The sequence below is a fragment of the Protopterus annectens genome, chromosome 7.part0 (genome assembly GCF_019279795.1).
Source record: "Protopterus annectens isolate FY-2018-M chromosome 7.part0, PAN1.0, whole genome shotgun sequence".
Taxonomy (NCBI): Eukaryota; Metazoa; Chordata; order Ceratodontiformes; family Protopteridae; genus Protopterus; species Protopterus annectens.
Window position 1 is genome coordinate 616,840,512 of NC_056739.1, and position 72,089 is coordinate 616,912,600.

Consider the following 72,089-nt stretch of genomic DNA (forward strand, 5'->3'; position numbering starts at 1 on the left):
GTTTCCATGAGCTACTGAGGGCGCCCAATCACTCACAGCTTTCTGGGCACATAAAAGGGAATTAACTCCATGTATGTATGTATGGATCAGTCTTAAAATTGGCTGCTAATATATGCTTCTCTCTAGAAAGCATCTCTACAACTGAGTAAAAAAAAAGGAATGCAAAATGTATTATGAAGGACAGTGTTTACTAGTGCACATATTTAAATCCTTGACACAGCTTTCTGTGCTAAATCAGACACATCTGTTGCTTGCTTCAAGAAATACAGCATAGTAGTAGGGCAGTTCGAGACATTGTTTTGCATCACAGACGCTGTGACAGGTCTTACACAGTTTGTACCATGTCAGACAGCTAGACAGGCAAAAAGATTAGCAGTTGTAGCTTTCCCAATTGGGGATCATCACAGTGGAGTTTTGGTTAGCTGGTGATTGGTAGCAGCTCTTTATGGTGCCGAGGAATTAAATTTCAACACCAGAAAGATAGATTTTCACATAGCCACTTTTGATTGTTATTTCCTAACAACTGACTGATAGAACTGAACTGATATATACATCACCATGAGTTCCTTATTGCTAATCTATAATAGTAAATGTTCATAGGTTCATAGGTTCATAGGTTCATACTAGGCTATCTGCCCTAGGGCATTTATAAGCCTAGCCAGAATGTGTTTGGCTTTCGCCACCCATTTTAAATTTAATTTGCTATGCCCTTTTTCGAGGTTAGTATACTGTGCCTCTGTCTAACAGTGACACAGAAGTGATACCCGGGGCAAACCTACGATCTCCCATCCACTCATCAAGATTCCTCTTGAAGAGAGTCAATGAGGGACTCTGCCTAACCTGGACTGGGATTTTATTCCAGATAAGGGGTGGCGTAAGCCACAAAAATTTGGGCTAGGCTTATAAATGCCTTAGGGCAGATAGCCTAGTATAAACCTATGAACCTATGAGTGAAGGGAGCCTCTGGGTTATGAATCTGTCCCTCCAGCATGTCCTATTTATTTCAGTGCTGAGGTTCAAGTCTCCCGATCTTGTAGCTCGATGGGATTTAGATTTTCTGAGGTGCAGCATGTCCATTAATTCCGGGTTGGACATGGCTTTATACGTCAGGCACAGATCGCCTCTGAACAGGTGGTATGCCACTGAGTAGAGCTGGAGTTTCTTTAACCGGGCAGCATATGGCATCTGCCCTTTGATCCTCTTGGTGAGGTACTTTTGGGGTCTTTCCAGTTGCTGCAGGTGTCTGATAAGGTACATCCCAAAAGGGGCATTGTACTCAATTATGGGCCTGATGAGGGATGAGTAAAGAGGCATGATGACCTCCCCTGATCTAGATGTGAATCCCTTCATGATTAGGTGGGCTACATAAAATGTTTTTCTAACCACTTTGGCCACGTGGTTGTCAAATGAGAGATTTCTATCAACTTGGGTCCCCAGGTCCCTAATTACTTCTTCTGTACTTAATGGATTACCACCTATGTGGTAATTTGTGGGCACTTTGTTTTTGCCAAAGGGGATGACTATACACTTTTTGGCATTTAGCTTGAGGCCATGGCTCTGGCACCAGTTGTCTGTTTCTGTGAGGCCCTTTTGGAGGATGCTTGTGTCGGTTGGAGAGTCGATTATGGCGCCCAGTTTGCAGTCATCTGCCACAGTCCTTCTGTGTTGGCCTGTACCTCTGAGAAATATATACCAAACAAGAGAGGTCCCAGGACTGAGCCTTGAGGGACACCACTTGTAACTGGTTTGGAGTCTGACATGGCTCCAGCAATTCTAACCATGTGGGTTCTGTCCTTGAGCCAGTTTGCAATCCATCTAGTGACATAGGGGTTTATATTTAAGCTGGTGAGCTTATCTATAATGCCCGAGTGGGGTATTGTATCGAAAGCTTTTGCGAGGTCCAGGTAGGCTGTGTGGACCACCTTCCCCACGTCAATGGCCTTGGTGACTGTTTCAAAGAAATCAACCAGGTTTAAGAGGCAGGATCTGCCCTTAACAAAGCCAAACTGGGTAGGATCCAGTGTCTGTAGGTCCCCAATATCTTTATTTATGAGGTCCATGATGATCCTTTCCATAGCTTTGCAGTCCAAGCTAGTCAGGCTTATGGGGCGATAGTTTCCAGGATCCGTTGAGGCATCACCTTTATGGAGAGGGACCACTGTTGCTGTACGCCACTCTTTGGGCACATATCCTGTAGTAAGGCTGAGATTGAACAGTAGTTTTATGTTTGGGTTTAGCTCTTCTTGGAGTTCATGTAGGACACAGCCCGGGACACCGTCTGGTCCCATTGATGCTGTTTTTTGCTTTGGAGAGGGTGGCTCTTACCTGAGCATCTGAGATGTCAGGGGAGCAGCACTCTGCTGGGATAGATATTTGCCCTTTTGGTGGGGGGGGGGGGTTGCGCTGAACCTGTCAGCTAGGATGTTGGCAATGTCTGTGGGTTCAGTGTATTTTTTTGTCATTTTGGACTAATTCTGAGCATATCTGGGAATTCCCACCCATGTTTCTAACATAACTAACATAACTAAAGAAAGCCTTGTGATTATCCTTAGTGTCCTGTGCAATTTTTCTCTCAAAGCTGGCCTTAGACAATTTTATGAGTGCCCGTAGTTTTTTGCTAATACTGATCAGTGATGCCTTCCCTTTTTGGGATTTTGCTCTATCATTTAGTAGCTTCCTCCTTCTGTTGTATAGTTTGTTTATGGCTGGGGTCCACCAGACAGGACATCTGCCTTTGGAGGATTGGGTCTTGGTTTTATTTGGGATCGCATGATCCATGCATTCCTGAAGGTATTCATAGAATGCGTTTATAAAGGATTCTGCAGTCTGGGCCATATTTTCCACAGGCCCGGGGGCTTTGAAGATTCCACCTCGGTTTTGAGGAATGTGAAATTTGCTTTAGAGAAGTTTTTCACTGTGGTTTTCTGGGCAGGGGTTGGGGTTGGGATGTGAATATCCAGTGAGATTAGTTTATGGTCTGATCTTACCAGTGAGGGATACACTTCTGGTCTGGAGCATAGAGTCCCCATGTTGGTGATGATCAGGTCCAGTATGTTTTCCCCTCTTGTGGGAGAGGTAACAAGTTGTTCCATAGCATTTGAGTTTATAAATTCTAGGAACCTTTGGGCTAGGGTGTTGGAGCTAGAGTAATGCTCCCAGTCTATGTTTGGGTAGTTGAAGTCGCCCAATATAATGGTGTTTGGAGAGACCTTCATATTTTCCAGTGTTCTCAGAAAGGCCGAGTGGGGTTCCTGGGTTTGGGAGGGTGGTCTGTAGCAGGCTATAAACTGGAAGGCAGTTTTACCCACTGTTAGTTGCACATGGATAGTCTCTGATGCTTCGTGCTTTGCCGCCAACCTGGAGGTGTGAGTATCTTTGATGAATATCGATACTCCCCCTCCTTTTTTGGTTCGGTCCAAGTTTTGGGGCCTAAAAACATGGTATGAGGTATAACCTGGTAGTGCTGGGGTGCTCTCGGGATCCCTGAACCAGGTTTCTGTTACTGCACAGATATCGATGTTCTCCATGCTAAGGAGAGGTTCGAGTGCGTGCATCTTGAGGTTTAGACTTCTGGCATTGAGTAGCATTACTCTTAGTTTCTTATCCCTTGTGATACCTATGGAGGTAGGTTTGTCTTTTGAGCCTTGCCTAAAAAAGGCACTATGGGGGTAGCAAGAGCCTTTGCCAATATCCAAAAGCCCAGGGGTGACAAGTGCAAGCTGTCCCTAGCGAAGCATTGTGGCTTGTCGAGCATATCATCCCAAGCTGTCAGGCATTGGATCCCCTTTGAATGACACCAGTACTTAAGCCAATTGTTGAAATTGATCATCTTGTCTTCATATTGTGGCATCATTCTTGGTGAGGGTAAGATGCTACTCAAGGTCAGGGTCATACCGGCCTGGGCTACATGCTCAGAGAGCTCCTTTATGTCTCTTTTCATGTAGTCCAGGGAGGTATGTCTCAGGTCATTCACACCAGCATGGACAATGACTGAGTCATATTTGTACTTGCCTTGGAATGACCTGAGTGCTTGTGTTATGTGGCGGATCCTAGCGCCCGACAGGCTGCTCACCGTGACCTCCTTGTTCAGCCTGGTGAGCGAGACGTCAGTGTGCCTGATGATAGAGTCACCTATTACAAGTATATCAGGTGTGTTGTTTAGTCTTAAGGGCTGTGACTGTTCGGCACACTGGCTTTGTGAGATATGTGTTGCACGTGTTTTGTTTTGGTGTAGCGGTTGCTTGGGTGTCTGCTTTGGAGGTCTCTGCTGCTTAGGCAGATCTTTATTTAGAGCCTTCGAGTATGTTTTTGTGTGATTATGTGTTTGGTTTGCTGTTGTGGTAGGTCTATGTGAGACTGGAATTGTAGTGAGTGTGGTTTCCTTCTCCTCCTGACTGGTTATGCCAGTACTGAGTTGAGAGAGCTTAGCCTCCAGTTTGGCTATATGGTTGCATCTCTCACATGTGTTGGAATTTGTTGGGAGGAGGAGAGGGTTGTCTGTGTACATGAGGCAGTTGTAACATTGCCTCAAGATTCCCAGATTCACCAGCTGGACTGGAGAGGAGATTGACAACTGACCTTTGGACATGCTAGAATAATATTGGGAATTCCTTAATAATTGAAAACAAGGGCCAGTGGGGAGTGAGGGTGTAGTGCTTTTAATTTTTAGTGCTGACTTATATAATTGCTTTAGCGAGCAAGTGCCAGGTAACTTAAGTGCAATGTGTTACGGGTAACTTAAATGCAAAAATGACAAACAGTAACTTTCTTTCAAGTGAAACAAGGAAATAAGTACCATAAGCAATGCAGATATCACTAGTGATCCACAGAAGCGCTGAGAAGCCGCGTATTAGGTGGAATTAGCGTTCCAGGGAAATAACAAGCAAACAAACAACAAGCATATAAACAAAGCTAGATTCAGCAGGCCTGGGTCTAGTCTATGCTACAGCAAACAAGGTGTACCAATTTCAGTAAGATACAGTTCAAATATTCAGGCACTATAAACCTTTAACCAGAAATTCCCAAAATGTGATGGGATTAAAATTCCCAAAATGTGATGGGATTATATTTGTAAGATTCTATCTATGCTTTGCATAGAGGCACTACTACAATGTTTATGCTTGCAAATCTAAACAGGTACTTTATAATAGAATTTCTTGCAGATACAACTTGAACAAATTTAATCTCACAACATATTCCAAATATAAATTATTCGATTTCCCATCAGAGTCTTTACTGAATTTAGTCTTTATTTGTTCTCTGTTTGTCTTAAGCCTTTGTAGTGTATATACATTCCGAATTGCTAGGTCACATAACTACACTGAAGAAAACATTATGCCGTATTTCTTTCCACATTACCTGTCTTTTGTTTTCTTTCAGTTTATTCTTATTTTATCATAAGCAATGTATATCACATATTCGTTTGTCAAAAAATATTCAGTCCATTTTACATATGTTATCTGAGTCAGTGCCATGTTTTGTAGATTGCCGCTTGCAATCCGTTTATTTGTAGCAACTAACCCAATTTAAAATAATGTGAGCAGACTAATATGTTTTTTTAAGGGGAGAGAGGTAAGGATTCTTATTAAGATAGAAGATGAGACACATAGAACAGATGGTGCATAGATGTATCTATACCTGCTGAAATCGCAAGACTCTGGGCATGTTGTAAATTCAGATTTCTTTTTTAATTTGCAAATAGCATCTGCACATTAATGGCACACAGACATAGTGTCAATTATTTCTTAATCATATGTAGCTGCCAATTTGTTTATGACAAAACTTGTAAAATCTTTAACATTTAGCAGAAAATGCAACTAAACCGACAATAACTTTTCTCTTATTAGGTTATTTACTTATTCACAGATAATTGCATTGCTGTTATTAACGTTTATTGGGGAATTCAATGTGATAGATATCTTGTATATACCTTTGAAATAAAGTTTATAGCAAAAAGAATATTTTAGTAAAACACAAATATCTGATAATATTTGAAACAACCAGCATAAGCACTATAGCTGACTGTCTTTATTAGTTATGTATTAGTACAAGCCAACTTCAAGATATTGAAAGACTATAGACATGCCATACTATGGTCAATATTTCATGTGTTTACTCTATACAAGAAGGTTAAAATAGAATATGATTCATAGTTCTGAACATAGTAATGTAATTTCTTATTATAAATTTCAAATCCAGCATCTTTAGTTTGCACATGGAATCATTCACTGGTTGCCCATGTTAACATTGTCTTATGTGCAAATATAACACAGTATAACACATATTCAAGGTTATTAAGCATGCTGTAATAATTTCTGATTTGTGCACAAGTTGTTATGATCTTGATAATAACATTGGAATGCATTTTCAGTTTTAATAGGAATATGTATGTGTAGAGATACATATGGTATAATATAATGTTGCATTTCACACAATTTCTAAGGTGATGACCTCACAGAACATATTGTATATATTTGAGTATTGGGTCCAATGAAAAACTTGTAAAGATTTCTACTAAGTTACTTCTCAAACATATAAATTGACATGGGAAATGCACTATAGAGCATAACAAATGTATTAATGTATGTATGAATATCAGTGTAATACTTAATATGGCATGACTTATGAATCAGTTCAAAGGTGCACAAAACTTGTTTAACCCATAGAAAAGACAGACATAATGATTTCTGATGGGAAATTAAAGTTATTGGCATTCTATTGTTGCTCTCATAATAAAACCACTAAGATTAGTAAATCATTATAGAGCTTACAGAAAATTATTTGCTGTTAAGGTATGAGGGACAATCTGTTGGATTTTTTTTTCATCTAACAGATTGGGAATGTATATCATTCCATGTCTAGTAGGAGTATTTTGGTATTACTATTTTTTATTACTAGATGTAGTTGATTTTGTTTTTAAACTTGTTCATTCTTATGGGCCTGAGTTGGACTACAACATATATCTAACAACAGAAAAAGATAGGAATGAAGAGTCACATGAGCAATCTATATATCAAAATAGAGTACTGGGTTGGGTTTGAACCATAAATCTTACTGAACTAAATAACTTGCATGGACTTGACATTGCTTTCTATAAATGTTAATGGCTTGAATAACCCTAAGAAAAGATCTAATTTATTAAGATATCTAAAAATTAATAAAGCACAAGTAATATGTCTTCAAGATTCTCATTTTAATACAATTGATAAACATATCTGGAATCCAAATGAATACTTAATATTAGCCCATTCCTCACATAAAAAACAAGAGGAGTAATAACTTTGTGGAAAAAAAGTATTATTAATCCTCAAATTATTTGCAGTTATAAAGATAAAGAAGGTCTCTTAACAATAGTCATAATAAAATATAATAATAGAATTTGGACATTAGTAAACTTATACTGGATTCCTGGTATGGGTATCGGAACTGCAAAAAAAATTTAGACTTTATAAGTAACACGTATAAAGGCAATTTGATATCGGCTGGAGATTTTAATTGTATTTTAGATAATTCGGAAACTACAAATATTAGAAACCTACATCTCAAGCCAATAGCTAAATTACTCATTAAATGGATTGAGATTCATAATTTAATTGACACATACAAATTTAAAGAAAATAACTCTTTACTATTTTCTCATCAAGACTATAGATTTAGCACTCATACTAGAATAGATAAAATTTATGTTTCACATGATTTAAACACAAAAATAGTAAATTTTAAAATAATTCATTGTCCTATTTCAGATCATAATGCTCTTCTTCTCAAAATTCAAACGGAATTTAAAAAACTAAATTTTTTAACAAGAATACCAGCCTATATTACAAAATTAAAATAATTTAAACCCTGGCTAAATCTAGAATTACAATTTTTTTAGACACTAATTATACTGAAGATTTAAATATAATAATGATTTGGGATACTTTAAAAGTGTATGTATATATATATATATATATAGATATATATATATATATATATATAGATATAGATATAGATATAGATATAGCAAAATTCTTGCATGGTATAGAAATAAAGGGAATCAGAGTTAGACAATATACAAAAGAAGATCATAAGACTTATAAATAAGGACCTAATAAACAACACTGATAACAAAAAAACTGAGGATTTAAATAAAAAATATAATGAAAGTCTTACTCATAAAACAAATCTAGCATTACTCCACATCATCAGGATACATTCATGAAGGGAAAAATAACAAAAAGGTTTCTGATATAAGTGAGATTATTGATGCATTCAAATTTCATTATATGAAGCATTATGATTCGGACAAAAACATTAATAATCACCTAAATCTAGATTTGAAATTTACCAAAGTAAAGAAATTACCTGAAAAAAATCAAATTACATACAAAGAAGTTACAAATAATATTAAAGAAAGCACAAGTAATAAAGCCCCTGGAATGGATGGTATTATAATAGAACTATATAAAATGTTCCATCATCCATAACCTCACTATTCCACAAAACCTTGTTAGAAGTTCAAAATAATAATATAATTCCACCTTCTTGGAGGTATTCACTAATAACACCAATAATATAATAAAATAAGGATTCTACACAATGTAATTCTTATAGACCGATTTCATTACTCAATAATGATTATAAAATCTTTATGTCTATTTTAGTGAACAGAATTAAAAAATCTTCAATACACTTAATAAATGAAGATCAAATGGGCTTTATTTATAATGGACATACCTATGATAATATTCAAAGAGTATTGACACTTATAGAGTATCTAAATAGACAAGATTAGGAAGCCCTGTTAATAACTCTAGACGTAGAAAAAGCCTTTGATTCATTAAATTGGGAATATTTATTCAGGATTTTAACTCTATATGACTTTCCCCCTACATTTGTCTCATTAATAGACAATATAGATAAAAATAATCTAGCATATGTAAAATTATGACCTTTTACTTCTGAAGCTATAGCTATAACAAAAGGAACAAAACAAGGTTGTCCTATGTCCCCTATATTATTCGCTCTCGCCATTGAACTAGTTGCTTCTTCAATTCGGTCTAATACAAAAATAACAGGCATTGATGTATATGGGAAATATAACTCTAAGATTATGTTATTTGCAGATGACATATTGCTTACACTATCTACTTTGAAATAATCTCTAAAAGAATTAGAGAAGGAAGTAGAAAATTTTTATTTGATTTCAGGTCTCCATTTTAATAAGTCAAAGTCTAACTTCATGTTATTAAACAAAACAAGGACTTAATAATAGAAGCGAATCATATAATGGGCAAACACGTCTCTACAATAGCTTACTTGGGGATTACTTTATGTAATAATATAAAAGAAACTCTATAAATTTCAAAAATATCTTAGATAATTTAAAAAACTATATATTAAAATGGAATAAAATTTATCTGACCTTTGAAGATTCTCTTACCAAAAATGTTATATATAGCACAAGCCATTCCTGTGATACCAGATAAACATATTTTAAAAGAAATAAACACAATTTTATTAAAATGTTTATGGTATCCAAGTAAAATAGAATAGCTCTTACACATCATATCAGATCATGGGAAAAATGAGGAATACAGTTTCCAGACATTGACACATATATAAAAGATGAGGAATACATTTTCCAGACATTGAGACATATATAAAAGCCTCTATAATTAGAATAATTTTAAATTGGATTGATCCAAATTATTTTTCAAATTGGAAAACCTTACACACCATCATCTACTCCAGAAAAAACTCTTTAATAAATAATCTTATGCCAGACAATCAAATTAATAAACCCTGGCATATTTTATCTATAGGAATCCAATATAATATTACAAGACCAACCAATTTAGACTTTATAGTTTGTTATAAATAATTCAGACATAAAAAATTGGATAGAGTTAATAACTCCTTTTAGCTCTACTAAGAATTTTTCTAATAAATTTCATAGGAATATATTTTCCTTATGGGAAGCAAGAAAGTTTTCTTGTTGGGAACAAGGAGTAATGGATGGTCAACAAATAATAAATACATATGATCTTTCACCTTCAGACTGGCTTGTCTTACAAGATATTTTACTTCACTCACAAGATCTATATAGGTTATTTATATGACGTTATCTATGATAATATAAATAAGAAGAATATAATTTAAAACATTTATAAATTATTAATGAAATATAAGACTACTATTAACCAAAACTTTTGGGATTTCATTATCAAAGGACATTCATTAAACTTATCTCTGGAGAGTAAAATGGATCTACTCTATTCTATAAAACTAACATCAAACATTCAATACTGGATAATTTTCACATGGAAATTTCTACACAGATCTTTTCTTACACCCAATGGAATAGCTAAAATAAATCCCTCACAAAATGTTACTTGTTGGAGATGTCTGCAAAATTGTAAAGCAGATTGGATACATATTTTTTATGAGTGTAGTAAACTTAATATTGGGAAGATATTGGTATTTTTCTCCATGCCATATTTACTGATTCTTTTGTTTTATCTAAATCGCTAATTTTGTTGAATGTTAATAAAGAATCTACAATGAATAAATAAAATTTATATCTTTTATGGATTATTCTAGCAGTTGCTAGAAAATGCATAACCAGGAAATGGAAATCCACTTCAGAACCATCATTTGAAGAATTATTGGGATTACTAAAATAAACTTCTACAATGGAAGTCAAGGTAAAGGAACTAAGAATTTTGCCTAAGCCATGGACTAACAGTCTTTGGGGAAAGATCTTTACTCTTTTTAAGACACTAGAAACAAACCTGGACTCTATTTAAGAGAAGAAAATTGAAGAAAACATCTCAACTCATAACATATATAATATCTGACTCAAATGGTTATATCTAATATTTCTAACTCAGGCCTTGTGTATATAATGCATATAGTTTATTTATTTGTTTAAAATAACACAAATGTTTACAATTAAATTCTAATACTTTTGAAATAATTCAATAAAAAAAATTTTGAGTAAAAAAAAATCCAGTATGCAGTTGACTCAACCTTAATCTGTACTTCTTGAACCCTCCATGAACTACTAATCACAACACTCATTTTTAGCAATTGAATCATGGCTGACAGAGCCTCAACTCTTCCTAACTACAACAAAAACAACTTAGTCTTTCAGCCTAAAAATACCACATTCAGCCCAGACCAATTTTATATTCTCGCAGCTGACAAAACCACCATAGAGATAGTTCAAGAGAGTAAACTGCTAGGTGTTATTATCAACTGCAAACTCAACTTTGACCTCCATATCATAGGATCATAGGAGGTTACTAGGCTAATGGCCCTGAGGCTCTTACAAGCCTAGCCAAGAGTTTATCTCCAAAAAGAAACCTCAGTCAGCACCTGTCACCTATCAATGAGGGACACAGGTGGAATCCCTGGGACAAATTTGTGGTTTCCCATCTACTCATCAAGGTTCTTTGTTTGACGTGTATAGTAAGTCTATTTGAGAGACAGGGCAGCCTCTGAGAGACAAACCTGTCTCTCCAGCAGGTTTTGTTGATGTTGCATATTAGATTCAGGCCTTTTGAGTGGGTAATGCACAAGGAGTTCAACTTATGGATATGGAGCATCTCTAGTAGGGCAGAGTCCAAAACTGCCTTGTAGGTCAGACACAGATCACCTCTGAGCAATCTGTACTATACCGAGCATAGTGATAGTGATTTGAGCCTGTTCACATAGGACAGGTGTTGTAGGCCATGGATTCTCTTTGTGGTGTATTTGTATGACCTTTCCAGATGGTGCAGATGTTTGGAGAGGTACATACCAAACAGGGAGTTATACTCAATTACTCATCTAATGAAGAAAGAGTATAGAGAGGTAATACCTCCTTCTTTTGGATGTAATCCCTTTACTTATGAAATGAACCAGGTAAAAGGCTTTGCTGACCACTACATGATGGTCGAATGTGAGCTTGTTGTCAACCTGATTACCCAGGTCTCTCACCACAGGCTGTGTGCTTAGGGGGTTGCTTTTGATGTGGTATCAGTAGAGGCCATGACTCTGGCACCATTATTAGTTGCTCTGAGACCCTCTTGCAGTATGTTAACATCTTCTGGGGAGTCGATGACAGAACCTGACTTACAGTCATTCACAAACATGGTCAGCCACAGGTCTTTTTTCTTTGCCTGGATCTATGAAAAGTAGATTCCAAACAGTAGGGGTCCCAGGACAGATTCCTGGGGAACTCCACTAGTGACAGGTCTACTATAAGAGGTGAAGGCACCTATTCTGACCTTGAGGATCCTGTTGGTGAACCAGTTAGCCACCCACCAGATGAGATAAGGATTTATGCCAAGTTATGTTAGCTTTCCAATGAGACCTGAAGGGGGGGTTGTGTCAAAGGCCTTGGTAAAGTCAGAATAAGCTTATGTACTGACTTTCCCTCATCCAGGGCCTTAGTGACAATCTCAAAGAAGTCAACTAGGTTGAACAGGCAAGATCTGCCCTTGATTAATCCAAACTGGGTGGAGTCAAGTACTTGGAGATTGCCTGTGTCCTTGTTTATGAGACCCATAATAATACACTCCATGGCTTTACAGATCAGACTTGTCAAGCTAATAGGGCAATAGTTTTCAGGGACAGTAGTAGCACCACCTTTTTGCAAGGGGATGACAATGGCAGTTCTCCACTCTGCTGGAATGAAGCCTGTACTTAAGCTGTGGCTAAATAGGGTGCTCAATGGCAAAGCTAGTTCTTGCTGGAGATGGTACAGAATACAGCCTTAGATACTATCCGGTCCCATGGAAGCTGTGTTTTTTTGCCATGGATAGGGTCTTTCACACTTGATCTATGGAGATGTGTGGTGCTGGACAAGTATCAGGGATGTCAAAAGGGCCTTTGGGGGGGACCAGGGGGTGAAGTTTGTGCTGAACTTATATGCTAGAAGGTTGGTTAAGTCAACAGGATCAGTGTAAGTGATACCGTTAAGTACTAATTTGGGACAAACCTGGGCTTTGTCATGGAGTTCTTGATGTAACTAAAGGCTTCACTAAAGGATGTACTATTGTAACATAGTATCACAGGCCCACAAACCACCTACTTACTGACCCCTATGAGTAGAACTGACCTTCCTCACATGATGATCCCTCTCACTAAAAATACAGTCATGCTCATCCTGCTAATCCTAATGTAGACAACTTAAAAACAGAAATTGTGAAGCCTCCTGTAAAAGCTTCCCAATAACCAACATAACTTAGATCTATTCCCCTCACTACAGGTCCTTGATTCTTCATACAAAACTCTGTTATTCTATCCATGGAGTCTCCCTGCTATCCCCTCTCTTATCTTTCTCACCTTGCTTTCATTTTACCTTAAAATTTCCTTCCCTTCTATCTTCCCTCCCTTTACACCTAACTGTATATGCCATATATATTCAATATTTATTGTAAAAGTTACATTTTGAGATAGTTTTTTTCCTTACAATTTAAATACTGGCCTTTATTTGGTTACAGGCCTGACAGCTGCTTGTAAAACATTCTTAACTATTCATCACTGTGTATGCTGGAATTGTCAGCTTTGTTATCATCTGGCTATTGTACTCCCCTAGGGTAAACCTGAAAATGGTTTATTGGGAACAGTGCTGTATGTCAGTTAACAAGTGAAAATAAAGAGTTAAGTAAATAAATAGAAGACCCTCAGGACGATGACTTGGTTTGGAGGCCTCAACTCTTTGATTTTCTGCACATATGCTATTCAGCAATTTGACTGACTAAGCAGTGAAGTTCAAAATGGAACTGTGAATTAGTAGACATTGTTTTTTTTCTGCTTCTGAAAACCTTTTGATCAACTGCTGATCCACTAATAAAGTAAAAACTGCTGATACCCATCAGCTTGCCTTGAATTTTACAGAACCTGTGAAAAAATGGGCTACAGATAATCAACTTACTGGAACGATTTGCAAAAGATTTTGGCCAGGCTAACTACCAGTTTGTGTTTTATAAATATAGTTGTCTTTGATTTTGTGTGTTACTTTTAGATCATGAGATGGACACTTTGAATATCTTACTAAACTGACACCTCAGTGTGCCCAATAGCAGCTTATGGCAAGATGATATTTACAGGCAATGGGCTTGTCACAACGCTATTCTTAGTAACTGTTAGTGGAACACATTCATTTTACATCTGATTCTAAAAGGCCTAGTAAAGAGTAATTTCCTAAATGCAAGGAGGAAACATTGGCTCTGCAGTGCATCAGCTCTTAATTACTCCTAAAATATTGACCTTCTACATCACTCTGTCCTTATTGTACTCAGGAACCTTTTTTCTTGCTGGGCCACATACAACTGTCATAAAGGGTCTACTTCTATTTACCAAAAGGCCAAAATACCAATGACCACAACGCTGAGATGAAAATCACGAAACACAGAATCACGAATCAGGTAAGTATGCAAAGGGCAAGTGAATACTTGTCCAATGGGGGGATTATGCCGTTTCTTCACTGTAGTGCAATCCTGGAGTTGGTATATATAGTTGGGGAGGTGTGGGGCATAGCCCCCTACTTAAGTGGGTTTTAGGTGGTGCATTATTAATTACTGTTGTTTTGGGCATACTTACCTGATGTGTGGTTCCGCGTTTCATGATTTTTGTCTCTGCATTGTGGTCATCAGTATTTTGGCCTTTTAGTAAATAAAAGTAGTCCCATCATAAGATATATATTTCACTTTAATTGTGCCTCCCTATCTAGTATTTAGTTGCCTCAGAAACTGAGCCAGTACTGCAAACTATTAGTTACTAATAGTTACCAGTAGTTACTGGTATCCGTTACTAGTACTTATTAGTTATAAAACACAAAAATAGAAAATGAATTGCACAGGAACTTATTATGTATGATCCGTGTCACAGATCACTTTGCATTCTTATTAAGAAAATGAGATTCAAACTGGTACTACTAGTTTAAATAACAGTTTATTAAGGTTAAACAAGAGATGAGGGCTTTCTCCCTTTTCAGAGATTCATCAGATCTTTTCTATTAGTAATTGAAGTGTTTGGTCATTTTTTTTATTTACTACAACCTATACATTCCAGAAAAATTCCATAACCCTGAACCATTTGTAAAATCACACATTTATGGTAGACGCATTTTGTTGCCTCTCAAGAAAATGTTCATCTCTGTGAATAAGTCTGTTTAATTTTCATCTCCTTTTGCATTTTACATTTTTTACCTCTAGGAGTTCTGCTGAAAGGATTGTCGAAATTTACAGGCTGAAGTATAAAAATCAATGTTTATCAAGAAAACAAGATATGCATAATTTAGATTGATTATGTATTTATTTATGCCATAAATTACATAAAATGTATTCATTAATTAATAAATAACTATTTATTTGTTTGTCCAGACATATGCAATAACTGGAATGCCCACAGAGATACCTTACTAAAAGGATACAAGGTCTAAACAGCATGACCTACATCAACCGGCTCAGAGTCCTATCACTACTCGCTATTTTACAGACTGCTAAGAGATGACTTATGTCTAGCATCCAAGGCATCATCTGACCTATTGCTGGTGGATTTATTGCACATCAGTGAGTCAAATGGAATCAGAAATACTTGGTCTAGGGATCTAAATCATTTCTGCAATATAGACAGAATGGCTTGGAGGCACAGATATATTTTACAGGGGATACCACTGTTATTGAACAGACACTCCTTCCAAATAAAACAATGTCCTTCCCTGCCCATTTTCAAGCACAACTTAGATGTATGGATGGGAGATAGATAATTTACCCCAGCACATCCACTGTACGACTAATAGACAGATGCAGCTCAAAATAGCTTTATCCCATGCATGCGCCTCCTTAGATTATCTATGGCATGACCCACGTTATTCTCATTAGGAGTAATATATAAATATATAATAATCAACCATGGGATGAGTAAGGCCAATCTATTTCCAAATAGGATATGTTATTTTGAGTGCAAAAAGTAAAATTGGTTAAGCTTAAAATGGCTCACAAAGGTAGCTAGCCTAGTACTTACTTATGAGACTATGCTTTGATTCCTGGGTTTTCCATCTGCATTGTAGCACATTTTCAGCACAGACTTAAGAAGTGAAACTCTTTCTAATCACTTATCGTGGTAAACGCATTAAGAAATGAAACTAAGAACTAAGTTAAAAAAACAGTTTTAGGTGAGCCTGTAGCTACCACACTCTCAAACGTATACTAACAATACTTGACTTACATCATGTGCTAATAGTCATATAATGACATGCAAATAAGTGTTATCATCCTTATGAGAGCCATGCTAAGTATAAAATCAAACAGATGTGCAATTCAGAAAAATGTATACATTTTGCAAGATGATCCCTGGCAATCAACTCTTCTGTACAGCATTTTCAATATACAGGAGTATCACTCATGCATCTGCAGTTGCTGGACATGGCATGTGGTAATGACTGTCTTGCATCCCAGTGTCTACAATGTTGCACATTGTTGGCCTTTGTGTCACAGAGTGGTCAGCCAGCAACTGATCATACCATTCCTTCCATAGCCAGGATATTATCGAGCACTACAGTATGCGTAGAGACATCATATGGGAGGTAGTAAACATGTGCCTATCCCATTAGAACTTTGCTATGAACACTTGTCTGTTTCCAACAGGAGACACATTAGGAGTTTCAAAGATGGCAGCCTTGCAAATCTAACACCAGTTTTGATGAACTATTGCAGCATGTGGAGGAGCATGTTGGTTTCCATAGACAGCAAAGGAGAGAACCTCCACTATGTAAGAACCTAAGAGAGGAAATTGTTCTAATGCGCACTGACCTTTGCACAGCTGCCATATGGTGCAGAGGGGAGTGTAAGATCCTTCTTCACCAACTGCACATGGACCATAGTGAGCACCTGCCAGGGCAGTATGAGGATGCCATTTACAAACTTGATGCTTGCCACCAGCTTGTCAGAGTGTTGTCTGCTGGGCTGTGCAGGTGCATGTACAGTAACCTGTAGAAAAAACACCAAGACCTTTTCTGCCAGAGGTAGGAAGAGACTAGAATGAAAGGCAACAACTTCTTATTCTGAGCAGTCCATTCTTAACAAGATACAACAGTCAGACTGTGGGGGGGAAGATGATGACAGCTTTTTTATTCTGAGCACTCCATTCTTACCAAGACACAACAGTCAGACTGGGAGGGGGAGATGACAGCTTCTTATTGTGAGCACTCTATTCTTGACAAGGCACAACAGTCAGAGTTGCGGGGAAGGCAAAAGCATCTTATTGTGAACACTCTGTTCTCGACAAGACACAACAGTCAGTGTAAGGGGAAGGCTACAGCTTCTTAGTGTGATCACTCTGTTCTTAACAAAAAAAGAGTCAGACTAAGGGGAAGGCAACAGCTTCTTATTGTGATACTGTTCTTAATAAGACACAACAGTCAGAATAAGGGGAGGTAACAGTTTCTTATTGTGAGCACTCCATTATCAACAAGACACAACAGTCAGACTAAGGGGGAGTCAATAGCTTCTTATTGTGAGCACTCTGTTCTTAATAAGACACAACAGTCAGACTAAGGGGAAGGTGACAGCATCTTATTGTGAGCATGCTGTTCTTGACAAGACACAACTGTCAGACTGGTGGAAGGCTACAGCTTCTTATGGTGAGCACTCTGTTCTTGACAAGGCACAATAGTCAGACTAGGAAAAGGTGACAGCTACTTATTGTGACATTCTGTTTTTGACAAGAAACAACAGTCTACTAGATCATCAGCACTGCATTCGACCACATACCAACTTTTGTGATCCCCAATGTACTTATCTAGTCTATGCTTAAATGTGCCTACTATTTTTGAATCTTTCACAGAGATGGGAAACTGCATCATAAAGCTGTCTCCTTTAACTGTTCTATTATTCCGTATAACATAGCCCTCCATTTCTTAGCTAGTGGCGTGGTTCAGTTATATTCAACTCAGGGAGAAGTCCAGATTGGCCTCTCCTTCTTTATTCCTGTAGCCCCACCGATGTGGACCAGGCAGTTATTATATATGATTCTGTCTATTCCCATATGTACATTCACATCCTTCATTATCAATAGTAACTCATGTTGTCCTGCATTTTCTAGTAGGTCCTGCAACTGCTGCCTGAATGCAGCCACATGTGCAAGAATCAAACCCATGCCAACAATGTTGTCAATGATCTCTAGATTTGCTGGGTGAAACATGGGCATACATAACACACATGCCTCTTGTACAACACCTTTAAGGGAAGTCTGCACCTTGGGCGGATCATGCTACTGAACTGCAGGACTACAGCCCTCCAGCTGTAAAAAAGAAAGAAAAAATAAATAAAAATAGCTGAACCAGTCTGGAGCATTCACACAGGAATCCAGACTGCTGGTGAGACAGTCCAGATTAGGAATACAGCATTCAACAGCAGAGATCCCAGAAGTTTATGCAGTTACAACAGGGGATCGGACTGCAACATCTGTAGGCTGGATAGCAGCTTGCTCTCACAGGCTTCTAGTGCTGATGGATGGAATTTGAAGGAGGAATGTATACTGTGGACAGACTTTGCAGCTTTAATAAAGCAGGAATGCATACCGTGAACAGACTTTACAGCTTGAATGAAGCAGGAATGTAACTGGGCTTGCATTTATTTTGCAACAAAGGGACTCCTACTCACGGTGTGTGTGTGTGTGTGTGTGTGTGTGTGTGTGTGTGTGTGTGTGTGTGTGTGTGTGTGTGTGTGTGTGTGTGTGTGTGTGTGTGTGTGTGATGCCCCAGTTAAATATACCTGGTGGCTAGACTCAAACTCTGTACCTTGGGAGCAGGTAGCAAGAGCTTGAATTCCCTACCCACCACCAGTTATGAAATTTTTGCCTCCAATTTTTGTTTTGTTCTGTTCCTCATAAAATCTGTGGTTTTCTGGATTTTGAATTCACTAAATAATGACAGGCATTTGAATTTCAGACTTCATATTCTTCAGAAAGTACATGGTAACACAAAACCTTTTATTTTAGCAATGTTCAGTTTATAAGGTCAGTATTTGAAATGTGTCCCTATTTTGGAGGCTGTATTCCCCCATTATTGGCTTTGTCCAGGTTTTTTGTGCTAAGAGATTGAGAGCTATGGTAAGAACTGAATTCTCTGAATATGTTTGGGGGTTGTATTCCCCCATTATTGGCTTTGTCTAGGTGTTTTGTGCTAAGAGATTGAGAGCTATGGTGAGAACTGAATTCACTAAATGATAGTCATTTAAGTTTCAGTCTACCTATCTTTCAAGAAGCAGCTGATTTGGCATAGTGGTATGTTGCTCTGACTGTAGTGCATAGGGTCCTGAATTCAAGACTTGGCAGTGAAATGCATGGTGGTAACACAGCATTTTATTCTAGCAACTTTCCAAGATTATACAAGCAATGTTTAAAATGTGCCCCTAGTATTTGGGCTTTTGCACCCCCCCAATAAATTTTGGCTTTTTCTAGATTTCTTGTGGTACAAAGTTGAGAGATACAGTTGAGTGTTGAGTGGATTTTACAAGGAGCTGAGAGCTTAAAGAGAAGTTTAATGCTGATTATGCTGAGTCTGCTTGTATTATTAATAGCACAACAGGGAGTATAGTTGCTTTTGATGCAGACGACTGTGGGTTCTACTCACACAGTATATAGATGCATTGCTGATACTGTACTGTGCTGTAATTCTAAAGTGGGTGGATGCCGAAGTCCTGAGAATGTCCTCTTTGGTGGAGATACCTAGTAACGATGAACCTGTTATCAGTTTGCCATCCATTCCTATGCAATGTTACTAGCTTATCATTTTTTAATGTAACATAGGCAATTTATTCCTCAAGGGTAACAGGCACTTTATTTGTAGATGAAACAATGAAATATAAAGTTGTTTGCTAGCAGTAACCTCTTCATTAGTTACAGATCTCTTTAATGTGAAATTATTTAGATGACTTTTACTTTTGCAGAGATTGTGCATATTTACTGATACTGATGGATTGTAGAAGTTTGAGTAGACTTTTATGATGGAAAATTTCTGAACTGGGCAGTTTTGTCATTATTGGTGCATGCATTTTGTTTCATTGTTTACTGGAAAAATGTTCAAAATAAAACATTTAAAACACCCTCTAATAACTGTACTGTATTATACAAGGAATATAATTTAATACAATCAGGAAGGTGTATCAAAGTACACATGTATGTTTCCTGTGCAAGGGGCCTATGATTTGAAAACAGCCCAAAGTTAATCTTTATCTGCCACTGGTCAGATGTATTTTCTTTGAATATGGGTTTCAATGCTGTTTCAATGAATGTGAGTTTCAAGGGCAGAGAAGCTTTAATGCTAAGTCTATTTTCATTGTGAAACTGCATTGCTTTGTTTAGTAAATGTCTATTAGTGTTTGTGCTGTAAAATATAAAATAAAACTTTTAAATGAAATCCAAATCATCGTAGAAGTAAAGCAGTATGCACATTACAGTGTTCATGGTAAATGGGTTGAAACAGCTAAGTAATGGAACATTGGAATAGCTGCAGGGCAGAGGCCCCACTGAACCATGATTTTGTGAGGGGGGAAGGACAGCAAACTCAGACAGCCCCAGATGAACCATACTTCTTAACTGTCTAGATTTTTGCAGCATGAGTAGATTTTTGTTTCTTATTTTTGGTTTGTTCCTCATAAAATTTGTGGCTTTCTGGCAAATCATTTAGGAATGAAGTCACTAAATAATAGACATTGAGTTTCAGACTTCATACTCTTCAGAAAAATGCATGCTAAAGCAAGAACTGTTATTCTGTCAACTGTCTAAATTTATAAAAGAGCAATTTTAGTACTGTTTGTATGTTCCCCAATATATTTGGCCTCGTCTAGATTTCCTGCGTTAAGAGGTTGAGTGGTACATGCAAATAAATAGCTTTATAGAATTAGGTATATCCAAACCTCTCAACTGTCCCTGGTTTTGGCTCAAAATGTTGCTCTCCCCCTAATAATCCCTCCGCAAAATGGTAAATTTGGAAGAAAATGTGGAGGATTTGCAATTAATAAATAATTGTAATGATCAGTTATAGATTACTTTTAATTTCAGAAATGCATGTAGATGCTCTTATTTTGTCAGCTGCCTCAAGTTAACAGTACTAATATTAAAAAAGTGCCCGTTCTTTGACAGCTGTATTGTGTGGCTATTTTATATTTTTGCATCACATTTTTCATCCATTTTTCATAAAATTGTAATTTTCTGGCAAATTAGTGGCAAATCATTAAAGATTGACATTAGAAAATAATGATCAACATTTGAGTTTCAAATTTCCTACCCTTCAGAAAATTCATACTAATCCAAGACCTACTATTCAATTATCTTTCTAGGTTTCTAAGAGCAGTATTTAAAAAATGTCCTTATTTTTGTCTCTTTGTCCCACTTCTGTTTATGGTTTTGTCAAAATTTCTTGCTCTGAGACTGAGAGGTATGGCAAATGTGTCAGGGCCATCACCATCAGCCAGAGACATTTCAAATTGTGACATACTTGTTGCACCCCACTCCCCCACATAGTGACTCTGGATGTGTCCAAGCAAGGCAAGGCAAGGAGCAGTTATGCAATGTAAGTGTGCAGAGTATCCCCCCATCCAAGGTAGACACAAGTACTACAGTGGCTTTTCATCTGTCCTTGATTTTGCAGAATGTTTTGTTTTTTTGTCATATTTTTAAACTGTTGATGTATGCTTCTTCTTATTCAGAAAATCCATGTTCTTGCAGTGCCTGTTGCTCTGTGTTTAAGTAGGAATGCTTTAATGACCATCAGGTAAACTTGTCTGAGACTGTAAGATACAAGTAAGCTTTAATAAGCATACTGTTAAAGAATTACCAACATTTAAAGCCTTTTTGTTGTTGCCATGCAGAGAATATTTACATAACTCGATAGCATATAAGCCTTAGGTATTGAAATGCATATGACAGTATTTGTAATAAAGGACAGGATTACAGTATTTTCAGAAGCTCGTTACATTTGTTGGAGACTTGCAATCATCTTTGCAGGCTTTACCCGTAAACTAAACAGAATGCCAATCTAACATGTGTGGTCCATAACCTGTGCAGTAATCCTTTAAGCAATTTAGTTTGAGCTTGTTTCTTGTTTGCTGTTCATTTTTTGCTTTTATCATGTTCGCCCCATGAAACAAGTAGATAGTTGTTGTCAGGCAGCAGGTCTTTTTTGAATAAGAAACATTTTACAAGTGGGGGTATCACAAAGATTGCTACTTTTAGCATGTTACTTGGTACTTTTATAAAGTTAAATATAAATTATAATTAGAACTGCAGTGCAAGGAGAAGTGGTTTCAGTTGAGTGCTGCTTGTTTTTTATACTTTTATACTTGATTTAAGTAATGTATTTAAAAAGTAATTTATTTTTTCATGCCTCACAACCTTTTTGTTTCCATCTAGATATTAAGTAAGCTGTCATGTAGCCAATGCACTGAAATATTTATTTTCTTCTACAATTCATTTTGTCTTGATTGGACTCTCATAATTATGGTTTGGCACCCAGGGCAGCGTATTTAATTAAAGTGCCAGTTTTTGCATTTTTTAGCATAGCCCCACCCCTTTCTAGTTGGTCACACCCCTCCCATTGGTCTCACCCATTCAGCTGTCTCCTGTAGCCCCCTCTTTGATTTGAAGACCTTGCCACCACCGAATCTGTCAATTCTTAATAGCTCTGCATACCAAAGCTCTGTATGGGCAACATGATGTGTGCAAACTTACCATGCCAAATGCAATACACTTGAATAAAGCATTCCTGGCTGATATAGGTCATCAGTCAAAAGGACAACAACAATTGTAAACAGCATACTATTATGAGTGGACTTCCTACACACATGCATCTGACACATGTAATAGCAATGGATATTGCCTGAAGCATCTGCAATTGATTAGTGAATTAAAAAGTGGTGTATTATAATGAGTGGTACAGCAGTATGTGAGACTGATGGCAGTACATCAGCTATGGTCATGTGCACAGAAACTGCAGCAGTGAAAAGTCAAGTGTCAATGAATAAGGAAGCTGTCATTGTGATACTGTTCACACACCAAACAATGCATGGAGCACACTGTATACACACATGTCAAACCTCAACACATGTGCCACACAATCAACCCCGACATTGTCAGTGAAAATGTTATACTGGCATGAAATCCTAACATTATGTCTGTGATGCTGTACAGTCACACAAAAGTTGAACCTGGGATATAATTGGACTTCATCAGTTGATAGTTTCATAGAAGAGCACCAGAATAATTTTCCAACATTACATAAAATCCTAGCCATATTTAACATGACTTTCACAATTTTAAATAGCTATGTTAACAAAGTTCACACAGATATGAACCTATGCTATGTTATCTAAGACCAACTGCCTCTATTTATGAGGGGCATGGGTGTAACACCATGAGTACCTGAGCCATTAACCATCCATTGATGTAGGGTGCATTTGAGTAGGCTCAGGAAAGGCCTTTGTTTTACATGAATGTTAACCTTGTTCCAGAAAAGGTGTAGTATTTGATGGATGTTTTTATCTCCAACATGATTTATTATGTCAGAGGCTAGAATAATCATTGGAACAGGTGACCCTCTGCAGTTTGCTTTAACAATGTGTAACATTTCCATTAGTGCCGGATTGTAGAATGTCCTGTAGGGCAGCCAAATTGACCCTTAGTAGTCTGTAGGGGACAGAATACAGTTATATGGCTTTCAATATTTCCACATAGGACTTGTCTTTTATACCCTGAATCTGCCTTGTACAAAATATATGGTGTTGCTCTAGCTGTTGCAGATATGTGATGAGTTACATGCAAAAGGATGCATTGTTCTCAATTTTTGTTCTGATGAGGGCTAAGTGCAATGTAATTATAATGTCCTTTGATCTGAACAACATGCCAATACTTATGAGTTATGCCACATAGAAGGGAATTGTCATCCCTGTGGACACATGGTGTTCGAACTTCCAATTACTATCTACCAGAGTACATGGATCATGTACCACTGGGTTCACTCACAGGGGTGTGCCACCTATATTGTAATTAGCTTGGGTATTTGCTTTATAAAAGGGAATAATTATGCTATTTAGGACATTTTAGTGTGGAATCATGGCTCTGGTACCAATCATTTGTGTGATTTAATACTTTTTACAGTATATCAGTACCATTACTGGATTTGAGGATTGTCCACAATTTGCAGTCATCTGCCAATTTGGTTTGACAAAGGCTAAATTTGCCTTGACTTCTGTGACTTAAATGCCAAACAGGAAATGACCTAGTACAGAACTCTGTGGTACTGCACCATTCACTGGCCAGTTGCTAGAGGTGAAGTCACACACTTTGACAGAATGTGTCCTGTTGGTGCTCCATTGTGCTACCCACTTGATGATGTTGTGGTTTATGACTATTTGAGACAGTTTCTCTGTAATACCTGAGTGTGGAGTTGTGTCAAATGCCTTGACTAGGTGAAGTTAGGTTGGATGCACATTCTGTCCCTCATCCATGGCCTTGGTGACCTTCTCAAGGAAGTAAACAATATTTAACAGACATGATCTAGCCTTAACAAATAAAAAATGGGTTAGTTACATGGTCGGTAGATTACCTGCACTTGTTGATAAGATCCATAATGATTCATTCCATTGGCTTACAGATGAGGCTAATCAGACATATGGGTCTATAATTACATGTGTTGGGTGATGGTCCCCCTTGTTCAGACAGATGTTTGTTGCTATTCACCATTCTGCTTGAAAATAGTCTGTCTGGAGGCTGTGGCTATGTAAGGATTCAACTGTGTCTGTTAGGTCATGTTTTAATTTATTGATAAGACAACCTGGGATGTTATCAGGGCTCACTGATGTCATGTTTTTAGCCTTAGAGAGTGAACAGATGAGCTTTTGTCTTGAGGAATTATGCTGAGTAATGTTTGTATGTATACATCGGGTGACGAGCAGTGGGGTCGGGGGAGTGAAGTTTGATCCAAATCTGTCAGCTAGCAGGTTATCTATTGCCTCCAGCTGAGTATTGCTAGTGCTATCCACAACCATCTGTGTGCATAGCTGTGTATTCCCCTTAAGATTTTGTACTTAAAAAAAAAAAAAAAAAGATTTGTTAGAACACTGCCAAATACAACCTTGAGTATGTATCACACAACATGTGTTGGAACTGTTAACACAGTCATACAATACTACCTATTTCACAGCATTATATCAGTTGCAAATCATATTCATATATTTGGAAATGTGTGTGTTAGGGCTCTGATGCCATATATGGGCACATTACAAATGATGTGGAGGTGGTTTATGAAGAACAGTTAATGACACAGATGCTAACAGTCATGCAATGTTGGTGGTCAACAACTGAATAATCCTTGTAAATAGCAACACAATTGTGAATACAATGAATTTCCCAAGGTTGCAAGTGAATCTGACCTGGTTATACATTTTTGTATATAACAACATTACAATATGTAGATGAAACAAGGCATGTGTCTCCATGTACTCAGTATGATGTAATATTACAATATATCACATAGCATTTCATGATGGTAGGCATATACATGCACACATGCGCCATACTGCAAGTGTTTCTGTGATGGTTGAATGAGAAATGTGTAGAATGTTAATATACTCCTCTACAAGAACACGTCTTATTTAGGCAACAATAAGCATAGCATCATCCCATGTCAACAGTGCTCAAGAGGCATATTACTACAGCTGTTATGGAAAGAACATGTAAAAATGACAGCAGAGTCTATCAATACATTACCTCTAATCACAGATTGGAATACACTGTTGTAGGACTACTGTACATCCATAGGTCAACACAGCACATGTGGTTGACACCGAATTGACATGTGCAATCTTCTTAGTCATAGGACATTACTAGGCTAATGGCCAAGTTCACATAAAATTCTAGCCATCATTATACCATTTAAACCAAAATCACAATACCTATATGATAGTAGTAGGGTTACTTGCATATGTGTGCATGTGTGTGACTGTATTACATACTGCCTATGTCCATATGTTACATGTACAGCACCCCATGATAGAATTAGCAATCACATATCAAGTGGTCTGTAGCTGGCTTACAGAGGGTCCTGGAAGGGCTCTGCTTCTTGACATTTGTATGCATCTATGAGATGACATCTTCCATGGTTCTGCAGGATGTATGCTATGCTGGCAGAGGGAATTAGGGGACTGTGCATTCATGGGTCTAAGTTAAGGTTCTTCTTGGTGGGCTTCAAATGAAAATAGATTCAAAGTATCATTTCCATCCATCCATCAATCCATCCATCCTCAACCCCTTTTCCCATTTTGCAGATCGGATTATGGTGTCACTTTAGCAGTGACAATCATCTCGAGCCAAGGTTTACACTGCCAGGTGGCTAGCCCTGCCATGGATTCAAAAGATCATATACTGGCAACAAAATACCACTGATCACACACACAGAATTTGAATGAGGTCAGATTTCAACATTAAGCCTGTGTAGGCATACAAACTGAATAACATACAATGCAACAGTACCACCACCACAGATGTCTCACTTTGCATTGTCACAGTCCACTTTATAGAGGATTACAGCATCAGTGTATGCTGAAAAGATGATTTTGGGAGGTGTGTGTCACATTGATTGGTGTAAAAAATGTCTAACCACTCATATTTGAATGAACGCACACACACACACAGCCTGCTGTGAAAAATAAAACTACAAAGTATCTAGCTACACAAGCTAAAGAACACAGTAGTTAACATTCATACCAAGAGAGATATCCAAGTGCTATACTGTCAGAGTGAAGTCATGTATGTTGATAATAAGAAGTGGGTGACATGTCTGTAGTCTCATATGTGGTTGTAAAACTGCCTCCAGACTAATAGTAGAATGAACACACACACACACACACACACACACACACACACACACACACACACACACACACACACACACACACGCACACACACACTTTGACCACAGGGAGATTAGAACCCCTATCTAGCTATCTGCATTAACTACAGAACACAGTACTTAATGCAAGTGCTACAGCACAAGTCTGACTTTTGTACTGTCACAGAATACTTTATAGCAGATAACATCATCAGTGTGTGTTGGGAAGAAGATGTTAGTTGGAGTGTCTCACATGCTGCTCTAACATGCTCTCCAGAATGACAGCTAATTGAACACAAGAACACAAGCAAGTTGATCATTGTAAGATTAGAACCCCTACCTTGATATATACCCGAGCTACAAAGCACAGTACTTAATGCAAGTACCACAGCAAAAGTCTGACTTTCATACCATTCCAACCATGTTTGCATGATCTTAACCAGACACCAACATTGCCAACAAAGAGTACGGCAGTTTATGAAATAGGAAGGATAATATGACATTTGGCATTAATTGATGGCATGCCTACTGCTATATCTGACAAAAGTTTATCTACTGTTCAACACTGATATGTTAAATGACTTGGCTTTTAAGACCTGAATTGGGGGATCAGTTTTATGACTTAACACATTTTGTGGGGCCTTACATATTCAAAGCTATGCAAAATAGAGAATGCATATACTTCCACATAGGTTTTTTTCCCTCATTGCTGCAGAAGTGTTTGTCAAATATAGTTATTAATAATATATCAGACCAATGATTGAGTCAACGCCCCATTCGGAATGTACCTTACCCGACACCTGCAGCAGTTGGAAAGACCCCAAAAGTTCCTCACCAAAAGGATAAAGGGGCTCAAACATATGTCATACGATGCCCGACTGAAAAAACTCCAGCTCTAGTCAGTCGCATACCGTCTGCTCAGAGGTGATCTGTGCCTGACATACAAGGCCATGTCCAACCCAGAATTAATGGACATGCTCCACCTCAAAAAATCCAAATCCACCAGAGCCACGAGAGCAAGAGACTTAAACCTCAACACGGATATAAATAGGATGTGCTGGAGGGACAGATTCATCACCCAGAGACTCCCTACACTATGGAACAAAATCCCAGTCCATGTGAGGCAGAGCCCCTCACTGACTCTGTTCAAGAGAAATCTTGACGAGTGGATGGGAGATCGTAGGTTTACCCCGGGAATCATCTCTGTGTCACTGCTGGACAGAGGCACATCAAACTAATGGGTATAGTATTCTCATCCTAAGGGGTGGTGAAAGCCACACACACTCTGGCTAGGCTTATAAATGCCCTAGGGCAGATAGCCTAGTATGAACCTATGAACCTATGAACCTATATACACATTAAAGAGTGAGTGGTGCTACACTTCAATTAATCATGTATGTGTGTGACATGACAAGGTCCTGGTTTATGTATTCTTAGATGTGATGCAGGAGTAATGTGTGACAATGTACTGGAAAAGGATGTACTTGTATTACTTTCAGAGTAGATTTCTGAGTTCTGTCTCAGACCACACAATACATTTTGTTTTACAGCTATACGTGTGTTATGTAGATGGCTGTCAGTAAAGTATGAAGTCTATCCCAGGGCAGAAAAAAAAATAATTACAGAACCATAATTGTCATGATGCCCCCAGTTAAACATATAATTCATATGATATTATGTGTATTCTCGATCAACCTGCTATACATATTTATTGTTATGTATAATTACCTTTATAATGTTATTATTGATGTAAATTACAATGGAATGCCATTAATAAAAAGTGGAGTGGGCTGGATTAGAACCCTTGTTCACCTATGTTTTGGCCATGAACTTACACCTGGTGCCACATGGAAAGCTTGGCACCAGCTGTATTTCTCACATTCAGTGCTGTCCAGAATGCTGACCACTATGCAATGCAGCCTAATTTGGATGGGTGAAGGAAGGCAAAACAAGTAACAAAGCTAATATATATATTTTTTATAAATAATGTCTATGATCATTTATCAGTAAAAAAATAATGTGGGACTCAAGTAATGGTTTATTTATCTTATCTATTATGTGCTCAACATCTTTACTGGGTGTGCTACACACACGTTTGGTTCACAAGTGTAATTTGTAGTGTTATTATTATCCAAAGTGCTGAATGTTGCACAATGCTGCTAAGCATAATTGTGCTTTCTATGGCAACTGACATTAATTTTTAAATTTTTATGCATTTGATCATGTTTGCAGTAAGCTGAGCACCACACAAAAGTTGAAGTCTAAAAAAATTACACATGTTAAACAATTACACATCTCTGAATTTGAATTATTAGAGTAATGAAACCCAGTGGGACTGTGTTATCTCTCTTTGACACAGACACAACTTTGCAACAGCAATCAAATCATGTGCATAGACGTAATTCACTTTTCCTCTAAGGAATTAACAGGAAATACACTTGTACATTCTCAGTTGTTTGTACCTGTGTGGCTTACATGTTTAGTGCAATGAGTGATCACACAGCCATTTGTGAATATCTTTGCAGAAATGCAGCTCTGTTTCTCTGCTTGTATTGTGTCCATTCTTCCCTCATCTCTGCTGGCAGTGTCATGCATGTATTCTATAGTGCATTTTATATAATTCTCCTTTAACTATACGATAAAAAGTACATGACAGTGAAAATCAGTTTTCAGTACAGGCAGTATGCTTTGCCTATTATTGAACAAAAATGATAAATGTGTGCTGTTTTGTTTTATTTAAAAGCTTGCTGAAGTTAGTTCCACACTTTGGAAGTGACACACCCACATCAGGGAAGATTGTCTGAATTCCTGTTTTGTTTTCCTTTTCCCACAATAATCATTCACAACTGGAAGACATTATCAACTAACAATGGTGTACAGCCTACTCTTTGTTTACATCTGCAACATGAAGTCAAACGTTTGGTATTCAGCAGTGCTAATGAGTTCACACCTCATTTGCATCTTCATACTCAGAGGGCTGAATCGAAACTATAAAAAGATAGTGTAGCTAGGAAACTTGAAGGTGAGGAGACTTGTGTATTTGGACAAAACTGAAGTTCGGTAGTCCATTGAAGGTGATTAATCTGTAGAGTACGCTTCTAATTTGGCTAATGTATGCTTGTATTATTCAAGTACATTCTAGATTTACTAAAATGTTACAAATCAAGTTATATATGCAGGGGAAATTGGAGCTTATATGTATGCTCTTCTTATACTTCACTGTTGGCACAGGCAGTTTTGGCAGACATTTACATTTTGCAAATAGACAGGTTATGATTTATTTACTTATTTATTTAATTATTTATTTACATTTTTAGCAGAGACCCAGGGAGAAAAGCTCCAAGGAAGATTACATTATTATACATTTATACATATTACAATTACAATAGTAGTTCAAACACAAGTTCCTTGACATTGTATCTAAAAGCATATAACAATGGTAGTAATAAGCTTATACTATTCAGTAGAGGTTAAGAATTCCAGTGTTTAGTAATGATATGTGAGTATAAGGAGATACTGTGAGAGTTTTGGGTTTTGTTAACCTTCAACAATACTTCATCAGCAGACCTAAGAGATTTTAGGTTAGTGTAGGGTTGGACAAGGTCAGATAGAGCTGGGCAGTTGTCAGGTCTGTATAAGACTTTATGGGCAGTTAGTAGCTGAGTCAGAGTAAGCAGGCTAGCTCTAATTGTGACAACAAGAAGTTTTGTATGTTCAACGAGTTCTATTTTTGTGCCATTAGAGGAAAAAATAGAGATAGGTGGTTGGTTGGTTGTTGTTGAGGTATTATAGAATACCATAAGCTTGTTTTTATTGGGGTTAAGTATAACTTGATGGGCTGTTAAGTAGTTTTCAGTATTGTGTAGGGCTGCTGGAGTTTTTTCTTGGTGTTCCTTGATAGAGGAGGCAGAGAAGGTTAGGGAAGCATCATCAGCACATTGTATGATTGAGGCTTGATTTGCTGAGGAGTTTAGGTCATTGGTAAAAATTGTGAATTAAAGTGGGCCAAGGATAGATCCTTGTGGGACTCCTACACACATAGGGAGCTGGGGGAGAGTTTATTGCCCCATAAAGAGGCTTATTTCCTATCTGTCTGGTAGCTATGAAGCCAGCTTAGGGTTTCAGAGTTGCAGTGGTAGAAAGCCAGTTTATTGAGAAGTATTTGATGAGATACATACAGTATGACATGCTTTTGACATACCTAGGAAGGTAGCAGAGACTAGTTGTTTTTGTTTTTGAGTTGATTTACGATATTAGTAAAGCTAATTAGAGCTGTACTGATGCTATGCATAGGTTGAAAGCCATGTTGTGTATTAGATAATAGATTATTTGACAGAAAGTGGTTGAAGATCTGTTTCTGTAAACGTTTTTCTAAGATTTTGGCAAGTGGTGACAAAATGGCTATGGGTCTGTAGTTGGATATATCAGTAGAGGTACCGCCTTTGTGTAAGAGTATGACCTGAGATATTTTCCAGAGGAGTGGCATGTACTGTTCAGAGATAGATTGGTTAATAAGAATAGATACAGGGTAAGTGATGGAAGTAGCAGCTAGTTGTAGAAAGTCACCAGGTAGCTACCTGGTCTGCAGCTAGTGTGCAAGGCAGTTTAGAAAGAATATTTTTAATATAACTTGTTTGGATAGGTTTGAGATAGACGAGGGTAGAATTTTTGAAGGTTTGAGGTATGGACAGAGGCATATTAGGGGTTCTATTTAGTGGAGAGGTTACTGAGTTAATAAAATGGGAGTTAAATTTATTGGCTATGCAATCATTTGGGTTGGTCAGAGTTGGGGATAGGGTAGTGGGTTTTTCAGGATTGAGAAGGAGTTTGGTTGTTTGCCAGAATCTTTTGGGATTTTTCTGGTATTTTAGCTGACTTGTTTGGAATTAAGTTTTTGTCTTGTTTAAATATTTTTTTGATTTGATTTCAAACTTGTTGATAGGTAATGAGATTTTGTTTACTTCTATTATTCTGAAAGAAATACCAGGCTCTATCCCTTTGTTTTAGTAGAAGAATTGTGTCCTTTTACAACCAGGGAAGCTGTTTGGATTTGGTATGAAATTGCAGCTAGATCATTAAGTATTTGTAGGAAAGCACTATTTAAGTACTGTACTGCACACTCCAATTGAAGAGTGTTTAGAGGTATCCAGTCATATTGTTGGAACAGTATTAAATAAAGTAGGAGAAAAGTATTTTTTATTGCAAATGTAGCAAAATGAAATGTTACAGGAATTATATGTATGTTCTCTAATCAAGTAGGTAGGAAAGTGATCGCTTAGTGTGTCAGGGAGACACCCAGCATCATAGCTAATATTGGATTTGTTTATTAAAATCCAATCAAGAATGGATTGCTTGTTGGTGTGTTTGTCGATGCATGTGGTGTAATTAATTTCTTGACAGAAATTGTGCAGGGTTATAAAGTTAGTGTGGTGGGGGGTTAGAGGAGCAGGTAGTCCAGTCAAGGTTAAAATCTCCAAATATAGTAGTTTCATGGCTGAAGTTGAAAGAGGCCCATTCAAGGATGTTTTCAATATTTTGGATGTTATTAGCAGGGGGCAGGTAGATCGCTATTAAGATAATAGACTTATGATTATTCATGGTGTGCTACTGAAAATTCTGAGTTAGGAATATCAGAAGTTGTAGAGATAAGTTGTGCCAATTTAAGATATCTCCAAACAAAATGGCAATCCCACCACCATGTCTAGATACTCTATCAGTTCTGAGGATGTTATAACCATTGGGAAGAAACTCTTCAGATTTAATATGAGCCTTAAGCCATGTTTCAGTAATGACAACATTATTAGGGGAGTAAAGGGCAATAGCAAAATGAAATTCGTGTACTTTATCAAGCTTCTGAGGTTGACATTAATGATGAGAAGGTCAGAGTTACTTTTTTCAGTGGCAGACAGGAGTTAGGTTTGGAGTTAGGCAATGTGTCAGAATGTAGATTTCGGGGGGGTAGAGAATGTGGTGAGGGTTGGGCCTGGATTAAGGTAGATGTCACAATGGTGTTTAATATGAGTAAGGGAATGGAGGATAAGACATCTTAGTTTGGAAAACAGACTGATATATATATATATATATATATATATATATATATATATATATATATATATATATATATATACATATATATATATATATATATATATATATATATATATATATATATATATATATACACATATGTGTGTGTGTGTGGTTAGAAAATATCTAAGAGAGAATAGTAGAGTAGGGGAGGTGTTGAAAAGGTTTGAAGAGATGTGAACAGTGGGTTTGTCATGATGCAGGTCCTCAGTTACTGGCAAGGTTGGATTGGAAGGATGTGGTATAAAGGGCTAGGAGTAATAGAGCTAGCAGGACAGGGAGAGAGATGATGGTTTTATTAGAGGCATAGAATGAAGGTAGATTGTAGTTAAGGTCAGGTGTGATAGATTGTAGATAAAGAAAATCTTATGTAGAAGATTTGGAAGGGAGATTTGATGAGATAATTCATGAAGTGAAACTGAAAATTGTTGGTGGAGTGTTGATTGGAGGAAAGGGAGAAGGGAAGGAGCCTGTCTAGGAATAAACGAAGTTGATGCTGGGGTGGGTGGGAATGGGTGGATGGTAGAGGAACAGAGCGAGCAGCACCTGGACCTAGCAAAGTGATAGCAGAAATGAGCCTGCAGAATAAAAACTATAAGCATCAATGCAGACACTAACCAGGTAAGTCTGGAATATATGAAAAATAGTATAGGTTCATAGGTTCATAGGTTGGTACTAGGCTATCAGCCCTAGGGCCTATACAAGCCTAGCCATAACAATTTCCTGGCTATTTCTTCCCACATTATTTACAACAAAGACGAATTAAAGAAAGTACTTGCACTAGCTTTTGAAAGTCAAATAAGAATTTAATACACTATTCTGTGCAGTGTTAACACATCAGAAAAGTACATATACTCATCTGTTAATCATGGACAGCAGAATAATACCATCTGGATCATGCTAACACATTATAATACCTAGCACTTTAGATTCACAGTACTGATTTTAAAAGCTGTTTTACTTTAGCTGAGACAGCACTTATGAATGCATTAACTGAAAACATTCAATGCAAATTGGGAATTGTAAAGAGAAAATGCATTAAAATACAAACTAAACTCTGAAGGCAGTAAACTGTACCTTAAACTATAGGTTTAAACCTAGTTGTAGGGCACACATTGCAACAGCTAGCACTTTAGAGTCACAGTATGGATATCAAAAGCAGTTTTACTTTAGCTGAAATAATACTTATGAATGCTTTAACTGAAAACATTCAAAGCAAGCTGGAAATTATAAACTAAGCAACTCTGAAGGCAGTAAACTGTACCTTAACAAGCTACAGGCTTAAATCTAGTCACAGGGCACACAGTCACCAAGGGGAACATCCAACTGCAGAAGGAGATTCCAAAATGGTGTCTGTAGCTTTTATCACCTTTGCTACAGTAACACAGGACACTAGGAAGGAGGGAGAGGGGGCTAGCACTTAGGGAAATCCTTGTTACCAGGTATATCTTCTAATTGCAGCCTCAAGCAAGGTGGGGGAGGGGATATACAGCAAGAGGTGCAGGCAGAAACAGCAGCTATAGAGATGGTCAGCACCTGCAATGTGATAGTTTTTATTCTGCAGACTCATGTCTGCTATCAGTATCAGTGCAGACACTAACCAGGTAGGTCAGGAATAGAGGAAAAAATAGTATAGGATGGCTTTAAACCAAATACGAATTAAAGAAAGTACTTGCACTAGCTTTTGAAAGTCAAATAAGAATTTCATGCACTAGTCTGTGAAAGTCCAAGAGAAAAGCCTGGTAGTAAGATAGAGGGTCGACGGTATCCTTCTGTTAGGGAACAGGGTCGCCAAACTACAAAAACTATTAAAAGGTGTCACTGGAGGGAAATCTGTTAGTCTGAAAGAAATGAGGGGGGCTATGAGAGGATCATATACAGCTGTTGCCCCTGGCTTAGTGAGTGCTAGGATGGTATATTCAGGTATTTTGTCAATATTTGTAAAGTACAAAGTAACTTATAAGTGTAAACGTTTAGGAGCATGTTTACCATGAAAGAGGCACCTACATTCACTTGTAAAGTAAAATAATTTCCTGTCAATGTTATAATAAAGGCCATTGCAGCACGATCCACTGGAAGGCTGTCCAGGAGAGCACTTTCAGTTTTGGTGGGGTGCCAAATGTATGAGGTCACTTGCTTTTATTCATTTGTAAAGTAAAGTAGTGTCCTGTCGATGTTATAATAAAAGCTGTTGCAGCAAGATGCACTGGAAGGCTGTCCAGGAGAGCACTTTCATTTTTTGGGGGGGTGAGACCACTGAATGTATGACATCATTGGTTTATATTCACTTGTAAAGTAGTGTCCTGTTAATGTTATAATAAAAGCCGTCGCAGCACAATCCACTGGAAGGCTGTCCAGTAGAGCACTTTGAGTTTTGGAGGGGACCGCCCAATGTATGAGGTCACTGTTTTTTCTTAACAAACTTTAACCTTAAATCTAGTCATAGGGCACACAGTCACCACGGGGAACATCCAGCTGCAGAAGGGCCATGGTCTTTCATCACCAGTATTATTTTCAAAATTTGATTTCACAGTATTCTGTGCTATTGGAAAGAAAGGTAATGGTTGTGTCACTGACATGGGTGTTATGTTTTTGAGATGGCCTAGGGCCACTTTCAGGAGAGTAGTAGGTACAATGAATAGTGACTGCCAATTATAAATTGATTTTTTTTATGTTGTACATGTGTACACATCCTGATAATTGTGAGAAATGGATATATACAATTAATTCTGTAGTGTTTCTTGGCTTGTACGAACCTTCATTTGTTTTGGGGTGGGGAGCAACCTACTATTGTGTGTTGTAAGAACAAAAGTGTGTTTCAAGTGCTTTTCTGTGGAAAGTGTGTAGGCATCATGATATTTCAGTGGGTAACATAATACATGACTTAAGTGGTATTCCTTGGTTTGGACAATCCTTGTTTTGTGTGTGAGGGGAGGTGGGACAACCACATAACCTTCAATTTTACTAAATGAAAAGTGTGTTTCCAGTGCTTAATGTTGACAAATGTGTACATAAGCAAGACATTAGTCATGTGATATTTATGTGTTTTATCCTTCCCTGTTTTATGTCACATATGATCATAGCACCCAAGCCTAAAAATGCACACAAACCACCTTTCAGTGACTCTGAAAATGAAGTGATAATTCGGGTTTTAAGGCACCATGAAGCCTTTCTACTTGAGAGAGGATGTGGGGATATGGCTGCCAGAATGGAGATTTGGAACCCATTAATGAACAATGTCACTGCAGTAAAGGATCACAGCAGGAATTATGGTCAGGTGTGTCATCAGGCCAGAGGAGAACAGCAGCAGTTGCCCAAGAACAGCTGGCTACAGGTGGTGGTCCTGTTACTGAGCCCCCACTGACACCAAATGCCTACTGTTATAGATCCAGACAGCTAAGTGGAAACTGTATACTGTGTGCTTGATGTCAATGCTGTTGTGGCTGGGAGGACAAGTGTGTCCCAGGAGTAGCTTCCATGTAAGCTTACATATGGCAAGTTTTATAATTGCTTGTATACTAAACTATATATTTTGACTAATACATTGTGGGAATTTGTTTTCTGTACTATTGATAAGTTAATAGAGTTATACAATACAGTTGTTCAGCAGACACAGGTGTGGATGGATGTGTCACACAAGTTTCAGTTTCAGCTGTTTCTTACAGGACATATAGATGATTGTATATGCATTGTTCCCCTGTGTTATTCCCATTGTAATGGTTAATTTTCTTGCTTCATTTCTTCCAAGACCATCCTCTCTGCAAAGTGTGGAGATGTCTGCACATGTTAAGTAAATGTTCGTTTGCTTACTAATGACCATTCTTTAGATATATAAATTAACTATATGCGTGAGGTGGGTATAATGAATGTCTGCATTGCTGCATCTTCTGCAGTTATGTGACCAGTGCTAATTTGTTATTTAAACTGGCTTAATATTTAGTGTAGTAGTAATTTAGCCCTTGAGTTTGTTGCTTATTATCACAGGTTATCCTGACAGTGGAAATTTAGGGCTACTAACACCTGATGTTGGAGTACTGGTAGACTCTGATGATGAAGGTGGTCAAACAGATACACAGTCGGGGGTGTGCAGAGGTTGAATCTGACACTGAGGTTGTGACTCACCCATCCCCTGTATTTACATCAGACACAGTTACTATGCCTGTGCACACCCATTCCACTGAGCCCTCAGATATTGGACAGGTTGAGGGTGACACACTTGATCGGAGTAGTGTGAGTACTGTGGTATCAGTGTTGGTTGACTTTGCCCATAGCCAAAGTGTGAACAAGGTGACATGCAGGATGGTTGGTAGGGGTGCTTGCAGGATGCCTGTTATTTCCTCTACACCTGATCCTGGTGTGTCATTACGTGCAACGTTATGTATGTTTACAGCTATTATGGAGGCACAGGCACATTCCGCTAGGGCCTCCAAGGACATGCTTATGGTTGTAGATGTGACACACGCTGATATGTGTGGCTGCCTCTGCTGTGTGACCGATTCAATGAATCAGATGAATGGCATAATGACATAATGAAAAAGCCTTGCATTTGGACAGGTGAAAGCACTTGTACATTGAATTTTATAATAAACCTGTTTTAAGCCATCTCAAGTGTGTCTGGGCCGTTCGTTTCTTAGAATACAATAATTAGATAGTACAATAGTATATATGTATAGTAAGATGCAGAATACACATCATCTAGTTAGTTTATACAAAGATGTATTCAATACAGTTTTCTAGTAGATACAGGTTCAAAAAGAAAAACACACAAGCATTTCAGTAAAGATCACTGTAAGAAGAATAAAATCAGTACTATGTACATACTAAATAATAGTTATGAACAAATGAGATTTCATATATATATATATGTAACACTAAGGAAAGGGAGAAAATGAGGTAAGGAATGTCAGTGTGATGAGAGAGCTATAGATATCTTGTTAGTCAGCTTTGGCACAGGAGCAATGCCAGTTTATGGATAGATGTTCAAATAGTAGTTGTTTGAAATTGGTAGATTCAGGTGTGTTTTGGAGGGTGCGGGGTAGAGAATTCCATAATTTGGCTATTTGATTTGAGAATGGGGCTTCACCATGCGTGCTGTTAGCTTTGTTTACTGTGAGAAAGTTTCTGCCAGCAAATCTTAGACTTTGTGGGCATGACTAGGGAAAAATAAGTTCCTTTGGGGGATGGGAAATTGTTAGGATAGAAGATGATACTGTTTGTGAATTTAATTTGGCAGAGATAGAGAAGGTTAGGTAGCTCAAGTCAATTTAATTTTTGTAAAGCAATACAATGGTGGGTTTGGTGTGGAACGTTGGCTGCAAAGTGGGCTATTTTGTTGTAACAAGTTTCCAATTTGGTTAAATCAGATTTTTTTTTAAGTTGGAAAAGAGGGGGAATGCATAAAGGAGCATAGAGAGGAGGAAGGTTCTTGATATGGCTAGTCTGGTATTGTCAGTGAGGATTGTTTGCTACTGGTAAATACCATTAACTGCATCTTTTTGGGGTTGAGGATTAGTTGTGATTTGCTTAGATATGTTTCAATATCATTAAAAGCTTGTTGGGCTACTATTTAAAGGTCTGGTAAGGAATCAACTGAGCAGATTAAAGTTGAATTGTCTGCATACTGAACTACTTTAGCATGTGCTGTGGATGAGGCTAGATCATTAGGTAAGACGATGGAAAGTAGTGGCCCTAGTATGGATCCTTGGGAAATGACATTGACTAAGACAGGCAGAAGTGGTGAGAGTTTGGATTTCCATCATACTACTTGTTGTCTGTCAGAAAGATAGCTTAGAAACCATGAGAGGGAAGTCTTTGATAGGTTTAGTGAGGCAAGAGTATTAATGAGTTTCTGATGGGAGACAGTGTTGAATGCTTTTGACAGGTCTAGGAAGACTGATGCTACTTGCTGGGCTTGAATTTCTGAGTTATTTGATGATGTTAGAGAAATTAATTAAGGCTGTGGTAGTGTTGTGTTTCAGTCTAAAACTGTGTTTGGAGGGAGAGATAAGGTTGTGAGATTTTCCAGAATTTTGACACATGGGGAAAGGATAGCTATGGGTCTGTTATTGTTTAATTCTGTTGATGTTCCTCCTTTATGTAGACGGGTGATATAGGAAATTTTCCATAATTTTGGGACATATTGTTCTGCTATAGACCTGTTTACCAGACTGGAGATAGGCAGAGTTATGGCATCAGCTGAAAAAGGTTTCAGTTTTTTCAGCATCGTTCTTATTGTGTTAGTTGGGACAGGTTTGATGTCAAAAGAGTTGTTGTTAGTTTCAACATTAGGTGGAAGAGACTGTGGGGTGGAATTGTTCCCTGTAACTAAGGAGAGGATGGTGTTTATAAAGTAGGTGTTGATTTGTGAGGTAATACTCATGCTTTGGTTATTGGTTGATGGTTCTGGGGTTGTGGCTTTACCTGGGTGGAGGAGCGAGTTAATTGCCTGCCAGAACATTTTGAGATTGTTTTCATATTTGTTTTGCATAGATGTATGTTTTTTGTTTAGTTTGAGGTTTTTTTTTGTTTGTTTGATTGCAGAGCTACTTGTATGCTAACAGAGTTTTATTGTCTTTTGTTATCTGGTATTGAAACCAGGTTATGTCCCTTAGTTTTTGAAGTCTAATGGTTTCTTTTGATATCCAGTGCAATCTCTTATTTTTAACACAGCATGTACGAGTTGGTGCTAAACTATTTAGAATAGTTAGAAGTGTGTCACTGAAGTATGTTACGGCCTGGTCAAGTTGGGGATGATGGAGTGGTGACCAGTACATTTATTGAGCATGTCTAAGAATGCTTCCTTGGAGAAGTTTTTGGTATTTTGTACAAATTTGTAAACTATGGTTCTGGGTGGGTTGAGCTGATGATGGATTAAGTAGGTAGGTCTATGGTCACTTAAATTATTTGGAAGGCATCCGGAGAGATAGTTGTGGGTGGTACTGTGAATAAGTGACCAGTCTAAGATTGACTCTCTTTTGCTATGTTTATCTATTTGAGTTGGAAACTGGATAGTTTGGGAGAAACCATGGAGATTTATGTAGGTGCAAGTGTTCCAGTCTAAGTTGAAGTCACCTGTGATAATGATTTTCTGGGTGTAGGTTGAGGCTGTCCAGGCTATGAGTTCCTCAGTGGCAGTGGGAGTGTTGTGATATGATGATATACATGATAGCTTTATAGCTTGTTCAATAGCTCCTCCAACTTGGATTGGTTGATTAGCAAGCAATTCAGCTGCTTATTTAGTAACTAGCAAACCACAATGTTTACCAGGTATTTGTTGTTCTACACCCCCTGTAGGGCCACATACTGACTACAAATTGGTGTGCTACCTTGTCTGCACCATGATGCTTACATGGTTTTAGTGAGCCATGTAGGGTTTATCAATTTCAGCCCTTGGTATGCTGATTTTTATATAAAGGTAGATTTCTGATTACCTTTTCACCAGTGTAATGTGGAGCTCTTTAGTAAAACAAATGTGCAGACTGACTGATTCTCCCCTGAGATGGGAGGGGTGACCTACTACTACCACCTACTTAGCTCTTCTTCCACCCCCAAATCCTCAGCTACCCACTTCTTACAACTCTCACACTTCACCTTCACCACCCAAACCATTCACCTTAACAACACCTTTTTAAACTCTGCAAAGGGATTATTATTAAATTCATAATCCATTAAAACATCCATGCTTTCGTACTTAAAATCTATCATTTGATTAAATGTCTCTTTTTCTTCCCATGCTTTAAAATAGTTAAACCTTTCCTTTTCATTACATTTTTCTGCATTTAATAAACAATACAGAACTTAAAAGAAAAGAAGAAACTTTTGTGACATATTTAATTATTTTTATTTATTAATTTTCTCCACTAGTAGACTTTTTCTTCAGCTGGGCACTAATCCTAACTGAATTAGCTAGATGTGCTAAGAGTATCACTACTATTCTATGCATTCCTCCTCTCTCCGGTACTTCATTTTCACTACACATTTCCACATTTAGTAAGTTATGTAGACCTTAAAAGTAGAGTAGAAATTTTTGTGAAATAATTATTTAATCTGCTCCACAAGCTGCCGTTTTGTTTATGAAGGCACTAATTCTAATGGTGTTAGGTGGACATGATACGATTAGCATTGCCATTGTATGCATTTCTTTTTCATCCACTATCAATCTTGTCAAAATCATGAGAAAACTAGTAGTGTGGCATTTCAAGCATAATACATTGATCATTCTGGGGGACCGTAGTCTTAAATGGAATGGCTCACTTAAAAGTCATCTGAATAGGTTTCTTAGATCTTTCATTCTCTCTCATGTTGTCACACATAAAATGTAAATCAATCCAACCACAGGCAAAAATGTAATTCTTTGTGTCTTTATGACTAATATACACAACAGGATAAAGCAATTGCATACTTTTCCTACTGGCTTAAGTAATCACCATGTACTTTTCCCTTTTTGGTCAGAAAAAGCCACTATACTTACTGAAAAAAAACTCTACTAACCCATCCCATCCTTCATTCGTCAATATTGCTACTGCTAGGAAAGGTGGATAGCATTGATTTGTTACAGTTTATGATTCATCCATCCCAAAAACTGCACTCTAAATATTTTATAACCTTATCTCCCCATACAGAAAAAAAGTTCTTGTCTTATAGAAAATTTAAGGGCAGCAAGCTTGTATGGATAGACCCAATTTTAAAGAACTCATTACAAAATAAGGCAGTGCCTGGACTGATTAAGAAAAAGAATGAAGAAAATATTCAACACTGCAAAGTTGTAGAAACAATTAAAGTGTTCCAATAGGCTGAGAACTAATGCATCTAAACCAAAGTTTTACAGAATCTTGCAAATATACCACTTGACAACCCTAAGACATTTTGAAACACCATTAAAGCAATCAGTTCAAACAATGTTTTCCCAGATGTGACCTCAATCAACAACTGAGTCTAAATACCTTACACAATGTTAAAGAAGCTATTTAAGCTCTTGATAATGGTCTCCATACTATATATCCGTCTATCATGATTTATAAATGAGTTGATCCCCCATTATTCTACAAAGCAATATATATGGCATAAATGCAAAAACTGATTATAAATACAACACAGAATTACATGCATGTGCTCCCTAAAATTCTAAGCTTAGAGAACGTAGACCATAGTAAGCCATTACCTCATAAATTTAACAGAATTCTCTATAGTTTAAAGCATGCAATAACTTGTCCTTCTTCCAATAATTGTGTTAACTTCTGCAGCTACATATTTCAGACCCAATGTCAGTAGTATATCAAAAACTCTTGAAACCACAATATATATGACATAATTTTAATTCATTCAGAAATATGACATCATGACCCATGCATTGCACTGCAATGTTTCCATCCTAAGTTCAACACTTTAATGTCTATTTTCTCAACAACAGATGACATCATTTGCTAACATGGAAAAAGGTGAGTTAACTCAAGCTGTGATCTTCAGCTTAAGGAGAGCATTTGAAATAGACCTTGTATCATTAAGTTATTCCCTTTGTTTCAATACTTGCATCTCTTTTTCCATTCTTTAATAATAGTGTACCCTAGATTCTTCTTTATATCAACCATATCAAATGTATCATGTGCACAGCTGGTGCTGTAATAACCAAGGAATCCAAATGTTTCTATTAACTAGCCACCAGTCTACAAAACTACTTCTCTGACACCTTTCCCTGGTTCACTGAACACAAAATAACTACCAACTCATAAAAGTCAAATGTAATAGTTTTAGATGCATGCAAAAACATTCTAAACTACAGTGTATAACCGCCATTGTTCCTTTTGATATTCTATTACTTCATACAAAAGTACTTAGTTATAAAGTTTGTACATGCTCTCCTCTTCCAAATGCATACTGAGCTATATACATCAAGAGTATTAAAGCAGCTCAAAACTGCATTTGAATTTTCCTATCATCTTAATACTGAAGCTCAGAAAGTGCTAGCGATTAAAGTGTTTATATAAAGAATCGTGTATGCATTGCCCACTATTGCTCCTCTGTTTTTGCACAATATTACCACTTTTTTTATGCAGAGCAGAAAACAATTCTCTAGGTCCAGCCAACTGGCTGTTATTCCATGAAAAAGCAAAATGACTACCTGTAATAGCCAGAGATGCATTGCTTTTATACACTTTAATATTTCAGCAAATAAAAAACTTTGTCTTCCTCACCAAATATATTTACTGTATAGATTGTATCCTCTTCTCTGGTAACTCTGGAAAATATTGCATTTCACAGGCTGTCATTTTCACTTGCTGTTTATGAAAAGTCCTTCAGAAAGTTATCCATAGCTTCCTGCAATGCCTTACCAGGTAAAATCATTCCTACTGACAATTTATTTTCTTCAAGCAAAAACAGATACCATTAAAAGAATTAGCATGAAAGCAGCTGTTTTAAGAGATTCTAGCTAGTCTTCAGGATTACACGGTTTTGTCTACTGCTGTCCATTTGATCACCTATAACGGTGATTACCATTAACTTTGACACACATACATTGTTTTGATGTATTCTGTCTGAATTTAATTATTAATTAAGATATCTTTTCTTCTGCCCTTTGCTGTAACTACAGATTTGTTGCATTTTGTGTTCACTGCATTTCTACCTACCTCTTTGAATTTTACTTTCTATTATCAAGTTTACCTTTTATTGCTTTTAAATTGTTTTTATAAATTACATCTGATTTACATACTGCATGTTTTGTGAAAAATAATTATGTCACAGTCTATAAATGGTCAACTAAACTTCATTATTATTTCTATATATTGGTGAACTCTCACTTACATGCTCATTGTTTCATATTTTTAAAAACATTTTTCATACTCGGACAATGTTCAAAATAATGCCACTTCCCTTACAGGTTGATCTGTTTCATATTTTAAAAACATTTTTTCATGGTTGCACATTGTTCAAGAAAGTTTCACTTTCCTTAAATGTTCACCTAAATTATCTTATTACTGTTCCACTGTTTTCCTTCTGTATAGATAAAAATCAGAAAATCTTGTAGTCTTACAACTTTGCTGATAAGCTCAGTCACAATAATTTACAAAAATCATGAAACCCAGGTAGTGTTCCAAAGCAACAAGCCTTTATTCATCACAGGCAAGTGATCCTCAGTAACAAAAAAAAAAAATCTAAAATAATTTACAATGTTAAACATATCATCTTTTATACACTTAGAAGTAGGCACGGAAAATATACATATTGTATAATTTTAAACCAGCCTATTCCAGACAAACAATATAAACAGGGATGTAAAAGTGCATTTAAGAACAGCAAGTACCCCCCACACACACACACACACGCGCACACAACTTTACTACTGATTAGCTCAAACTAAATACTAGTAAAGGAAAACACTACATATTTGCAACCCACATTCCAAACTCAGGTATTAAGAAAAGCATAACATGCATATAAAAAGAGTGACTTTTAACTAAAATTGGTTTCTGCTACTAATGCAATAAAGCCTTCATCAGCTCTGTGACAAGAGCTAAAATCATACACATAGGTAGATAAATAAAAAGAGCTAACTAGATAGATACAAGAAAAAAACACACCGCTGTCTAACTATGAAAATACCCCAGGATTTAATAAACTCCATGTAGGCATAGTGTAGAGCATGCACAAAATGTTACCATATCTGTGTACACAGATTCCCCTCGGCAGTGCTTCATGCATACTAATCATGGCAAGTTGCTGAGGGAGAGCCATGGAACAATGTTATTGAATCAGTGTAGGGTGTGTAGTGCCAACTGTGTCTGCAGATGAGTAAGACACTCACTGCACTGTCCAATTGTATAACGTCAAGTGTTTAAGTGTTGGAAGTGTGTATTTGTTTTATTTTTACTTTTTTTTCTAGTTTTTTTTTTCTTTTCTTTTCTTTTTTTTTTTTTAAAAGCATGTTTGCATGGGGCAGCACAGAGTGCAGCAATGCTAAGCAGCAGCAAGACACCTGCCAGACATCTAAAAATAGAAACCGGATGCAATTAATTATTTATTTTAACTTTTAACTGTAGAATCTTACTTGATATATTCTCTTCTCCCACCAATCTATAACTGACATTGTCTTTTTACCAATGTTCTATATCTTCTTTTACCTGGAGTGTTTTATTAATTTCTTGTTATGCTCAGCATACATGATGTAACCTGTTTTGTGTAGTATGCTGGATGTACTGTAACTGACATTGTCTTTTCACCTATGTCCTATATCCTCTTTTACCGGGAGTGTTTTATTAATTTCTTGTTATATTACTATGCTCAGCATGCATGATGTAACCTGTTTTGTGTATTAAGCTGGATGTACTGTATTTGTATAACTTGATGTCGGATCTTTTCTCCCCGGGCCTTTGCTGAAAATGGACCTGGTCCAATTGGAATTTCCCGGTTAACAAATGTAAAATAAAATTAAATAAATAAAAATTTAAAAGGCATGTTTAAGCATCGCTGAATGTGTTTGCATAGAACAGCACTCAGCAGTGCTTATAGGCAGCTGAGAAGTATATGCAAAGGTGTAGCTGAGCTCTACATATCCTCATAGCTAAATGCGTAGCATGATCAGTAGGTACAGGGTTTAAATACATGTAAGGGAAAATAAGCATTTATTTTTGAAATACAAATTATACCAATTTTATTTACATAAATACATGTAAGGGAAAATAAGCATGTATTTTTGAAATACAAATTATACCAATTTTATTTAAAGTCTGGCCTGCTGCATTCTGATAAGCTCTGCTAAGCCTTGCTAAGCACCGCATAAACACAATAACTGCTGAAAATGTTTATGCACTGCTTGGCTTGGCTCTGCTTAGCTGGTTTGCGCACTGCTAAGCACTGCTACACATACGGGTTTTTTACATTTTGCACTGCTCCACTCAACTGTGCTTGTTTATGCCTTGCTAAGCGACATGCTGCATTTTTAAATATTGCACAATGGCATGTAACGGTGGAAGAACAGGCTATATTAAGTCCAATAGGCGGGAATACAGCATAATCCATTGGAGTTCTTTCTCTGAAGGATACTATGGCAGGCATTGTCAGGGCTCAAACTTTTGGGCACAGCATTGGGGCATCCTGGAGTCCAGGGTCATGGTCAGACTCCTTGTAAAAAAACAAAAAGGCCAGCTTCTGCAGGGAGGTTACCAGGGTTCAGAGTACAAGGCAGAGGCCTGGGAACGGCTGGCAAGTGACCTCACCAGTGCAACTGGTATCCCCTACACAGGTGAGTAGTGTCATCACCACTATGACAACCTGAAGGGACATAAGGGGGATCTCTTGGACACCTGGGTCCAAGAATATTGGGCAGGGGATGTCCCACATATATGTAAGTACTTTTACCTCTGTACCACCAATATCTAATCTGAATGCCTGCTAAACTGCTATGCATAATAGAGTTCTTCTCTCTCAAGAGCTGCAGAGAAGAGGGGTCTCAACCTTGAGGTGCATGCCAGGTGTTTGGCCAGGTTGCACCATGAGTGTGGTGAGTATGACTGTATTATGCTAACTCTAGTGAAATAAGCAAGAAAGAGTAAAGTATTACCTGCAATAAAGTATGTACATTAAAGTTTGTATTGCAATAAATGTGGACTTAGAGCTGTAGTGCAATAAATGAATAATGCCAACTGTAGTACAATAAAAACATGAAACAATAGCATTACCTGCAGTAAAGTATATACAAGAAAGTCTGTAGTGCAATAACTGTGGAAGTAGAGCTATATTACAAGACCTGAATAATGAGAACTGTTGTTCAATAAAAACTTGAAACAGTGCCAGAAACTGCATGAATGTATATACAATAAAGTCTGTAGTACAATAAGTGTGGAATTAGAGCTGTTTGTCAAGAAATGAATAATGCCAACTTTTCTGCAATAACTCATGTACCACTACCAGTAACACAAGGTTAATTGTATACATCAGGTTTGTCTTGACTTAACCATTGCAGTACAACTCTATGCATTCAGTCTGAAATGGAAGGTACTGGAGTCAAGTATAACACTGTAATAGCTACAGCATGCAAATATAATGACTGCCAAATGTCTTATGTAACACATACAGTGCCAGGCAAGGCTTTCTCTAGGCGAATATTGTCCACATAATGCTCTGTCATCCACAAACAGCAGGTAAGCAAGGTATATACATGAGGTAGCCCACTCCATGATCTGATATTGTTGGTTGACTTCACAGATATTTCAAACCAGTAACAATATATTGTGTACACCTGCATTCTATATACTAATAGATAGATTACCTACTATGTCTGTCATGCTTGTATTTCATGCATGTGTGTTCTACAGTCACTGCAGTCTAGTATACAACTGTAGTAGTACTACCAGATCATACATTGGTTCCATGTGAGCTCTAGGTAAATATCAGTCAGTGAGTAGTCAGCAGTGACTCAGTAGCTCAGTCTCTTAAATGCTCTGTCTGTAGTACATCTTGCTACATACAGAACAGGGTTTGAATCAAGTGCTATGTAGTGCTAAATATTACACTATCACATAATGTTTACAGATTCTCTCTCCACAGGAACTACAGGTATATGGGTGAGGTAGCCCATATTATGAGTAAATAATTGTGTGTTTAGATGTCACAGATTGTTAAAATCATTAGCAAGAATGTGAAAGTACAGCATAACATAAAGGAAATAAATATGATAATAATATAATAAAATAAAATACCTAAAATGTGTAATCTTGATATGGCTGTATCCCTGGAGTGTCTGTTCAAAGTTGCTGCAGCTAATTCATACATTCCATGCAGACTTCATCTGCAGTCATTGCTATTGGGTTTTATCCCCATGCCTGCAAAGCAAGGCATGATAGTTGTTTAGGGTCTGTACTGTACACATACATGTCTCTCAAGTGTCACACTGTCATGTAATGTAATTAGTAGTGTGTAATCTGTCTGTCATAGGATTACCATTGGCATGATTACCTAAATTGCAAAGTGCCACTACATCAGTCCACAGTATATCTTGATAGTTATATAAGTCCACCTGATGTGCCACTGTTCTGTGTAGTAGTGTACTCACAGTTGTTTCTGCTTGGCCCATAGTGTCCCATGTGAATAGCTTGAGAGGTCTGTATGTGCTACAAAAGGAGACATGTACACATAAATAAAGTATAGACCCATAGAGTAGATAGTAGCACTGTTGTCAAGGAAATAGCTTATAATGGTACTAATAGACTGTTTTACTCTCTCTCCCCACCCCTTACCTTAATTTCATTGCTATTTTTATTAATTGGTTATGGTTTACACATATGTTGTTCAATTACCTGTATTTAGGGCATGTGTATTATTATAGTTATGTATTATAATGGTTGCATATTAACATATCTTGTTCAATTACCTATTTTGTTGGCCTTATGCTGTAACTGTTACTGACATGCTGTAAACATACTGACTGTTCTGGCATGTATTGTTGTGTTCTACATAATATGCATTGATGTATAATTGGGGTATTTCCACTGTTCTGGCATGCTGTTATTACTAGCTATGTTTTGTTCATAACTAACCTATACTTATTGGTATACCTCCATCACCACAGCATGTCAGGGTAGACCGGTTCCCTGTGATCTGCCTAATTTGCCTAATTTGCCTTAACTGGCCATGGCAATGGGTCTTAGCACATCTGGGACCCAAGCCAGCAGTGCCCACTCCATTGCCCCTGCACCACCTACAGCATCATGTGGAACCACCTCAGGGGATGGGGCCTGGCCTCCCCCTGGGAGTGATGGTATAGGGGCTGCAGTAACCCAACAGGGATTGCAGGTCATGGTGCACAAGATCATTCATCAGACCTATCACATGTGCCTGATTGAGGGCACACTGGCCAACCTGGTGGGGCAGTCTGACCCTGGTGCCCAGCCTCCAGCACAGCCACCATTGGGGCAGTGAAGGAGCAGTGTCAACTGCCCATGGATGGGGATGTCAGTCATGCTGCTGCCATCTGGAGCCACATGCAACTGCTATTCCACAACACTCTCTCCTTCCAAGGTGTTTACCCCCCACATGTGTCACACATGTGTCACACACTGCCCCTGTCTGCTGTCTTGTCTGTCTGCTGTTGCATCCTCTCCCACCCAACTTACGTTCCCACATGTACATATGTCCCTTCCCCAACATTCCACTCTCTCCATATTAAAAAAAAGGGGCACCTGTCCCACAGAAAATATTGCCCCATACATAGCTCTCCATTTCACACACATGTCCACAGGACACAACAAATGTGGTCCAACTGGCTTGACAACACATTTGTGTTGTCCTCACCCCTCTGTCTGGGGTTTGTCCAGAGTCCACATTCATCTACAAAACCTGTCAAAATGCACAGCTGTTACTGTACAAGAAATGGATAACTATGGTCCTTCCCTACTCCAATCCTGCTTGCCTTTCACATTGGATTTCCCTCTGCTTTCCCCTATTTTACCACTTTTCTACCACCCCCTTTTCTTTATATTTTTTAGTGCAGGTTTGCTCAGAGCAGCACACTGTACTTTGCTCAGCTGAAATGAGCTTTAATGTCTATATGTGCTTACAAAAGTGTTACTCACATGTAGAGAATAAACACCTCTGCCAAGTGTTGAACCTAGGCCCCTCTCTACTATAGTTTACTGTATTTACCCACCACACTATACAGGCTGTAGGTTAATCAGGTGTTTCTAGCAAAACATACTGTTTGCCAGTTACAGGCATCATGCATGTAACTGAAATAAAAAACTAATGTGAAAACTGGGACTGTACCCTAAACTCTGGTGCAATAATAAATAATGATGAAGACATACTAATGGATGTAAGTGAGGCCTGTGATAGCAGGTATATGTGCCCTTTTATCAGCAACTTGTGGTAAGACACCTGCTAAGCACCAATGGCAAAGTACATGTACAACTGGGACCCTGTTGCAGAAATACAATCACATAAAGCCACGCACATACTCATGACTGTGGAAATGTTTCTCACAGCCTGTGTATGTGCACATATATCCTGCAAATACACATGCTTTTGTAGGCTCTCAGCTCACTCTGTTAAATGCCTTGCATGTAGTACATTTTGCCGCACATAGTCCTGGGTTCAAATTCAGTGTTATGTAGCAGTTCAATTACATTATTGTGAAGACAGCAAGTCATGAGTAAGGCATGCAGTCTTAATCCCCACAGGTTACTGCTACTTAATTAACTGCTTCACAGTTTTGCAAGACAAAGGTCTACAGGGAGAGGCACAATGCACCACACAGATGCTTAGGGTTATGGATGCAGCACACTCTGACATCTGTGACTGCCCCCACCACATTGGGGACACCCTGGATTAGTTCTCTGCTGTCGTGGAAAGACAGTAGGCTGAGCTAGTGTCTGTCTTTGACCGCACTATGTCTGTGCTGGAACATCTGGTTGGAGTTGTGCACTGGAGATGTGGACGAAGGTCAGCAACACTATCTGCTGGGAATTCACATGGCCATGCACAGTCATGCTCCCATACTGGTAGTACCTACAGAGCTACATAGGGAAGTGTGCTGTCCAACCTAAACATGGAAGGCCATGGGCATGTGGTCCTGGATGATCCCATGTGGGATACAGCCCCAGCATAATGCAGTCACCATCAGGTACTGGCACAGCATCTAACCCTGGGCATGGTGGTGCCAGTGCTACTGGCAGAGCCAGTTCATGTGTTCATGGCTAAAGACAGTGAACTGTCCAATCTACCATGTATGGTGTAGAGCTGTCCAAGATACACACATGTAAGGCTAGTGCTGGGCTTGACTGTGTCCCATCTAACCTGCAGCCCTTCCTAACTCACACACATGCTGTCACCTGTTGGGCACAGCCTAGGCCTCTGGCACCCCCACACTACACTCTGTGCATGTGATGATACCTGTGCCATATCTCTGCTATCCATAACATCTATGCAGAGAAATGCAAATATGTGTCTGATGCACAGGGTGAAGATATTACCTTACATGTACTTGTGTGGTGCAGTATTGTTTTGCCACGGCACTTGGTGTGGGCAACTACAAGTACTGTATGCTGCCATCTGTCATGACTACACATCCAACTTTGTGTAACTTTGTTGCATGATGTTAGACTGGTGGTAGTGTTACAGAATAGCAGGTGTGTCATGGACCTGTGTATGAGTCCATTCCAGGTGTCTGATGGGTTAAACAATGGACACATGGCAGCAATACAGCGGCGCAAGATGGCATGGTGGTACAGCAGACATCTGGTGTCAGCAGGGTAAGGCAGTATACATGCATGGCTCCCTAGATGCATATGTGTATAACAGTGTATCAGGCTCAATGAGGGCATTCAGAGAAACCATGCGTTCATACTTTGTGACAAGGTCTGCTACCCTTGATACATGTCACTTCAGTCTTCTGAACCTATAAATTTAGAAGGTAGCAGACATCAGTTATATGTATGTGCAGGAGGGCAATGTACAGGCCAGCAGCTGTTCACATGCCCATAAAATGCATGCCCATTCCACAGAGATAATCCATATGGGCATATCAGCAGTGCCGTAAGGGGATATATTTATACGCACACACGTACACACACACACACACACACACACACACACACACACACACACACACACACACACACACACACACACACACACACACACACACACACACACACACACACACACACACACACACACACACACACACACACACACACATACAGTTGAAGATTAGAACCCCTACCTATCTACTATTACACACTACAGTTTGCAGTATTTATTGCATGTTCCACAGAGTTTACCTAACATCAGACTGTCAGCTAGCACCCTAAGGTGGATGACATCAGCAGGCCTTGTTAAGGAGGCCATTGTAGAGGTCAGCAGCTAGTCAGTGGGCCTTAAAATATATACCCATTGCAGAGATAGGCCAGATGGGCATGTCTGTAGTGCTGCAAGGGGATATACTTACACACAGGTTGGATGATGTGAGATTAAAACCCCTACCTATCTATTACTATACACTACCACTTGACTACTTGTTGCATGTACCATGGAGTTTATCTGATATTTGATTTGATTGTCAGCCAGTGCTCTCATCAGCAGACCTTATAGAGGAGGGCAATTTAGAGGCCAGCAGTCAGTCGCAGGGCCATAAAATACATACCATTGCATGGAGATAGTCCATGTGGGCATGTTATTAGTGCTGTAAGGGAATATAGTTATACACACACAAGTTGGATGATGTGAAATTAGAACACCTACCTATCTAGTATTATACACTACAGCTTACAGTACTTATCAGACATGCCACAAGTTATGTCTGTTGGATATGTGGATACAGGCACAGTACTTGTGTAGTACACAAACTGGCCTTGTGTTAGACAGCATGTGTGGCCTGCAGAGTGATATTGCTTGGTACTGCTATTGTATCTAGTGTCCTAGGGTGGGATACCTGGCAATATCCTGTTATGTGTGTACACTTACCAGTCTGGCCATATGTGGCTGTTTGCAGTTTGATAGATGGACATGTGGCCAGGGACATTGTACTTTGTGTCACCTGTGTACCTGTGTTTGTCTATAGGGTGACAGTTTGCAGGCACAGGGGTCTGTGGTTGAGTGGATTATGTACTGTTGTGGCCTTTGTCTGGTTCTACTGGACAACTGTTGTGATGTGTAAGTGCAGATAACCCCAGCATTCCAGGGTATGAGAGGACATTCTTACATCCCCACGCATATCTATATAAATGAGCAAAACTGTTATGTCACCTTAACTGTTGTTGTGTGTGTACATTATGTAAATGTGTTATGTAGATATATGTGGAGGGCCTGTGAACCATTGTACTTTATATAGCTATATATGTATGTATATATGCATATATATATATATATATATATATATATATATATATATATATATATATATATATATATATATATATATATATATATATATATATATATATATATATATATATATATACTAGCTGTACCCGTCCACGCATTGCTGTGGCTCAGTCTGGTTAAATGGGAAAGAAAGAAAAGAGAAAGCGGACCTTTCTAATATGTTTAATTTCACAATGCTTGTGGGTATACAATATTTTTTGTTGTTCCATTGTCTGTGCAGATATAGAGATTGTCTGGTTTGCCGACTCTAGAACACGCAACATATAACTGTCCATGTGAGAAGCAATCTGTGTGTAGATCTAAACCGCATAATTCTAAAGATTGGCCCTGAGCTTTGTTGATGGTGATTGCAAACGCCAATTGAATTGGGAATTGCAATCTCTTAAATTGAAATGGCATATCCGTTGGAATCATAGGAATGCGAGGAATGAGGACATCTTCACCTTTGAAAGGTCCTGTCAAGATTATTGCTTCTATGACATTGCTCATTATTTTTTTTACTGCAAGCTGCGTACCGTTGCAAAGATTTGGCTGGTTGATATTTCGCAACATGATAATTTTCACACCAATTTTCAATTGCAGTACGTGCGGTGGCATCCCTGGCAGATCGAGTGGATTCAAAAATTCTGTTGGATAATTAACCACTTCATCTGCTTCCACAACAGTGTCGACGGACTTGTATGTGACTGCCTCGCTTTGAATGTTAGACTGAATAATATTATTAAGTTCGTAGAGGTCGTTCAGTCAGCCAGTCGTGATTCTTATAATTGGTTTGAATATTGGGAAATACTTTTTCAACCAATTCTTCTTTTGACGTCACTAAATTGCAGAAGTTATGAGGCAATAAAATTCGTCCTGAGGTCAGATCAACCGGCACCTTTCCGTTCCCAATTTCCAGCAATTGATGTGAGAATATCTCAGTTGATCGATCGTTTTGCAGCTGGACACGCATATTTGTATTTAATTTTAACGTCTTTACGTGTTGCCACAAAGTAGAGTATTTCAGGCAAGCACTTATTTTGTCCTCTGGTGCCGATCGAGGAGAATGAAGCAGATCTGAAGCTGCAGAACGCGATCGCCGTGCTTGCAATCGTGCATCCACAAGTATGGCTGCACGTCGCTCTGCTGCTTCCTCGGCACATATTTGAGCCATTCTTTGTCTGTTTCACTCGTTTGCTGATGCCCGTTCTTCCTCAGTTTGATTTGCAATTACTTGTCGCACTGCTTCCACTCCACGAGTACGACAACCTAAGTTTGATCTTCTATGAGGCATTGTTTGGATGAACTAAATCAGATCGATTGCACTGAAAAAGAAGAAAGTTATAACAAAAACATATAAAATTGCATATTTGTATACAAATGTATAGAATCCAAAGTAGGTATATAAAAACACGTATGTATTCGAATGCAACGTGTGACATCTATATAATAGTAGGTATATAAAAACACGCGTGTATTCGAATGCAACATTGTGTGAAAATATCAAAGCAATCGGTGAAGAACTTTCGGAGATTTAAGATTTTGAACATTTACATTTTTATTTAAATATATATATATATATATATATATATATTCACTTTACATGCTCGAAATGCTAAAATATCAAATTTTAGAATATGGAGCCTGTAAAGTCGAATGGACAGAAACCGTGAACCTGGAAGTGTCGAATGGATTATGTTGAACCTATAGTACAGATATCCCGTTAGGTAAGTATAGTGTTTCTGAGGTTTTGGGAAGGGTTTGTGTGTGTTTGAGTGTGTTGGGATGTTTGAGGTGTGGGTTAGAGTAGGTGTTGTGCAGTGTGAATGTGTTAGTGTTGGGAGCGCTGGCGTTTGTGTGTATGTGATGTGTCTTTGTGCGGGGGGCTGTGGAATGTCGATGCTGGGTTGTGTGTGTTTGGGAGTGTTGTGCGACCTCGGAGTTAGTATATAGAAGTAGGGGGTGTGGGGGTGCAGGGGTAGGTGTGTGTATGTGTTTGGTTGTGTGCATGTGTGTTATGTTTATTGTAGGGAAGTGTTGGGAGGTATGTAAGCTGGTGTATGTATGTGTTTTGCAGTGTGTGATGTGCGTTTGATGGGAATTTATAGATTTGCGGTTTTGTGTTTCACGTTTGTGTATGTTCGGCATTTAGGGGATTCAACTTTATAGTTTCATGATACTGAATTTCGATAATTCAGTATTCGATACTATGAAGTGAATATATATATATATATATATATATAGATATATTTTATATATATATATATATATATATATATATAATATATATAATATATATATATATATCTTTTATATATATATATATATATATATATATATAGATATATATATATATATATATATATATGTATATATACATATATATATATATATATATATATATATATATCTATATATATATATATATATATATATATATATATATGTATATATTACTGATAAATACACTAATCAATCATGAGGGGGGTAGGGAGAGACAGATATGTATACAAAGCTGTATGTATGTATGTACAGACATATTTTCACATAGCAGGTATTTGGGTGGTAGAGGCAACAGATGTGGGCTCAAGTTAGCTAAGTGTAGGAGCATGCCCAGTGTGACTGTCACTACTTACAAGGTGACAGAAAGCCAGAGTTACCTGTACTCCAGTCTGGGTTTTTGTGTTCTGCCAGCCACTGGCCGCTGCACTTGTTACCACAGTACTGCACTTCTCTGATATTGCCCAAGGCATTCCCCGGCTGTTTGCTGACCTTAATATATGACTCATACCTCACAACTTTACAGTGCTTCACAGACTGTCCAGAATTTTGCCTCATATTTTTTGTCCATTTTACATAACAATGCTGTTTTCTGGCAAATTAGTGGCAAATCAGTGAAGACTGAAGTCAATAAATAATGATAAACATTTGAGTTTCAGACTCCATTCGCATCAAGAGATTCATGCTAATGCAAGACCTGTTATTCTGTCAACATTCTACATTTGTAAGAGCAATATTTAAAAGTTGTCTCTATTTGTGGGCCTTCGTCCTACTTTTATTCATAGCACTGGCCAGATATCTTGCTTTAAGAGGTTGCGAAGTATGATGTGACTGGGGTACATGATGTAACACCACACACAGGGTGACTGTCTGCATACCTCTCCCTGTACATGTTGTTTTCACACCCCAAACATTCTGGTTTTAAATTTATAATACTGGACTGTGTGGAGATGGATGAGCTTGAAGGGGACATCAATGGTGTTTTGGAGAAAAATAATTATGCTGGCAGCTGAAATTAAATGCATTCAGAAAACCAGGACTTAACTACTATTGCTCTATTAAGAGTGTGCTGAATTTACTTAAGCAGCCACACAATCTGTAAAGGTTTTTTAGGGAATTTGTGATAAATATTTTAATGTACTAAAAGTACCAAACATACTAAAAAAATAATAAAAATTGATGTGCAGAATGTCTATGAATATATATATATATATATATATATATATATATATATATATATATATATATATATATATATGTTTAGTTACTTTAACCTCAATTCTGATTTGAATAGATTTAGTACACTCTTCCATCACATCAGAGATTTAAATGGTAGATTCAAATCCCACATTTTTTTCATGATGCTGTTACCATAAAGTCTGGGTATAATTCCCCCATTTACCATGCTGGTGGACACTCATGCACATTCATGGACACATCTGCACATTTTTTTACATTACTAGTTTACTTCATCCACTGTTTTCTGTATTTTTGTGTATTTTTTCTACTGGTTGTCATTGTTTAAACATCTTTTGGGGGGCTGTAAACATGAAAACTGTCATGACAGGTGTTTTGTTTTTTCTCATCTGCAAAGCAATGACATTTTTTCTGAGCTATAAATAACAGACCCCCGGATTTAATAAACTCTGTGTAGGAATAGCTTTATTCCTGCACAGAGTGAATGGTGTCTGTGCCTGCATCTCCCTCTTGGTAGCGCACCTTGTATATTAATGAAGGTGTGCTACTGAGAAGGATCCATGTACATGGATACTGAATCAGTGCAGGGCACATGTGACAGTAGTGCCTCCAGATCTGTAACACACACCCCTGCACTGTCAAAGTGCAGTATGGCACTTTAAAATAGAAAAACTGTCTGCAGACACTGAAATTATGAATGGGAAGTGAATGTTATCCTGTCACACAACCCCTGCATAGTGAAAGTGCCGTATGGCACTTTACAATAAAGAAAAGTGTCCTCAAACACTTAAAAGATGAATGGAAGTGAATGTTATGCAGGAGGTGTGTTATATGTACTGCAACACTTCCCCTGCATTGTGAAAGTGCCGTACAGCACTTTACAATAAAAAAAGTGTCCTCGGACACATACCTCTCAACCTCTTAGAGCAAGAACTCTGGACAAAACTATTAGTAAAAGTGGGACAAAAGCCCAAAGATAGGAACAGTTTTTAAATACTGTTTTTAGAAAGTTGATAGAATGAAAGGCTTTGCATTAGCATGGATTTCATGAAGTGCATGTTGCCCAAAACTCAAATGCTTGTCATTATTTTCTAAATGCAGTCTGTAATGATTTGACCAATGATTTGCCAGAGAAACAGAATGTTATGAAAAATGGACCAAAATATGAGGCACAAATGTGGACATTGTACAGAAATCTGTACAGTTGAGAGGCTGACCCAAAAATAAAGTAATGTCATATAGGGGGTGTGTTACAGTATCATTAACATACCCCCTGAAGGTGGTGTATGGCATGAAAACAATAAAGAAAGTGTCCTCAAATATTTCGCTTAAATTAATGGAATTTTTTTTATTTTGTTATATTTAAAGTTTAACTGTAGCTGAGTTGGTTTGTGTGGCACAGCACTTTGCTCAGCAGTGCTTAAACATACTGAAAAGCTGTACAGACATGTATAGCTGAAATCTTCAGAGCTGAGTGATTAGAGTCACAGCTTCATGTGCAGTAGGTGCATGGTTCAAATACCAAGACAAGCCAGTCAGCTTTTAAATTGGAAAGCCTTTTTATATTATTTTTTTATTTATCTATTGATGTAGTCATTGATATTTGGTAACCAGGGTACATACTTCTCAACTGTACATATTTTCACGCAATGTCCAGATTTTTGCCTCAGAATTTTGGTGTGTTCCTATAAAATGTGTGGTTTTCTGGCAAATCATTGAAGATTGAAGTCACTAAATATTACTTCATAATGAGACACATTTGAGTTTCAGACTTTATATCCTTCAAAAAATATGAAATTATGCAAAACCAGTTATTCTAGCAACTTTCTAAGTTTATATGAAAAATATTTAAATTTTGTCCCTATTTTTGCGCATTTGTCTCCTCATTCTTTCTGGCTTTGTCCAGATTTCTTGTAATGAGAGGTTAAGAGGTAGGCCACGGTAGTGTAGCTCATCCAGAATCCTAGTGTCAGTGGAGATATAAGGTGAAAATCCCAATTTAAACACAAGTATCCAATACAGTGCAGTCATACCCCAAGGCAATGTAATGAATACACATACAGGGATGTCATGTAAAGTAAAATATATACACTCAATAATAATGTATCATTTCTGTGTAAATAATATCCAAATCTTATTCTTCTTGAAATGAAACATTTTGTTTGCCCTTAGGTCTGTTCTGCTAAGCACTGCTAAGCCAAGTTAAGCAAAGCTTAAATAGGACCTTTCTGAGCAATACTTAACAATACTTAGCTCTCTTTAGCCGGTTTGAGCATTGCTAAAAAGTTGCATTCTAAGCAGTATTCAGCTTAGCTAAGTGGATTTGCACACTGCTAAGCACTGCTCAGCAGTTGCCACTTTAAGCACTGCTCAACTTAGCTTAGCGGTTTGCGCACTGCTGAGCTGTGCTCAGCATTTTTGAAAATGGTGCAATGACAGCAAAGGGCTGGAGTATGGCCTTGTTTAAACCACACAAGTGGGAATATAGGCAGAATCTGTTAGGGTTTGATCCCAGTAGGAGCTGTGGCAGGTGCTGTTGAAGGAGCACATTTTTGGGTGCACCACTGGGGTATATTGGACTCCAGGGTCATGGCTGGGCTCCTTGTAAAGAACCATGACAACAGACTGCTGCAGGGACAGTACCAGGGCTCAGAATACAAGTCTGAGGCCAGGTACCATCTGGCACATGAGCTCACCAATGCCACTGGCATCCCCCACACTGGTGAGCAGATCCATTATTATTATGATGACCTGAATGGAGGAAGGGGGCACTCTTAGCCCAATGGATCCAATATAGTTGGGCTCAGAATGCCCCAGAGGTTTGTAAGTATAGCAAATGGTGATTTATCAAATTATAGTATGAATATCTGATAGAAAGGTATGTATAATGGTGTGTTTTCTCCCCACAGCTGCAGAGGAGAGGGCTCATAATGTGGAGGCCCACCGAGGATGACTGGCAAGGCTGCACTGACAGGGTGGTGAGTACAGCTATATCTTGCAATATCCCAATAAATAAGAAAGTGTAACTGTTTACTGCCATTAACTATATTGTGTTCTGAGTGTACTGAATAAATGTGTTGTTAGACCAACATTGATATAAGTAACTAATGCCAGGTACTGTGTAATACAGATGAAGGCAGCAGACAAACTACTATTGATGAAAGGAAAGTCAATACTGTAGTAATAGTGTGTAGGAATTAATCTGTTAATAAACTCTACTGTCCTTGCTACTGTGAAAGTAATAACTGACATACATTCATCATCTACAGGACATGCAGTGCAACTGAATGTAGAAGTTAGAATGTAATAAACCACTGAGTAATGTTACACACAATAAAGCTTATTCCAAAAAAAAACTGTTGTGTTTAATCTGTTCTGTTGTTGAAGAAATACAAGTGTACAGGCGCTACACAACAAATATGGGTACGAGAGCATGAAATCGCTGCGGTTTGTCTGCTAGGCAGATGTTATGCCAAACTGTAGATGTGGAGCTGTAAGACAAGATAAAAATGAAAGCATGTTCTGCACTAAGATCTGAACCTTGAATAGTAATGTGTAATGTATTATAGTGTGTTTCCTGCAGCAGTGTCTTGTGTTAATTTTTGCATTTCAGCTACATGTATTTCTGAATGTAGGTATGCTGATGCAGGCAAGTATGAGACTTTAATCGGTGGAGATCACAAATATATGATATGCAAATGTGTATGGGTCAGGTATGCAACCCCGCAGACCACACATAATCACATCCACTAGGGGTTAAATGTGTACACCTGTATGCAAGGAATTAATACACACTTCACTAACTATCTATCATGCATGACACTGTGACACTCCACTTATATTACAAGGTCAGAATGTGTGACCAAGTGAGTTGTAGGCACAAATCAGACAAGCAGCAGACAGCGGTGCCCCAGTAGCTCATTGTGATATGAAATACAGATATCTCTTGTTAATATTTGCACACACAGATCACAGTTTTGATCCAGGGACTGGTATGAAGATGTGTTCATAGTAGCACACAAGTAATCCTGACTATTTGTAGAAAATGTCAGGTAGTGTTAACAGATATTTTCTCCACAGGGCTCACAGGTAAATAAATGGTTGTATTAGCTGTATGAAGGGTATAGTAATAAACTGCATACACATGTTCCACTGTCCAGCCCCATGCCTCCAAATGACAGCAAGATACCTATATACACTATGCACTCTTCCCAATACATGTCTCTCAAGTGGTGTCATGCTATCACAATGGGTTCCCATTAAGTGATCAAAAATCCCTTTAGGTAAATATGAAGACATCAAACCGTATTGTGCAAAGCATGTAAACTCTGAACATTCAAAACCGCAAATTTTGAAATGTCGATTTGTTTTGCTTGGCCCATCTGCGGTATAGCTCCTTAAGGTAAGTGTGCGATAGATAGGACTTTAGTGTTAGGATGTTAGGATTTGGGTTAAGGTAAGTGCATAGATAGGTAATGTATGTAAGAGTTAGTGTAGTGTTAGGTGTAGGGTTTTTTTAAGTGTATGTATGTGTATTATTTATTTTGTTTAGATATATGTCTGTAGGGGATGTGTGCGGTAGTTACGGACCTTAGGGTTAGGGAGGGGTTAAGAAGAGTGCATAGATAGTTGTGTTTGTGGGGTTTTGTGTAGTGTTGGAGGTAGGGTTTTGGTGCTTTAGTTTAGGTTAGAAGTAGGGTTTGGTTAGTGTATGTATGTGGTTTATTTATTTTGTTTGGGTAGGTAGTATGTAGCGGGTGGTGGGGTTGGCCGACTATGACAGTTCGATATATATATATATTTTTTGCAGTTTAGTGCGTTCGGGATTTTTGTGGTTTGCTGTATAGGAGTTGATGTTTTGGTATTCGCGCATAGGGTTTTTCGCTGTGGTAATATAGACACGTCACAGCTACTGATCACTGTTGCCAATAACCTTGCACAAATATATAAATCCAGTAGACATATGCCATTAGCACACTCACACAACATCAGGGCAGAGTACACCTTGTTAGTCATATATGTAACCTTGACATGTACGAGTCCCATTTACTCATGTACCTATAGTTGTCAAAGCTTGCCCCATAGCATTCCAGGTTGACAGATTAACAGGTATGTATGTGCTACAGTAGCCATAGGCCTCAGGTAGATTTGAGGGCAGACTTGTAGAGTATTGAATACTACTGTTGTGAAAAATATTAGCCTATACAGTTTGTAATGGACTTTTTTTCTCTCCCCCATCTCTTATTTGCATCAATAATTATTATTCATATACTACAGGTATGTTGTCCTTAAAACCTAATGTTGGGACATGTGTTCTGTTATTGTTCATATATTTAAATGGTTCAGTACTAACATACAAATACCATTGTTGGTGGCCTGTTGCCATAAATTTTACTGGCATGCTGTTGCAATAAAGACTGTTATTCCATTTATGCATTTGTTCTGTTTGCCATGCAATTTTCTCAATTCTATTGTTCTGGGTTAATTGGAACACCCATACATGTTGTTATAAGTAATGTTGAAATGTTTTGTTCATGACTAACCAATACACCTTGAAAAACCTTAGCACTATAGCATGTTTGGGTAGGCAGATCCCAGCAGATCCACCTGTCCCGCCTCATCTGGCCAGGGTACCGGGTCACAGCATATCTGGGACTCAACCTCAAACTGCCTCCTCCACTGGTCCTGAACCATCCTTGGGTGGAACCTCATCAGGGGACGGGGTCCGGCAACCCCGGGCTTGGGCATGGAGAGGACTCTGTCACCCAACATCAACTCAGAGGTATGGTGCACAGGGCCATCCAGAGGGACTTGAATGTATGCCTGCGCCAGATAGAGGGCAGACTGGTGCACCTCAAGGGGCAGGCTGGCCCTGTCATCTTGCCCCCAGCACAGATACCTTTGAGGCTGTTAAGGGGCAGTGGTGACTGTCCATGGGTGGGGAATTCAGTCCCACTGTTTCCATCTCGGGGCATGTGGTCCTCTGATCCCCAACCACTCTTCAAGGTGTTTACCCCCTCATGTGTCATACACTGCCCCTGTCTACACTTGTCTGTCTGCTAAAGCAACCTGTCCTACCCAACTTACCTCCCTAAACATACCTAGAACCCTTCAGCAATATCCCACTCTCACCTTAAAAAAAGGGGTGCATCTATCCCCACAAAAAAAAAATCTTGTCCCATACATAGCTCTCCATTTCAGTTCCATGTACACTGACGTTAAACAATTTACCTTTGAATTACTCAGAAAATGTATGTCACCCACATCCCTCCCAGAGGGGTGAGAGGCTCTAAATTCCAAATTGTCCACATCATTCACAGCTGTTGCTCCACAAGAAATGGAGAGCTATGATCCTTTCCTACACCTGTCCTGCACATCCCTAGCTGCCTTTCAAAATGTTTCCCCCCTGATTGCCCCCATTTCACCACTTTCCTATCACCCTATTTTGTTTTCTTTTTTTGGAAATAGAGTGGGTTTAAGTGGGGAATAAACGCCACTAAGTGTAGCTAAGGGAACCTAAGCATCTCTTGGCATCACTTATCATCATACAAAACTGTGCACACCCACTTAAAATTGCTTTAATCACTTTATCTCATTCAACCACTGTTCTGCCCAGCAAGAAATTCACCAGTCCGGCCAGGTTTTGAACCTAGGACCCTATAAACTAGAATCACAGCAATGTACCACTACACCAAATTGATTGTGAGACTTGCTAATGCTTTTGTAAATATATCATGCATTACAATCATTTAACATTGGGGGGAAAAGTCACCACTGCCAAGTCTTGAACCCAGGACCCTGTCCAATGGAGTCAGAGCAACACACCAGTATGTCAAATCAAGTGGGAGAAAGGTGACTGCTTTTGTAAATATTTCATGCATCACAGTCATTTAACATTAGGGGAACAAAGTCAGCATTGGCAAGTCCTGAACCAAGGACCCTTTGTACTAGTGTCAGAGCAACACACCACTACACTAAATCAGCAGTGAGTCCTAGTAATGCTTTTGTAAATATATCATGCATTACAGTCATTTAACATTAGGGAAAAAGTCATCACTGCTATATTGTGAACCCAGAACCCTGTGCAGTCAAGTCAGAGCAACATGCCACTAAGACAAATCAGCTGAGAGGATTGCTGATACTTTTGTGAATATATCATACATTACAGTCATATAACAGGGAAAAACAACAAAGCTGCCACATTTTGAACACAGGACTGTTTGAACCAGAGTCACAGTAAGACACTACTACACCAACTCAGCTCTGCAGAATTATTGATGCATTTGTAAATATAGCATGCACTACAGGCATGTAACTTTAGGGAAAAAAAGACATCAGTGACAACTTTCAAACCCAGACCTATCTGAACTACAGTCAGAGCAACATACCAGTAAGCCAACTGACCTGTATAGTACAGCAACTGTTTTTACAAACATATCCTGATTGCCAGTCACACATTACTCCTATATATACTGGCCCAAATCACAGTATACTTGAGCCTCTGACACAGACACAGAAGCAGTATGCAGACAAATAAATGCTGCTGGATGTACAGGAGGCCTGCAATATCTGGTAGAGCTGACAACTACACAGACTGTTGCTGAATATCCACAGTTGTACCCCTATTTATGGCAGGGTCCTCATAAAACCTACTCTGTGTGCTCACATACTGGCAAGGCAGTGCAGATTGGGGTTACGAAAGCATGACAGACAGCTCAGTGTCACATATCATACCCATCAGAATACACATGTCTATGCTTATCCTATGTTACACACTGTATGCATGCACATATGTCTTACAAATACACCTGCCATATGAATGACTTGGTAGCTCCATCTGTTACAGTTCTAGCATCTGTCACATCTAGAAACACACAGTCCTGGCCCACAGCCCAGTGTGTGGCAAAACAACTATACGCATGTCAATACAACATAGGAATAATGGAGCCCTGCAATGTCCAGTAAAAATGGTTGCTTCTACAACAGTCACCACCACCCACAGTAGCACATTAAAGCCCTGTAGGGTGAGACACATTTAACAATTATGAATATGTCTACTAAATGCTGCTTAACACTCTCTAGATGGTGCTATTATATAACATATGCATCAAAGTCCCATATCTCACCTGGACGGTAGTGGGTACCCTCAACCAGGTCATGCTGTGACACAACAGTTGACACTTCACCCTCACTAACAGTAACAGTTTGTTCTCCACCAATTTCTTCACAATCCCTAGTCTGACTCCTGGCCAGAATGCAGCAGCTATGGCCTGCTACACATGCAGCAGTATGTCCAACTACCTGCTACAGATCTAACATTGCTCCCAAATACCTAGAGCAGAGCATCCACACAACAGTCAAACATAAAGGGTTGAGGGGATGTTGAACTTTTAAAAGACATGTCTCGGTCTGCCCCTACAAACATACACAGCTGATAGACCAGCATCAACTGTAGCAGCATGCACAGTCAGATAAAAAATGATCTGTGACACTTACATCTGCCTGTCTCCTTACTCACCGCAACACACATTTACACAGTACACTGCCACAGAATCTGAACATCTGTTAACAATGGCCAGACATGCATACCTCTCAACTGTACAGATTTCCACAGAATGTCCAGGTTTTTGGCTCATATTTTTGACCTGTTCCTCATAACATTTGTGGTTTTCTACCGAATCACTGGGATGATATGAGGAATGAAGTCACTAAATAAGTATATATATTTGAGTTTCCTTCAGAAAATGTATGTCAAAATGGACTAGATTTCTGGCCCTATCGGACATAGATGGCATGAATAATTGGACTCCTAAGATTATATATAGAAATGCCAGGTCTATAAAGAACATTTTAGAAACCCAAACTAGAAAGAATACAACAAGTGAAGGGATGGAAGGTCAAAAAAGGAAAGGTAGCTACAAGTGTGGCCATTGCAATCAATGTGTTTATATGTTAAATGTTGGTGAAATTACCATTCCCAGTAGGAACAATAAAATCATAAGAAGTAAAGGTTTTTATAATTGTGAGACAAAGGGTGTAGTTTATATCAGCATTTGCAAAAAATGTAATTCCTTCTATATAGGTAAAACTGAGCGTGTCCTGAGGAGGAGGATATACGAACATCTTTATGAGATTTCTAAAGCGAAAGATACTAACGCTTTATTTAGACATACAAAGGAGTGTACAGAGGCATTTTTTGAATTTTTTGTCATTGAACAAGTGGAAAAGGACGTAAGAGGGGGACTATGGGAGGAAAGATTGGCCTATAGGGAACTATGGTGGCAAATATATCTCAATGCCACTAAAAAACCTGGTTTAAATGAAAGTGTATCCATGGTCCCTGTGTTAAAAATAAAAGCTGCAAATATTTAAAATATATAAAAGAATTATTTTTTGAAGCTTGTAATTTATAGAATGGCCAATAGATGGTACTATTTACTTACAATTGACACAGCATTTAAATGAAATAAATCTTCTAAACACAAATGTTGTTTTTATATTAACTTATTAATTTTTTATCTTGCACTGTATAGATTTTATCAATTTGTTCTTATTTGTCAATAAGTATACAATAACAATTGTTTTAAATGTATTTATTTATTAAAAAGTTTAAGTAAAAAGTTGTTTTTAATAGGGGCTAGTTAGATTTTAATATTCATGAGGAATACCTATTGATTGGTTAGTTAGAAATGCACTGTGTTTAATTGGGTGTTTTTTAAAAGTTTTTTGTATTTAATGCTCTAATTAACTCAAATTGACTGTATCTGATGAAGTCATTGTGAGGAAGGACGAAAACGCAATTTTTTTAGCTAAGAGCGTTAATTTTTGTGGATGGAATATTGTTTGTTTTATACATTCAGTCATTAAACTGTGGAACCTTGCTGGTGTTTCGTGCCTTCGATTTGGTCTTTTTGGATTTATCAAAACAAACCCTGTTACTCTAGCAAATTTCTAAGTTTATAAAAGCAATAATTAAAAGCTGCCCCTATTTTTGGCCCTCTGTCCTCCCATTTTGTCATACTTTGTCCAGATTTCATATGCTAAGAGGTTGAGAGGTATGCAGACACAGCATGCAACACTGTGGATATAACACATCAATCCAAACAGTGTACAGTATTTCCACCTACCCTTTGTGGTGCTGTAACTCCCACACCTCGATAATGTCCTTCTCACAGACCAGGAATAGGGGCAAGGCTCACATGAAGGCCTTAATTATACCACTGGGTTGCCATGCCATTGGCTAATGGAAAGGCAACACAGCTGTTCTGGATGCAATTAGCAAGTGGGAGACACAGATTAGTGCACAGCCATCACCTGTTCATGAACATTACCTACAAAAGGCAAGCTGCTGCCTATGCTAAACAGGTCTGACACTTTCTTCATGAATGCACACTGCGATTCTTCACAACACTACTTGTGGATTTCTTCTGACAAAGGAGTACAGCACTATACCAGGTATGTCATACAATTAAGCATGTAATGGAGTGCAGATGGGGAATGCAGTCATGGGAAATAGGAATTTAAACAGTAGGTCACAACGACACTCCCTGAACTGACATGTTGCTGTTAGTCTGCTGTCCAGCACCTATGGCCATCTTTATTTGTGCCTTTGTCCAGATGTCTTACTCTAAGAGGTTGAGAGGTATGACTGAGCTTCAGGAGTATAACCACAGTGTACTGTATTGGCAAACAACAGAGATGTACATAAAGTATTATGTATGCAAATGTGTATATTAATAGTAGGAGCTGGAAGCTCAAGTAAATAAGCTGAACTTGTTTTACGAATGTGTTACCTCAGTTTCAGTGCAACAAGCAGACATATATGTCTACAGGTAGAGTTTTTTTTCATTGTCTTGAAACATAAATAATTACTAGGTTGAAAATTAAGTGTTTAACTGTGTTATGACTTCCAGTTCTACAGAAACATCAGACAGATATCTACTTCTTATGCAGAGATGTTAAAATTGTTGTTAGTTTGGGAAGTGAAGGCAGGTGACAAACACTGATGTAATCTGAGATAACCCGACATTAATGTTGAGTATTACTTTCAGACCTGTCTCAGAGAAAGACCTTTTCATGTTGTATTTGCCTTTGTATCTAACAACATCCAATCATCTACATTTGCCTTGCTAATATGAAGGAACTTGGGAAATGTAAAATCACTGCATTGCTCTGACTATCAGTCATCTCTGCATTTAATTTTGATTTGAAGCTCTTTAGTTAAGATTTGATCACTTCTACTGTGTATCTTACTCTAGTATTACATTTGTTTAGTTTTAGGTTTTCTGTTCTATTGGAGTATTAAGAGTTCCTGGCTAGGGTCAGTTAAACAAAAGTTACCAAAGTATTCCTTTGCAAACTGTGAATAGCATCAGTTAATTAGTGGAAGGAGCTGAGAGACAGCATTACTCTTTTAGTTAGAAATATCTGTAGTTAGCTGAAGTGTTTGTGTGGTCTGCATTGCTCTGAGTATCAGTCATCTCTGCATTTAATGTTGATTTGAAGCCCTTTATTTAAGGTTTGATCGCTACTATTTTGTATCTTATTCTAGTATTACATTTGTTTTGTTTTAAGTTTTCTGTTCTGTTGTAGTTTTAAGAGTTCCCCCTTCCACTCGCCCAGTCCTTGTTGTGTTCTTAAATTTCGTGGCTTTTGAGTTGCCTTCCCCTACTATAAATCTCATTTTGGACACTCCTCCCATTCCCATCCCACCAGCTTATTCTACTGAGTAGGGAAAGATCATTTGGAAAGCCCACCCACCTTGGTTTCCCAAACTTAAATTATCGTGTTTCATCCCTTCTCACTTAACCTAAAAATAAATAACTTTATTGTGTGTGTTTCTTACTACTTTATTACTTTATTCTGTTTCTGCTGCTTGTTCTTAAAAGTACTCAGTTGCACTTATTCCGCTGCATTTATTACTGCTTGTTAGTAGCCCGATTAAATTGGGTGGCCATGGTGGTGCAGCGGTTAGCATTGCTGCCTCACAGCAAGAGGTTCTCCGGTTTGATTCTCAGCTGGGGTGTCTTCTGTATGGAGTCTGCATGCCCTTCCTGTGGTCATGTGGGTTTCCTCCAGGTGCTCTGGTGTCATCCCAAAGACATGCTGTAGGTGGATTGGACACTCTAAATTGGACCTACGCATGAGTGTGTGTGTGTCTTCTGTGGAAGGTTGGGCACCGGGCTGGCAACTCAACACTGTAAAACTCCACTGCCAATCATGAGCGGACAGGTGATCCACTGTGGTGACCCCTTACCAGGAAAAGCCAGAAGAAGTAGCCTGATTAAATTGTAACTGTTATTCTAAGCCTTTTGGTTTAAGCACTTGGGCTTCAGGCCAGTTATTTTACATTAAGAAAATTTGTGGTCTGCACTGTTGTGGGAGGAGAAGGTAGATTCTGCCCTTCTGAGCTGGGAATTGCTGATTAAAGGCTTATTGTGCCTGCTTATTTGAACTGTTTCTTTCTGAAATTGGTGGACCTTGTTTGCTGTAGCTTAGACTAGATTCAGACCTGCTGAATCTAGCTTTGTTTGTATAACTTGAGCACTAATCGAGGCTATCTTTTTGGAGAGGGTTCCCTTGCACACTAGTGGCAAGAGTGTGCAGTTAGAACTTGTCTAATTGAAGACTGCTGGAACAAGGCTCAATTCTGAGCTTTTTTATTGGTTAATTGGTTAATTTGTTTAAATCAGTTTGCTCCTGTTTGCTACTGTTATATTTAAGTGTGTATCTGTTATCCTGTGTTAAATTGAACTAAATAGAGTTGAAATACTTTAGCATAGTCTGGTTACAGGTTTTTCTGTATTCAGATCTGTGTGATTCCTGTGTTTCCTGCAACACCATCTTGTGCTGGCCAGGGCCTGCCTACACTTACTGGGTGTAAGTGAACTTGTTGGAACTGGTCTGGCATAGGGTGTTGAGCTAAGAGCTCAGAGACAAGGGTTGGTTGCTCAGTTCCAGTGTTTCTATTTTACCTGTGTTTTGTGGTATTTAAACCCAGCATTTGTGTGGGGTTGTGCTTGTTTGTACATTGCACAACACCACTGTGCTATTTTAACCCTTTGTGAGGTATCTCAGTTGCATTTTTTTCCCTTACCAGCACTCCAGTGTGAGTGAGGCCCTCGCCTGCAGCTACTATATTCATTTTATCCAGCCATACTCACACCTACAGGTACTCTACTCAGATAGTAGCCACTCTACTATCCCTGACCTCTCTTCCACAGATTCTGATAACCATGGATGGACAATTTCCTGTGGTTTCTCCTGCTAGTGTGGTTGATATGGGCATCCTGTGACAGTGTAGCAACTGCCTTATGTACACAGACAACCCTCTACTACTGCCACCTAAGAACACAATATGTGAGAGATGCAATCACATTAAGAAGCTAGGATCCTTGCTGTCTCAGTAAAAAGCCAGTACATGATTGACAGACCACAATGCTTTGCCAGAGATGACTATCTGTCTCCCCTGGGCTTTAGGCTTCTGGCAAAGGCTCTTGCCTCCTCCATAATGCCTTTTTTAGGCAAGTCATGAGCACAATATTACCAACATGAAAAATTCATATAAACAAAATTTAAAGATCATTCTGCTAAATGCTAGCAGTCTTAGCATGAAACTACACTCATTGCAAGCATTCCTTGCCCTGGAGGATGCTGACATTTGTGCAGTCACTGAAACCTGGTTCAAAGCTGTGGAGAGTACCCCAACCTTACCAGGTTACTCATCCTACCATACTTTCAGATGCCAGATGGAGGACTACAAAGCCAAAGGAGGTGGAGTTTCAATATTTATCAAACACATACACACCTCCAGGCTGGTCAAACGGTATGATGCACAAGAGACACCCAAGTGCAGTTAACTGTTGACAAAATACATATTCAAATCATTGGTAGCTACAGACCCCTAACTATGACTGAGGACACCCTTTCCACCTATCAGGACTTACTGGAATCCATCAAGATTCAACCCTTTACCCTGATCCTGGATGACTTTAACTACCCAACCATTGAGTGAAGGCCTATTATAAACCAAACATAAATGCCCAGAGATTCCTCGACTGCATCATTGGCAATGCATTGGATCAACTGGTTGACAACCCTATAAGAGGTGAAAATATCCTGTACCTGGTCCTAACCAACATGAGTCGCCACTGTAGCACTCCTACAGTGTCATCCTTCTTGGTAAGATCCAACCATAAAGTGATCACTTTTGGAGTCACCATCTCCCCTGACCTCCCCATTGTCAGAGTCAAATGAAAAAAACATTTCCAAAGCTGACTACAATCTCCTCAGAGCAGGTACTGTCCCTTCTGTTGGAACTAGCACTAATGTCCAAGCCTACGCTAAAAAAATATAGACCACCTACATATCTGTATGGACTCAGCAATACCTGACAGGACCAAATCATCTTCCTCAAGGAAGAATAAGCCTGTCTGGTGGACAGCAACAATAAACAAACTCTACAACAGAAAACAATTGGTTTCCAGGACCAAGAAGGAGCAGGTACCAAGTTGGAAGCAATCTCTCCTTTGCCTGAACAAGCAAATAAGATCACTAGTGAAATCTTCTGCGGCTAACTTTGAGTCCAAATTGGCCACATCCACCAAGGACAATCACAAGGCTTTCTTCACACATGTCTGCAATCTCAAAGGCAACACCCAAATCTGCTCTGAAATGGTGGTCAATAACACCACATACACAAATGCCATAGATATAGCCAACCTGCTGGCAGACAGCTTCAGTGGAAATTTCACCCCCCCTGCCCCCATCAGTACATCAGGACATCTCCAGCACCTGTCCCCCTCCCCTCACCACCATGAAGCAGGTCCTTAATGACCTCTCAAAGGTAACAAATTAAGTCTCCATGGGACCCGATAATATCCCTGCCTGTATCCTACATGAACTCAGGCATGAGCTCTCAGCTCCATTAGACATGCTATTTAACCACAGCCTGAGCACCAGCTTCATCACATATAAATGGAGGACAGCAACTGTCATCCCTCTACACAAAGGTGGAGCATCCACTGACCCAGGCAGTTATAGGCCCATCAGCCTAACTATCCTGATGTGCAAGGCCATGGAATGCGTTATCATGGACCTTATAAACAAGCACATTGGCAACCACCAAACGCTTGACTCCCATGCAGTTTGGTGTTGTGAAAGGGAGATCATGCCTGTTAAACTTGGTCGACTTCATCAAAACAGTCACCAAAGCCATGGATGAGGGGAAGATGCTGCACAGTACTTACCTTGACCTAGCCAAAGCCTTTGATGCTATTCCCCATTTGGGCATAATACATAAACCCTCCCAGCTAGGTATCAGCCGGTATGTTACCAGATGGGTAGCTAACTGGCTCACTGACAGAACCCACTCAGTCAAAGTTGGGGAAGCCACCTCTAGTAGTAGACCCATAATGAGTGGTGTACCCTAAGGATCAGTCTTGGGGGCTCTACTGTTTGGCATATACTTTTCTAAGGTGCAAGCCAAAACCAGTGGTCTGTGGCTGACCAGGTTTGCAGATGACTGCAAGCTGGGCATGGTCTTAAATTCCCCTAGTGATGTGAACATCCTCCAAGAGGGCCTTACCAAAGCTAATGACTGGTGCCAGAAGCATGGCCTCAAACTGAATGCCAAGAAATGCATCATTATCCCCTTGGGGAAAATGTCATCCCCACTACTTATGACATTAATAATAATGTACTAAACATGCAATCAGTCATGAGAGACTTGAGCACCCAGGTTGATAGCAACCTGACTGTTGACCACCACATTGCCTCCATTGTACGGAATGCTTTCTACATGGCTCACCTC